The following is a 72,089-nucleotide window of genomic DNA, read 5'->3' on the forward strand; positions in this document are numbered from 1 at the left end:
TTAAGTGTCTGACTTTGGCTCAGGTCATGATCTCACAGTTTGTGAGTTTAAGCCCCTTATGGTGTTCTGCTGTCAGTGCAGAGCTTGCTACAGATCCTCTGTCTCCCTCTCTCTCTGCCCCGCCCCTGTGCTTTCTATCTCTCTCAAAAATAAGTAAACACTTAAAAATAAAATAAAATTAAATTAAATTAAATTAAATTAAATTAAATTGTTATTAGGAAATAGTATAGTATAGTATAGTATAGTGTGAACTCTCTAGCAAGATTTTATTACATATAATGAACTGTAGGATCTATGTAAAGTCATGTGGGAAACATAATTTGGCTCAAGAAATTCACTTCTTACTTATCTTGCTTTGTTATTATTTTTATTTAAAAATTTAATTAAATTTCTTTTAATGCTTATTTGTTTTTGTGAGAGAGACAGAGTACAAATGGGGGAGGGGCAGAGACAGAGAGACAGAGAATCAGAAGCACTCTTGGCCCTTTTAGTGTTAAGCCTGAAGTGGGGACTAGAATCCATGAACCCTGAGACCAGGACCTGAGCCGCTCAGATGCTCAAGTGACTGAGCCACTCAGGGGGCCCTTACCTTGCTTTTTTTTTTTTTTTTAATTTTTTTTTAACATTTATTTATTTTTGAGACAGAGAGAGACAGAGAATGAACGGGGGAGGGTCAGAGAGAGGGAGACACAGAATCTGAAACAGGATTCAGGCTCTGAGCTGTCAGCACAGAGCCCGACGCGGGGCTCGAACTCACGGAGCACGAGATCATGACCTGAGGTGAAGTCAGCCGCTTAACCGACTGAGCCACCCAGGCGCCCCCCTTTTTTTTTTTTTTTAAGAAATCTGGATTCTAAAAACCTATGCAATTAGTGAACAATTCAAAATATTCATATTAATAGTGAGAATAAGGAATCTAATAAATTACTCTCTAGAAAAGTACTATGAATGGACACAAGGGCTCTGGAGTGGAGTTTGTGTTTAAATCCAGCCTAGTAGCTACATTACCTAGAAAAAATTGCTTATCCTCTCTATGTTGTTTCCTTATGGGGATAATAATGTTATTTGTTACACACAGTATAAGTACTGGGTACATAAAGTGCTTAGAATAATTTCCAGAGCATAATAAGTATTCCATAATTGCTTATTAACTAGTTGGCATGTAATTATGGAATTTATCCCAAAGTATACTACTCTACAGAAAAAAAAATCATGACATCTACTAGAGAGTTTAAAACAGTAATTTCATTTATATTTTCAACGTATATTTTACCACTTTGGTGGCTGTTCACTTAATAAGCCTAAAAAAATTCTAAAATAAGAAATTAAGACTGCCTTTCTATAAGATGTCAGAGTGACCATACCTTTGATATTTTTCAAGTTTCAAATTATTTTTCCAAATTTAGTCACACTTACAAATAATAAAGTTTCTAATGACACAATATCTTTAGAATTGTTTATGTCCCTGGACATATTTCACGATATTTCTGTTATTACTGAATTTTGAAATAGGAGTGTGATGAAGGATGTATTTCTCCTCTGCCTCCTTCCCTTTCCTATTGCAACATTACACAATTTGTTTATCCTGTTTTAAAATCTTTTGAAAACTAAAATCCTCTTGTCAAGTCATGTGTGCCAAAGTTCTTTAACATTCTAAACCTGCTATGCTTGCTGAAATAGCTTATCACGAAAAGAAAAGAAATGCCTTTGGCACTATCGGGAAAATAAATAAATAAGTAAAAGAAGAAGAAGAAGGAAGAAAGAAAAGATAAGAAAAAAAAAAGGGGGGGGGAGAAAAATCCTGAGCTCACAAATAGCCTATTGTATAGCAGGAGCTTAAGGAGGAACTACTATTAGGGATATTTCATAATATGAAAAGACAGGCCAATTGGGTCCCCTCGCCTGATGGGATCAGTCCTGTCAGTGCCATTTATTTGCAATCCCTTGTGATTTTGGTATCCCACAACCCCTTTGCATGAAAATGAACCATAAAGGCAGTCAAAACACCTGCTTTACTGACAAGACCGATTAATGCTTTCATTTATCCCTGTAAGTGTGAGCTAGTCTGCTGCTACAAGGGCCTTGGTTTGGCATATAATTCATCAGACTTTGAAGGTCTTCTTTTCTACGTCCCAAAGTTTCAGCTGTGAATGTCTTTTGTATAGGCTAGAAAGTTCTGTTAAGCTCCTGAACACTTAGCACAGCTGGAAGCCAAGTTTTTAATCAATATTGGTTCAGTATCTTAAGTTATTAAGTGACTGTAAATTATTGGACTAATTTGAAAGGCCTCCGGTATACCTGGGTCTGCATTTCTCAGCACCACACTTAGCCCTAACAGCCCAGAAAAAGAAAATGGACAGGCTTTACATAGTTTACTTCAAATTCATTCCTCTTGTGGGTTTCCAAAGTTGATGTTTGTCATTTTTTAAATTTGTGTTATAAGCAGGCAAGTTTGGAATGGTGTTCGCCTTGCTGAAGCAGGACATGTACTCTATTTTTGGACATAGGGTGATGACCATCCCTTTCAGCCTAGTCATGCTTCTCTGAGGAAAGGGAATACATCCCCGATGCTGTAAAACCTGGGCCACATATTGATATCACAGGATACAGTTGCAGAATTCAGTAAGATAAGCTAATCTTGAAAAAAAAATCAATAAATGTGCCTGAATTCAGAAGATGTTACTTGGCAAGATACCTGTTTCCCTTGTCACACTTAAAAGAGCAGATCTATTTTTGTCTTAACTGAAGTGTTTATATACATTTCTTCTGATCTTGGGAAACACTTTTTCACCCCACTTAACTCCAAAATGTTTCAAGCCTTTTTAGGATTTAGGTATTTGAGGCCCTATCATTTCAGCTTAAGTAAATTTGAAAGATTATTTTATGAATGCTCAGTAAGCCTGAGCACCTTATTTGCTGTAGAAGAGGAATCTTTCATACCATGATGGTATGGTGGTGCCATGAGGATTCAGTCAGTAGCAAGGCAGCTAGGGTGGAAAGCTCTTTCTCAGAAAAAGGAAAGGAAGCTACAATAGGAGAAAGATGTTTTATTTTATTTTATTTTTATTTTTTATTTTTTAACGTTTATTTTTGAGACAGAGAGAGAGACAGACCATGAACGGGGGAGGGGCAGGGAGAGAGGGTGACACAGAATCGGAAGCAGGCTCCAGGCTCTGGTCCATCAGCCCAGAGCCCGACGCGGGGCTCGAACTCATGTACCGTGAGATCGCGAGATCGTGACCTGAGCTGAAGTCAGACGCTTAACCGACTGAGCCACCCAGGCGCCCCTAGATGTTTTAGAACTTAGTAAAGACATGAATATCCAGAAGGACACTTCTGAATACCAGTAATTCAAAGAGGTCAGTTTCAACATCACAATAATAAGGCGATTTGTTGGTATTCTGTTCTAGTCCAAGAACATGTGCCCCAAAATAGTAAGGTATGATAAAACTGAGAATAAAACTTCAACAATCTGCCACAACTAAATAGCAGACCAGGACTGTAAAACCAGTCAAGCTCCAAACCTTTTTTTTTTTTTTTTTTCCCATCACACCCCAAGCAATGAATAGTTTACACATAGACAATAGGGGGTTTCTACATGTGCCTTCAGAGAAGTCAAGTAATTAAAGTTCAGAGACGGTCTGTATTTTTCAGCTTTTAGAAAGTGCTAGTGCTCATAGCTTCAAAACCTTCTGCAGCTGGTCCTATTCCCGCAAATGTATGTTTCTGCTGAGAGTTTGGCTCTAGTCCAAGCACATGCATAGAAAAAACCGAAGGCCTGTATACAGTCTAAGTTTCAAGTCAGTTCAAAGGCCTGAGGGGACATCCAATTTGTGCTGTATTTATGTTTAGTTAAAATAACCTGGTTTAAAGTACCCTGTGGCTTCCTAGCAGGATGTACTTTTGGGAGATTAATAAGTCAAAAAAATAAAAACAAAAAAAGCTTTCCTCCTATTTTGCTTTGTTTCAAATCAAATTATCAGCAGAGTTTTGGTACAAACTCATTTGTGGGATTTCTTTGTAATCAAGTCAAGGAGAAACACTTAATAACTAAAAGCAGAATATTCGCTGAATTTATTCATTTCTTTGCACCTGAAATCCTATAAACATTTGTTGACAGAAAAGAAACTGGAGTTAATCAAAGTCTGGTGACATCAGTGAAACCACCGTATTAGTATTAGCATATCAGTTTTCCAGTTTCTTTGAGAAGAAGAGGATGTGGGACGCCTGGGTGGGTCAGTTAAGCGACTGACTTCAGTTCAGGTCATGATCTCGCAGTTTGTGAGTTCGAGCCCTGCATTGGGCTCTGTGCTGAGAGCTCAGAGCCTGGAGCCTGCTTTGGATTCTGTGTCTCCCTCTCTCTCTGCCCCTCCCCTGCTCATGCTCTGTCTCTCTCTGTCTCTTAATAATAAATAAATGTTAAAAAAAAAATAAAGAAGAGGATGTATCCATAGTTGTTACAAGTTTGAACTCAAGTAGTAGATTGTCTAGTGTGATTCTTATTTATTCCCCTACTATTTGTAAGACCTTAACCTAGCTTTTGGGTCTTCAATGCTCTGGTCCCCCAAGTTCTCATCTGTAAATGAGGATTCTAATTAGACCTGCTTTAATTCAATAATTGTAAGAGATTCAAGGTTCCTGTCTCCCAGGAAACACAACAAATGTTAACTATTACTGTTACAAATACAAATTAGTACTTAGTGAGGTAATAGATTGTAACCCCATTTTAAAAGATGAAGACACTGGGGCGTCTGCCTGACTCAGTTAATAGAGCATGTGACTCTTGATCTCAGGATCATGAGTTTGAGTCCCATCCTGTTGGGCATGTAGCCTACTTAAAAAATAAAAAAAATAAAATAAAATAAAGATGAGGACACTAAAATTTACCAATTTGGAGTAATATGACAAAAAATAAAGAGATCCAGTTTACTCCAAATCTCTTTGTGAGAGTATTCTTTCTAAGATAATTTAATACCCTACGTAAGAAACAGATAAGGAAAGACACTGCTTTTTCATGAACACATTTCATGCTCATTAATATGCCTAACAATGCCATTTGTCACCAATCAGCTGAGTGTAATTTAAGTATTATTTGTTTAAAATTAAGTGAAGTATACACTATGCTGTTATTTTTTTTAAATGTTTTATTTATTTATTTTGAGAGCAAGAGAAAGTGGGGGGAGGGACAGAGAGAGAGATGGTGAGAGAGAATCTCAAGCAGGCTCTGTGCTGTCAGTGCAGAGCCCAATGTGGGGCTTGATCCCACGAACCCCTGAGATCATCACCTGAGCTGAAATCAAGAGTCAGATGCTTAACCAACTGAGCTGTTTAGGTACCCCAACTATGCTCTATTATTAAAGGAGGTTAATATCATTGGATCTATGGCTTGAAAAGCAGAAGATCTGGGTTATGTTAGCATGTTTTGCCTCTAGTTACTAGCCTTGAAAGTGTATTTTCTTCATAATTTACAAATCAGCCATTTTATTTTCTAACGCTATCATAGGCATGTAATGGAGATTAAATTTAATGTGCACAAATCTTTGGGAAATCTAGTAATATTTTACCCAAGGTTAGAGACTAGCTTGATTTTTGCCTTTGTTTTGTTTTTTTTGTTTTTTTGTTTTTTTTTCTCTACTCCAGGCATGGTAGGATTACAGTGAAACCTTGGATTGTGAGTACCTTGTTCTGTGAATGTGCTGAAAGATAAACCAACATTTCTAATAAATTTTGGCTTGATAAATGAGCAATGTCTTGCAATACGAGTAGTATGTGACACCGAATGTCACATGATCACAACTGAGCGGACAGTTCTTGAAATTTGCTTTGATATCCGAGGGCTTTGGATTACAAGCATGTTTTTGGAATGAATAATGTTCGCAAACCAGTGCTACCGTATTTAGATTTCACGTGTAGATTTAGATTACTACCTCTTTGTAGAATCTTTTCCATCTGCCAGCAATGCTTGCTACTGCCCTCTCATTAGAATACATTCCTCAATATAGTTGAGTCAGTGTTTGACTTCTTTGGTCACATTGAATTCCCATATGTATCTTTCTTTCCTCCGCAGCAATTGTAAAAGGACAATTTGGCATTTATTTCAGAGGAGATTTAATTGGTTGTTTTTTTTTTTTACTACTTGACTGTCAAGTGCTATGATGGTATAGGCCATGTTGGGTTTTATTCTCTGTTGTATCCCCAGAGCCCGGGAGAGCACCAGAAAAATAGCGCATGCTTAGTAAACATGTTTTGAAAAAACTTAGGAACTAAAAACATGGCCTCTACCTTCCCCAATTAAACTATAAATGAAGAAATTCAAAATGAGAGGGTATGGGAGAAGGAAGGATAAGAAAGAGAAAAGTGAAGAAAATGTATCTGAAATGTAATTGTTAACAACTGATACAGCAGGTGTTTCTCTCCTTTCATTCTCTTTGGTTTTTGTTTTTTTTTTTTTTTCTACCACCAAGTGGAATACATTGTACTATGTTGCTATGCTCTGTACAAACATGAAAACAATTTAATATGGCCTCAACATTTTGCTATCTATTGATATTGAATAATGACATTGATATTATGTTGCTGTTCCATTTCTAATTATACAGGTTCTACACCTATGGGCGTAAATATTAGCATACTTTCACACAAGGACAGATGTAGTAATGCCCTGGCAATTCATTTTCAGTGCTTTAGAAATTCAACTTCAAAAGAGCTCTGCTCAGGCCTTTGCAAATATCCCTCACCTAGGAACTAAGTAAGAATGCGTTCGTTTGAGTTCATGTCTGCCACATAACATGTGGCAACTTCTTTGGAACAATAACAGGAACAACCACAAAAGCACAAGGTCTGCAAGGCTTGAAAAGCTGATGAGGAGAAACAGCATAAGAGCAGAAGGAAGAGCAGCACTTTTATACATATCATTCAGTTCATGAAGAATGAGACAGCTGAGGTCCTCAAGGCACTAAAATGTCTGACAGATTAAGTTCATGTCCTCTCTTTTGGTTGTTTCTTTTCTACTTTAGCAGTTTATTCTCTCCTATGTGCCATTCTATAGAGTATACAAGGTCAAGCTAGTATGAAATTGGAAACCCATTACTACACAGTTCAGCATATCTTTATTTGCTCACAAATCCTAATAATTACCACTTGCCTGTGGAAAGATTACCAGCTATGAGAATACATTCAAAAGGTTACAAGTACAATTCAGATAATAGGATGACTTTTTCCAAAGGAAATTTGAATTCATTACTGATTTGGGGGGTACTTTTTTTAGAGAATTGAAATGGGTGGGGGAGGGATGCCCTGGTTTTATTAAGAAATTGTACAAACAAGAGAATAAGATGTAAAGATTCACAAAAAGCTATCAAGTTGATTAACTAGTAACTCCTAGAGTAAAGATAAAAGTGATATTCTCTATATATAACAAGTATGGGATTTCTTTTCAGGGAATTTTTTTCCCCCCTTGGGACCAAACAATAGAATCAAGGCAAAGTTATAAAACCTTTGAAGGATTAGAATTCCCAGAAAAGAAGATGTGGAAATCAGTTTGAATTCAACTTTATGCACTTGGTCATAGGACTACTGCATTTTATATCATGAGTTACAAAATAATCTTGAGAGCCAGTTTAGAAAACTAAATGCGAGCTAGGCTTTTCCAAAGGATGCAGCCCCTCAAACTATAGATATTCAAATAATTTTCTTACCTTGCTTCCATATCTTCTCTCTAAATAAGAGCCCCTGACTCCTGTCAGTGGCTTATTCCTAACCACTTCTGATGTGGTGCTGTCCCATAGGAATCAATGTTTGCTCAAATACACTCTTAAAATGTTTTCATATGCTTTACTTTATCTTTTAACAGAACCAAAATTAATCCCTGGGAAAAATAAAAACAAAGAAGTCAGTTTCCATTATAATGAGTTCTTTGTCCCTAAATCCAACGGCACATCTTATTTCCAATTCTAGATGACATTTAAATTGCACTAGGTGGTATTTGTCTTAAAGTTTGTTCATCTATTTTGAGAGAGACAGAGTGCAAGTGGGGAGGGGCAGAGAGAGAGAAACCCAATCAGGCTTTGCGCTGTTATCAGGGAGGCTCGAACCCATGAACTATGAGATCATGACCTGAGCTGAAACCAAGAGTCCGAGGCTTAACCAACTGAGCCATATTAACCACTTCCTCCTTCAAACTCTGCCCTTAGCTTCATTCCAATGTCCAACGTTGATTTTACTTCACCTCTCTAGCTGCTCTTTGTCAAGATTTTCGGGCTCATCTTCCTCCATGCAACATTTAAATGCTGGAAACCCTCCGTTTAGCCTTAGTCCAAACTACCTGTATCTCTTTCTTCTCAGCCTGCATTTATTTGCTAATTTGTCTCCTTATATCCATTTATTTCAAACCTCTCTCACAGTTCCTCAATTCTTTTTAAACCCAATCTGATTAGGTCCCTGATCTACTCAAAACCCTTGAATGACTTATCATTACTCTTTGTTGATGAAAAGATCAACATCTTTTAAAGGGTCTAAAGGATTCTTTATTATCCAGCTCTTGCTCCTCTCTCCACTATCATTTTATGCAGCTTCTTAGCTTCAGGGGTAAAATGTCACTTATCTGCCTTACTTTTATTCCTCAAGCACTCTTCTTCACACACTGTTCTCTGTCAGAAAGTTTCCCCTCACACTTTCTGTGTATTAATTCTCTACTTATCATTCATATTCCAGATGATGAAGTACTTCCTCAGGGAGGATTTATCCACTCCCTGAACCAGACTGTCGCCCCCCTCCCCCCAATCTTTATTTTTCTTTCATGGTACTTAACACATTCGCTCATCATCACTGATCCACGTAAGTTTTTTAATTAATGTTTTTCTCTTTTTGAAATTTTAATGTTTATTTATTTTTAAGAGAGACAGAGACAGAGAGACAGAGCATGAGCAGGGGAGGGGCAGAGAGAGAGGGAGACACAGAATCCAAAGTAGGTTCCAGGCTCTGAGCTGTCAGCACAAAGCCCAACGTGGGGCTCGAACCCACAAACCGTGCGATCATGACCTGAGCCTTAACTGACTGAACCACATGTGCCTGTTTTTTTTTCTCTTCCTACATGGATTCTTCTTCTTCCTATCTCTAGGCCCTCCCTGAAGGCTTGGAACAAAGTATCTGTTCCAGGGACTGCTGGCAGAGTGAATGGAGGAAATGACAAGTTCTACATTTTTAAACCTCACAACAAACTTTTGGTAGGAAAAAAAGGTATTACTATTATTTTCATTTTACCCAGAGAACTCTGAAACGGGCAAAAATAAAATGTGTTGGCTGTGCTGGCAGAGAGCAACTTGGCCCTGATGACAGAACTTACGCTGTAAACCGCTATGGTTCTCCATGTCCCAACAGATCCAGGTTTTCTGTGCGGATAGAAACCAGATCATTTCCCCAATGAGACACTTCAGTACAGGGATTAAAGTCAATGGCTCTTGGGCCAAACAGAACTGGCTTTAGAATCGATTAGGCCATTTGTTTGCTCTGCCATTTCTGACAAGTCATTTAATTTCTTTAAGAATTGGTGTCTTCATCTGTAAAGTGCAATTAATAATAGTAGCCATTGGGGTGCCTGGGTGGCGCAGTCGGTTAAGCGTCTGACTTCAGCCAGGTCACGATCTCGCGGTCCGTGAGTTCGAGCCCCGCGTCAGGCTCTGGGCTGATGGCTCAGAGCCTGGAGCCTGCTTCCGATTCTGTGTCTCCCTCTCTTTCTGCCCCAACCCCGTTCATGCTCTGTCTCTCTCTGTCTCAAAAATAAATAAATGCTAAAAAAAATTAAAAAAAAAATAATAGTCGCCATCACGTAATTGTGGCAACTAAGTGACATGACAATATAAGGCATAGCGGAGGGCACCGACCGGCTTAATAGTAGTATTTATATTTTTTTACCCCAGCTCTTCTGGCTCAGTTGTGAATAGAAAGTCATGGTTTATGTATGTCTAGACTCTTTCTTCTACATATAGCCATAGATCTTAGTTCATAGTCCACATTGTGCAATACTTACCTAGAAGAGAGTAAAGACAAATCTCTATGGCTATCGTTTTGATTAGACATGCTCAGAATGTGGAAGTTTGCTGATAGAACTAGGATTCTGCCATTTCTCTTTTATGGCAAATCAGATGATTGGACTGACTTTATTTCATGCAATGTAAAATCATGCACATATAGTTTATGCATTTGTAACAATAATATTAGTAGAGAACATTAAAAAATTTTTTTTTCAACGTTTATTTATTTTTGGGACAGAGAGAGACAGAGCATGAACGGGGGAGGGGCAGAGAGAGAGGGAGACACAGAATCGGAAACAGGCTCCAGGCTCTGAGCCATCAGCCCAGAGCCTGGTGCGGGGCTCGAACTCACGGACCGCGAGATCGTGACCTGGCTGAAGTCGGACGCTTAACCGACTGCGCCACCCAGGCGCCCCAAGAGAGCCTTTTTAAAGAAAAAAATCACCCATTTATAATTCCAAAAATCCTATCGAGATGAAGTTCACTTGTCCTTCTACCGTTTTCACGTTTCTTATGTCATTAAAATCATATTGTACTTTTACCAGTTCACATTATTTCATTAACGTCTTCATAATTATCATCAGATTATCTTCATAACTATAACTTTGTGGCGAAAAATATTTATCTAAAACAATGTCCAAAAATCTTTAGCTATTTCTCTGTTGCTGGACATTTAGGATATTTACAAAGGTTTGTAGTTATAAGTAATGCTGTAATTAGTATTTATAAATTTAATTTCCCTCTGTTGATGTTGATGTTTTTTAAGATACATTACCTCTAGTGGCTAATTTGGGATATTCTTTTTTTAAATTTTTTGAATGTTTATTTATTATTGAGAGAAGGAGCATGAAAGAGAAGGGTAGGGTCAGAGAGAGAGGGGGACACAGAATCTTAAGCAGGCTCCAGGCTCTGAGCTGTCAGCACAGAGCCCGACGCAAGGCTCGAACTCACAAACTGAGAGATCATGACCTGAACCAAAGTCGGACGCCTAACCTACTGAGCCACCCAGGTGCCTCTAATTAGTGACATTGTTACCACTATGCATTTGTTAGGCTTTAGCAATCTCTATCACATGAAGTTAAATAAAAGCTTCTACAAAATTCTAGTGCCCCAATGCATATGTAAATATAAAAATTGCAAAATACATGTTCACACAATGATCAGAGAGTATGGGTTCCTGGGACAGGCTTCTGGGCTTTATCTATGCACCATGAGGGCAACATTGAATGATCTTGAAAGACAGTTCTTTGTTGAATAAGAACAGCAAAAGCTATATTGTACTTCTCCTCAAAGTACCAAATATGGTGTCATTACACTCAAGTCAGCTGGAGTGGCATACTAAATAGACATGACTAGTAAAGAATGCTCAGTTCAATATGCGAGAGTGTTATATTTAAAAAGATACATTTACTTGTTGAGTCAATCGTATCTTTCTAGAGTATGAATAAGAGCTTTACACTCTAATTTCAAGATACGCGATTATATTACTTACCTTTTTCTAGGTGCCCAGACACAAGCTGAAATCAAATCTCTCCCAGGACTCATGAAGATCCTAGACTAAATCAAGGGATTGTTTTCAAATTGCATGTGATAGTTGCCTTAGGTATAGTACTTGACCATCTTTGAGTTATTAACATCAGAGCTTGCCCATTTCACTTGGAAATTGATGTCCATTTGATGCAAATGATGTCACAGCCCTCATTAGAGCGTTGGTTTTAACTAAAAATCTTTGTGAGCATTGCCTAAATTGTTGCAGAGCGTGTTAGATAAATGTGAGTAACACAGGATAAAGCTCAGGATTTCTGGCCAAATATTATATAAAAATCCAACATTTTATCATCAATGCAAGAAGTAAAATACCTCTCAGTAAAATATACATTTTTCCCTTTAAGTTTAAAAATGGAAAAGTTGTTTCCTGATGCAAAACAGGGTTTAGTTATGAATTTCAAATCACTTTTCTGTGGTATATAATAAAACAGGAAAATGAAACACAACTGGTTTGAATAACATGTTTGTTTTTTCTCTCGTTCTTTAATACATTACTTAATTTATGGTGCATTTTCATAAACGCGTAAAACATGCCCTTCAACGTATAAAATTATTAGAGTGCCTATTTCTCTTCCCATAATTTATTATTCACCTACATTAATTTTATTCAATCACAATGTATCCTCCCAATCCCCACTAGCACCATTGTTAACAATAGCAATTCAGCAATTTCACACCCAATGATTTTTTTATGTTTTCATGTGATTTTCGTAAAAATAAATTTGACTACACCATGACTTATTTCACATTCCAAAAAGAAATGTTTTCTTTTTCCTTTTTCTCTTGGTTATAATCGTTTTTCAACAAGTACCTCTAACCTCCATTTATAGATGAGAAGCTTCCATTATTATGCTGCCCCAGATATAACACAAGCACCTGAAATCTTTTTTTTTAAATTTTTTTCAACGTTTTTATTTATTTTTGGGACAGAGACAGAGCATGAACGGGGGAGGGGCAGAGAGAGAGGGAGACACAGAATCGGAAGCAGGCTCCAGGCTCCGAGCCATCAGCCCAGAGCCTGACGCGGGGCTCGAACTCACGGACCGCGAGATCGTGACCTGGCTGAAGTCGGACGCTTAACCGACTGCGCCACCCAGGCGCCCCTACAAGCACCTGAAATCTTAAGTGGGACATTCTTTGCAACATCCTCTCCTAAATACCTATCCATATAGTTGAGCAATCTATAGGGAGATTCCATTAAGCATGGAAAAAGATATAGATACCTACCCATTCAGAGATGAATTGTTAAGGGATTATTTGTCTTCAATAAGAAGATAATAAATTCTTGAGTAGATATGTGTGTAAATTCTCACAATTTGGAAAGGAGAAAAACATTTCATGTTTCATAGTCATTTGCAACTTTGAGCAATATGTTTAATGAAGTTTACTGCGTATTTCCTAATATGATAATTAAGGCATAATATAACCCTTCTACTGTTTTTGGTTTTTGTTGTTGTTGTTGTTGTTTAGAATGGATTTGCCCAATAACACAAAACTTGGAGAAATTAATTTTAACCACAAATAAAAATAGACAAGTAGTAGACTGGACTTCAAAATCAATAACATAGTTCTTGATGCTAATAACATAGTGCTTGATGGTAACATGGAAAGCAAAGAGATTCATGGCACTCTTTAGATTCGAGGGTATACAAAACAGGTCATTCTAATTTTCAGACTAAGTGTATATTTTTGTTGCTACTATTTTCTAAGGAAACTCCTGAAGAAGCCAAATAAAAATTGTCCATAAAAGAAGAAGAAAAATAGTTTTGTTCTTTGAGTTGTAGCTGTGTACTTTATTAAATTACAATTTAAATGGTTTATGTCTAAAATAAAACAAGAAAGAATTTTGCAATTGCCAGAGATTTTCAAAGGGAAACTAGCAAAGAAGAATATGATCAGAGAAAAAACATTAGGGTGGTTAAAAACTAGAAGTCACATCATAAGAAATATCTTACAATAATGCACTCATTTCTTATTCTAGATGGTAGAAACAGGGTTTGGCAGGGAAATGACATGGAGGTGAGTTTTGACACAATTTGAATGATTCAGATATACAAAGCAAGAGGGTGTCTTATTAAATTATGAGCTCCTCAACTCAGATATTTTTGAGCAATTGCCAATGACAATTAGAAAAAAAAATGGATGTTTGTAGGTGTTTGTTTTATTAAGTGGACAATTTGTCTATATGACATCTCAATTCTTTTCCAAACTTAAGACTGTATTTTTTTCTAAATAATTTCTCTTTGAGAGGGTGCTTTCTGAAACTGTTGTCGTGATAAGGTTATTTGTTCTTTGTAGGAAGCATATCATAGTTATTATAAGCCAAGGAATATGTTTTTATTTTTAGCTTCTGTTTATACTTCAGGCTATGTAATATTGCATGCTCAATGAATTGAAATGAGAAGAAATTTCAGATCCACCCACATAGAATTTCATTATTGAAAAAGAAAACAATGAATTTCAATATTTTCTTCTTCCTAGAAACAACCGTTCTGTATAAACACTGCAGATATCAGTAATAATATAAAAATAATGTGAGAAAAAGTTATTAATATAATTTTAAAGTGAAATCACATTATAAAATGTGTATATAAACAATAAATTTTTTTTCTTAAAATTTTTTTTTAACGTTTATTTATTTTTGAGACAGAGACAGAGCATGAACGGGAGAGGGTCAGAGAGAGAGGGAGACACAGAATCTGAAACAGACTCCAGGCTCTGAGCTGTCAGCACAGACCCCAACGTGGGGCTCAAACTCACAAACCATGAGGTCATGACCTGAGCCAAAGTTGGAAGCTTAACCGACTGAGCCACCCAGGCGCCCCTAAACAATAAATTTTTAAATCTATATTATCTAAGAGGTTGTCTTGTGATGGTATGTAATTCAAGAAAAAGGCAACTGTTAAGTACTCATAATTGTAAATATTTTAAGAACAACTTTGTTTCAGTTTGAAAGGTATAGTTACCCAAAGCAAATTCCTAAGTAATTCATACTTTTAATGTCGGAAAAAATCTTGGATATAAGCTAACAATTCTTTATTAAATAGTAAAATATACTGAAAGAGCTTAAAATGCTTGTAAAATTATTCAGTGAATTCGTAGAAAGTAAAAGATTAATCTCCAACTTCATCTCATCAATACTAGTCATAAATATTAACAGTTAACATTTGCTATAGTGCTTAGTATGTGGCAGGCATTTTCCTGAGCACTTTACATGATTAAGCACATTTATTCTTCCTAATAATTACAAAAGGGATATTGTCTCACTTTACAGAGGAAGAAATTGAGGCACAGGGATGTAAAATGACTTGGTGAAGGGCATTTGGGTAGGAAGTAGCAGCCCTGAGATCGGAATCTGGGGCATCCTGGTCATATTCTGCATTCTGAATTATTGCAGTATTCTGTCTCTCCAAATTAAGCTATATGGGATGATGCTTTTTAAAATTTTATGCACAAAATGTTTGAGGACGGTAATATGTAAATAAGAGTTGGCTAAGGAATTCACTGCAAGTGGTCCAAATATCCTGGATAAAAAGTGAAAGATGTTTCGGGGTGCTGACCCTCGGTAACTTTTGTAGGTGGGGACCCCGTGGAAATGCCTCCCTGATGTCCTGGAGTTGGAGACTGTGCTGCGGGGTGGCAGAGTGGACCCCGAGGCGTCTGTGAGGGGCTGTCTTCTAAAAGGCAGCCACTGAAAAGTTATGTCAAGTAGAAACACTGTGTTGGCTGTTCTGAGAGAGCTGAGAGAAGCAACTAGAAGGGCTGAGAGAGCCAAGAAAGCAAAGGTAGAGGAATCAGTCAGCGTCGTACTGGTAGCACTGTGATGGGCTCCGTAAGAGCATTGCCAGTGCGAAAAAACTGCCCTGTGACCTCGCTGAGTCTCAGGCTTTTAACCGTGTGCTCTGATGTCTCCTCGTTCAGGTCCAGGGGGGCCTGGAGGCATAGCACAGAATATGGAAAGAGAAGTAATTTGAGAGAGGCAGAGAGTAATAAAATAGAAGGTTACAGAGAGGGCAAGGAGGGCCTTGCAAGGTCAGCAAGAGCAGTAGCTGTAGCTTTTAAGGATTGGGTTGCAATTCCTTATTACAGGACACAAACGAATAAACATGGAAAGAGATGAGGCTTCTTGGGTTAGTTCTGCAGAATAAACAGGTATCTAAGAAGATTACACATGGCTCAGAATAGAAAAAGAATGAAAACAAAAGTAAAACATAGAAAGAACAGTGCTGGACAGGGCTCCAGGGAAATCAGTGTCCGGTGGGGTAATTAAATCCTGTGATTTATGTTTTATTTGTATATTCGTTTGTTTGTTTGGTTTTGGTTTTGTTACGTTTTTAAGTTTATTTATGTATTTTGAGAAGGAGAGAGAGCATGACCAAGGGAGGGACAGAGAGAGAGAGGGAGAAAGAGAATCCCAAGCGCCCTCAGCACAGAGCTGGATCCTCAGCACAGGACTTGAACTCAGGAACCATGAGATCATGACTTGTGCTAACATCAAGAGTCTGACCTTAACCGACTGAGTCATCCAAGTGTCCCAATTTTGTTACTGTTTTTAGGTATTTGCTTTTCGTTGCGTATTTGTGTCTTAACATTTTTTTAGTTCACTTATATGCTGCTTACCTATGGATATATTTTTAATCACCTCAACTAATTCTTCTGTGATTTTTGAAAGAGCTCTTAAACATATCGGACCTGAGATAACACTGAGGATTGCAAGGATTGCAAGCATTCTGCATTTGGCGTCATACCGTGCAGTTAAAGAAGGGCTAATAGAAAATGAAAAATAGGCTCATAAATTCAAATTGTGCTGCAACAGAGAATATTTGTGAGCTTGGTGTCTTAACACTGTTGCCAGAATGACTAATTCTAGAAAGGCTTCAATACTCTGAGGTATTTTTAATCCACACCCTTTTCTTCTCCCCCTTTATTATTTTTCCAGAAAGTTGGCTTCATGTAGAGATTGCAGGAATTTTTTGGTTTGTTTTGTTTGTTTGTTTTTTCTATTTTAACTGAAGACCTATATTTATAGTATTTGCTCAGAGGGTATTCATTTGAATTATCACTGAAAAGGTTGCCGTCGGAGAGGGGAAAACATTCGAGAATGATTCAGTGCAGCATGCCCTTTTGTCTAACGAGAATTTGCTTCTACATAACTTAAGTTTGTTGCTCAGAGAGAGAAGCAGCACGTTCAATTATTCATGCTTTCTAATTAAGCCCTGCTGACTGTGCCTAAATGGAAACTTTATTTTGGAGAGAATGTGTTCTTAATGTTTTTCACTACAACAATAATTTGTCTGATGGCGACATAAGTCTCTGTAGGATCCTAAGCAGCCTATTTGTTGGGTTTCGGACTCACACATAGATAGGAGATGTCATGTGGAAGGTCTCCAAATTGTTCATCTCATGTCTTGTTTAGTGATGACAACGATATCTTACTTTTTGCTAATGACCTTTTAGTTATTGCCTGTGTTGGAAATATTGGGAATTTACAAGCCAGATTCTGGTGCTGCGCAGTGATTCAGCAGTTGCTGTATGGTACACTAAAATTACGTTTCTTGCAAAGTTGAGTGAAGTGATTAAAAGATTACATTTATGTACTTGTCTCTTCTTTTTGGCTGCTGTGTGGATGAAAAGCCTGTCGTCCCTAAAAATTGGCCAGCTGTTATTACTTCAGTAATGTTTATCCCAAAAAAACCACAAAAGGTTGATTTTAAACATTAGTATTTCCTCGTTATTTCTTCCCATTATACTTTCCTAAGGTAAATTTTCCACACTTTTCCAAAAGTGTAATTGTTGTATGGTTCCTTAAAATACTGAAATTTGGATTATTTTTAGCTTCATGTCCATAGATCAAGATGATTGTATTTATTTCTTATAATTCCATTCTTGTATTTTCTTAACGTTTATGATCTTTTTAGTATATTTTCTTCATTTATTACATATCTTTGTTATTCAGTAAAATACAAAGTGAATCTATTATACTGTATAATCCTATTTGAAATATTTTCATTAATTTTTCTATATCACCCATTGGACAGTTTGAAATGAACTCTAGTTAGTCTGAACAATAAATCATTGACAATAGGATAAAGTCCTGAATCATCCATTTTGGCTAACACTATTAATCAGATTACATAGAGAGATTGCCTCTGTTACTTCATGGGAAAACATCCCAGCTTTAGTGTTTTTAAAAAGTAAGTTTTCATTTACAGACTGTGTTTTTGCTATCAAAAAGTATATATTTTTCTTAGTTTTCTCCATAAGAAAAATCTTATGGTGATTAAAGATGTTTCTTTTTTAAAATTTTTTTTATTTTTTTATTTTTTTAAATTTACATCCAAATTAGTTAGCATATAATGAAGAAATGATTTCAGGAGTAGATTCCTTAATGCCCCTTACCCATTTAGCCTATCCCCCTCCCACAACCCCTCCAGTAGCCCTCAGTTTGTTATTCAGTAACATCAAACTCATATTTATGAGTCTCTTTTGTTTTGTCCCCCTCCCTGTTTTTATATTATTTTTGTTTCCCCTCCCTTATGTTCATCTGTTTTGTCTCTTAAAGTCCTCATACGAGTGAAGTCGTATGATTTTTGTCTTTCCCTGGCTGACTAATTTCACTTAGCAAATACCCTCCAGTTCCATCCACGCAGTTGCAAAGGGCAAGATTTCATTCTTTTTGATTGCCAAGTAATACTCCATTGTGTATATATATATATATATATATATATATATATACCACTTCTTTATCCATTCATCCATCAATGGACATTTGGGCTCTTTCCATACTTTGGCTACTGTTGATAGTGCAGCTATAAACATGGGGGTACATCTGTCCCTTCAAAACAATACACCTGTATCCCTTGGATAAATGCCTACTACTGCAATTGCTGGGTGATAGGGTAGTTCTATTTTTAGTTTTTTTGAGGAACCTCCATACTGTTTTCTAGAGTGGCTGCACCAGTTTGCATTCCCACCAACAATGCAAAAGAGATCCTCTTTCTCCGCATCCTCGCCAACATCTGTTGTTGCCTGAGTTGTTAATGTGAGCCATTCTGACAGGTGTAAGGTGGAATCTCATTGTGGTTTTGATTTGTGTTTCCCTGATGATGAGTGACGTTGAGCATTTTTTCATGTGTCGGTTGGCCATCTGGATGTCTGCTTTGGAGAAGTGTCTATTCATGTCTTTTGCCCATTTCTTCACTGGATTATTTGTTTTTCGGACATTGAGTTTGATAAGTTCTTTGTAGATTTTGGATAGTAACCCTTTATCTGATATGTCATTTGCAAACGTCTTCTCCCATTCTGTCGGTTGCCTTTTAGTTTTGCTGAGTGTTTCCTTCGCTGTGCAGAAGCTTTTTATTTTGATGAGGTCCCAGTAGTTCATTTTTGTTTTTGTTTCCCCTGCCTCAGGAGATGTGTTGAGTAAGAAGTTGCTGCGGGCAAGATCCAAGAGGTTTTTGCCTGCTTTCTCCTTGAGGATTTTGATGGCTTCCTGTCTTACATTGAGGTCTTTCATCCATTTTGAGTTTATTTCTGTGTATGGTGTAAGAAAGTGGGCCAGGTTCATTCTTCTGCATGTTGCTGTCCAGTTTTCCCAGCACCACTTGCTGAAGAGACTGTCTTTATTCCATTGGATAGTCTTTCCTGCTTTGTCAAAGATTAGTTGGCCATATGTTTGTGGGTCCATTTCTGGCTTCTCTATTCTGTTCCATTGATCTGAGTGTCTGTTCTTGTGCCAGTACCATACTGACTTGAGGATTACAGCTTTGTAGTACAGCTTGAAGTCTGGGATTGTGATGCCTCCTGCTTTGGTTTTCTTTTTCAAGATTGCTTTGGCTATTCGGGGTCTTTTCTGGTTCCATGCAAATTTTAGGATTATTTGTTCTAGCTCTGTGAAGAATGCTGGTGTTACTTTGATAGGGATTGTGTTGAATATGTAGATTGCTTTGGGTAGTATCGACATTTTAACAATATTTGTTCTTCCTATCCAGGAGCATGGAATATTTTTCCATTTCCTTGTGTCTTCTTCAGTTTCTTTCATAAGCTTTCTATAATTTTCAGTATAGAGATTTTTCACCTCTTTGGTTAGATTTATTCCTAGGTATTTCATGGATTTTGGTGCAACTGTAAATGGGATTGGTTCCTTGATTTCTCTTTCTGTCACATCATTGTTGGTGTATAGGAATGCATCCTATTTCTGTGCATTGATTTTATATCCTGCAACTTTGCTGAATTCATGAATCAGTTCTAGTAGTTTTTTGGTGGAATCTTTTGGGTTTTCCATATAGAGTATCATGTCATCTGCGAAGAGTGAAAGTTTGGCCTCCTCCTGGCCGATTTGGATGCCTTTTATTTCTTTGTGTTGTCTGATTGCAGAGGCTAAGCCTTCCAATACTGTGTTGAATAACAGTGGGAAGAGTGGACATCTCTGTCTTGTTCCTGACCTTAGGGGGGAAGCTCTCAGTTTTTCCCCATTGAGGAGGATATTAGCATTGGGTCATTCATATATGGTTTTTATGATCTCAGGGTATGATCCTTCTATCCCTACTTTCTTGAGGGTTTTATCAAGAAAAATTGCTGTGTTTTGTCAAATGGTTTCTCTGCATCTATTGAGAGGATCATATGGTTCTTGTCCTTTCTTTTATTGATGTGATGAATCATGTTAATTGTTTTGCGGGTATTGAACCAGTCTGCATCCCAGTTATAAATCCCACTTGGTCGTGGTGAATAATTTTTTTAATGTATTGTTGGAGCTGGTTGGCTAATATCTTGTTGAGGATTTTTGCACCCACGTTCATCAGGGAAATTGGTCTATAGTTCTCCTTTTAGTGGGGTCTCTGTCTGGTTTTGGAATCGAGGTAATGTTGGCTTCATAGAAAGAGTTTGGAAGTTTTGCTTCCATTTCTATTTTTTTGGAACAGTTTCAAGAGAATAGGTGTTAACTCGTCCTTAAATGTTTGGTAGAATTCCCCTGGAAAGCCTTCTGGCCCTGGACTCTTGTTTTGTGGCAGATTTTTGATTACTAATTCGATTTCCTTACTGGTTATGGGTCTGTTCAAATTTTCCATGTCTTCCTGTTTCAGTTTTGGTAGTGTATATGTTTCTAGGAATTTGTCCATTTCTTCTAGATTGCCCTTTTTATTGGCATGTAATTGCTCAAAATATTCTTATTAGTTTTTTTTATTTCTGCTGTGTTGGTTGTGATCTCTCCTCTTTCATTCTTGATTTTGTTTATTTCGGTCCTTTCCTTTTTATTTTTGATCAAACTGGCTAGCGGTTTATCAATTTTGTTAATTCTTTCAAAGAACCAGCTTCTGGTTTCATTGATCTGTTCTACTGTTTTTTTTTTGGTTTCTATAGCATTAATTTCTGCTCTAATCTTTATTATTTCCTGTCTTCTGCTGGTTTGGGTTTTATTTGCTGTTCTTTTTCCAGATCCTTAAGGTGTAAGGTTAGGTTATATATATATCTGAGATCTTTCTTCCTTCTTTAGGAAGGCCTGGATTGCTATATACTTTCCTCTTATGACTGCCTTTGCTGCGTTCCAGAGGTTTTGGGTTGTGGCGTTATCATTTTCATTGGCTTCCATATACCTTTTAATTTCCTCTTTAACTGCTTGGTTAGCCCATTCATTCTTTAGTAGGGTGTTCTTCAGTCTCCACGTATTTGTTACCTTTCCAAAGTTTTTCTTGTGGTTGATTTCGAGTTTCATAGCATTGCGGTCTGAAAATATGCATGGTATGATCTCGATCTTTTTGTACTTACATAGGGCTGATTTGTGTCCCAGTATATGGTCTATTCTGGAGAACGTTCCAGGTGCACTGGAGAAGAATGTATATTCTTCTGCTTTAGGATGAAATGTTCTGAATATATCTGTGAAGTCCATCTGGTCCAATGGGTCATTCAAAGCCATTGTTTCCTTGTTGATTTTCTGTTTAGATGACCTGTCCATTGCTGTGAGTGGGGTGTTGAAGTCTCCTACTGTTATGGTATTACTATCGATCAGTTTCTTTATGTTTATGATCAATTGATTTATATATTTGGGTACTCCCACATTTGGCTCATAAATGTTTACAGGTGTTAGGTCTTCTTGGTCTATAGACACCTTGATTATGATACAATGCCCTTCTGCATCTCTTGATACAGTCTTTGATTAAAGATGTGTCTTAAATAAAATGATAAATTTTTACTAAAAATAAAACCTGCATATATATTTTTTCCTTCTATTACAGTTACTCCATTTTGTCAGATTTATATTTTTATTTATCGATATAATATAGGACACTGAAATATAACAGAAAGTATGTATTTAAAAATTACACAGACTTTATCTAACCTAGAAACTGAAATAAATTTAAGACAGTGTGAATATTTTCTGCATATGTTATTTTTCTAGACGATTTAGCATTTAATTTTCAAGGAAAATATTAATCCTTCAAGTATTATAATAGAAACAGAAACACAGTGTGAAAAAAAACAATTTCAAGTTTTAGACAGATCTTTATACATGACCTTAACCACTTTAACATTTGTTTTTAAATGATTATGGCATTATATACCACCTTTGAGAAAAGATTTCGAATTCGAATGAAGTTCTGGATGTAATGAAGAGGTATCAACAACAAAAACAACTAGAGTAAAAGTCAAGTGTGGGCACATATAGCATTATAGTTGGAAACTGAATAGTTTCAAGAAGAAGATGGGATAGATCTGCTGAAAATATATACATCTCATACTTCACATCTATAGAGACCCTTTGATTAAGTTGTTCAAATTAGTTCTGGGATAATACATAACACTGCTTAAGAAAAAGGAGACTCTTTAAATGCCATTCAACAAAGAATTTCTTTGGAGCAGGGCCATTTTTTTAAAACTTTCTAGAAATGATTTATTCATTAAGTACGGATTGTGTTATGGGTGATTCTGAAGTGGGTGGAACACTTCACTGTAGAAACATTGTAATGCTGACACCTTTGAGTTAGAATTTTATTTTTTTTTGTATATTGCAGTGCTGTTTAAAAATGATATTGACTGATTTAAATAGGGCTAGATGATGACAATTATTCACTGTAGTTTAGAATGTCGATAAGGAATTAAATTTCTAGAATTTAATGTGTACTTGAATTCTGTTTATAATACTTGTTTATACTGTTGCAGATAAAGAGTTTATGAAATGGATGCTCTGAATTTTGTTGGCTCTTTCACATAGATCTTTGGCAAGGTTATAGAAAGTTTTTGGAAATGTACCTTTATTGCTTTTCTGTTAAGAAGTGCATTAAATATTTTTTAGGATAGTACTGTTAGGGTAAAGGTAGGTCAGTATTTTTACCTATCTTAATCTTCAAAGTATTAAAATAGATTTAGTTTCCCTACAAATATCTTATATAGACCCAACAATGAAAAAACTATCTTCATTTATATTTTATTTAATCCATATAACTTGGAAAATAGGTATGATTACCTTCAATGTGTATGTGAGGAACTGGAGGAAATATAAATAGTCAAGGTCATATAAGTAAAATATAAAAATCTTTATTATAGCCTACCTATCTCCCAAGTCTATATGATTCCCACCTTTACACTTAAGGAAGCCCAGTGATTAATAGATTACCTGAATTTTCTTCTCTTTCCTGTAAGGAAAGTTCTAGAGTGTTAATTATATCCAAATGGTATGTACTGCCATGGTTACAACCTTGTTTATCTCCACCTATAAATTCTTTGAAATGTGTAACCCACAAGTAAATTTGGCTAGACTTAGAGCATTCCAGTGTCCTTCTGTAAGGTTTCCTCCTTATTTGAAACTTGTTTTCCCGATTTCTAAATAGTCTGTCCTGGTTTTCTTTCCACCACTGTTTGGACCATCAACTCTCTTTCATAGACCTCTCTCTTTTTAATTTTGTAATGTTTATTTATTTTTGAGAGAAAGAGAGTGTGAGCAGGGGAGGGGTAGAGAGAGAGGGAGACACAGAATTGGAAGCAATCTCCAGGCTCTGAGCTGTCAGCACAGAGCCCAAAGTGGGGCTTGAAGGCATGAGCAATGACATCATGACCTGAGCTGAAGTCAGATGCTTAACCGACTGAGCCACCCAGGCACCCCTCTTTCGAAGGCCTCTCTCACACTGGTTTCAATTACACAATTATCTCTCAGGGGGCTATTCTTAGACTTCTCATTTCATTAGACATATTCTCCTTGGATTATGTCATTAACTACAATGCGAGATTCAAAATGCCTTTTACTAATACACACCTTTTCTCCGGATCTCCAGACTCACATTCTAACTGCTTAGGCATATCAAAAATAGTAGATCAAAAGCCAAATGTAGCCATGTCTTTGTATTTTCACACACTTTTATGTTTTCCACTCAGTAAGTATAACTGTATACTCATTGTCAACTCATGAATCTTAGAGATAGCTTTAATTTATTCCTCTCATATTTATTAATTTATTAATTCATTTTCATATTAAATTAGTATTGTAGAGGCTAAAAGGGCTTTTAGTGCACCAGTAACTGTTCCCTGCTATCCTGGAGATTTTGCTCTAGGTAATGAGACAGATATTAAGCAAATAATCACATACACACACACACGCACACACACACAAATCCCATGAAAATTCAGCTATGTTAAAGCTTAGAATGAGAAGTACTTTGTTCCAAAACAGCATATAGTGTAATACTCGACCTAATCAGGAAGATCAGGAAAAGATTTTCAGAAGAACAAACATGTGAGCCTGGAACTTAAGTATAAGTATTGAGTTAACTGACTTATGAGATGGAAAAGAGAGACTTCCACATAGGTAACTGCAAGTGTAAATGTTGTCAGGCCAAAAGAAGCCCAGGAGAGAGAGCCACTAGAAGAAGGCCAGGACTTCTGGAGGGAAAGGAGTCTGGAGAAGTGTGATGACAGATGAGATGCAGAAGAATAAAGGATCAGAACACATGTCTCTTAAGAAGTTTAAGATGCCATAGGAAATGGTTAACTACTTTTGGGTTTTAAGCCAGGGGATAATAAAATAAAAATATTTTTAAAAATATCCTCATGGAGCACCTGGGGGTCAGTCTGACCCCTGAGTTCAGCTCATGTTATGATCTCATGGTTCATGGGTTCAAGTCCTGCATTGGAGTGATAGCACAGAGCCTGCTTAGGATTCTCTCTCTTCCTCTCTCTCTGTCGTTCCCCTGCTTGTGTTCTCTTTCTCTCAAAATAAATAAACTTAAAAAAAATAAAAATAAAAATATTCTCATATGTGATTAACAAATCTTATTTCTATTAACTCTTAAATATCCCTTGAATTTGTCCCCCTCTTTCTTTCTTCTTTTTCTTTGTCATTATCTTAACATAAGACTTTCTTATTTTTATGTGACTAACTGCAACAACATCTTACTTCATTTTCCTATCTCTGTTCTCTCACTGTCAACACATCTCCATTGTGCTCAGGGGGAAACAACAGAATGTTCTGTTACATAGAGCCATGTTTCCTAAATTTCCTATAGTATAATAGTAAATTTTTTGAGAAAAAATGATTTTGTGGTCAATATAATTTTGGGAAGTACTCCACATTCTATGCCCCACTTGGTGGTTAGCAGTCCAAATCCTCCAGAAAAGACTTTAATTACTTTTTGTTTAATCAGGAATTTCCCAAGGTTAATTGGCTGACTGTAACCTCCTATTTTCTTCTCTAAAGAAGTACCAACATCCTTCAATACCAGCGCTCTTAAGAACTTGGTTTTGAACCATTGCCTACCGTGTGAAGTCTAAATGCTCCAATAAGGCATTCAGAGCTCTACTTTTAGGACTTGTTTCCTTCTTCTCTTTATAGCTTCAATTCTTATAGCACTCCACTCACAGCACATGCTCAAGTACACATTTGTGAAACTTTTCACACTTCCCTGAACTTCCCTTATGTTATTTCACAATATGTTTCTCTTTACTCAAAATGTTCCTCTACCATTTTGCACTTGGCTAGTCTCTGTTCAAGGCAACTCTGTTGCCAACTTCATTGAGGCTCTTCTTTCAAACTTAACAAAAAGTCTTGTCTTCCTCCTGGAAATCTCCTTATTTTAAGCTCATTACACTTAACTCTTTGCTTTTTTAGCTCTAATACTAAAAAGTAAACTTTTTGAGGACAAGAGACTACCCTTTCTTTCTTTGCATCTTCATTTTTTTAAATAATTATTGTGTTTGAGCGAGAGACAGAGCACTAGTGGGGGGGGGGGGAGGGCAGAGAGAGAGGAAGACACAAAATCGGAAACGTACTCCAGGCCCTGAGCTGTCAGCACAGAGCCCAACGCAGGGCTCAAACCCACAAACCGCGAGATCATGATCAGAGCCAAAGTTGGAACTTAACTGACTGACCCACTCATGAGACTTGCTTCCTCCTTTACTAGCGTTATGCTTGGAATATAGTAAGTTGCAAAACAGGTATGTGTTAAATAAACAAATGCAAGGAACCAAACCAGGACTGACAGCAGATAAAGAAAAAGTAGTGCAAAGTTCCATTCCTCAATAAGTCTGCAATTAAAATGGAAGTCAAATGACTGTAGCAAAAAGATTAGGAAAAATTCTCCGAGGAATGCAAGCAAGTTCACATATGGTTGAATGAATTGGAGAAGATTCCTAGAGCAATTATTTTAGATGGGCTTGTAACATCATACAGGACTTCTACAGAAGAAAGATGTATGTTCCAGATAGAACTGGGAAGTGCAAGAATATATATTTCTAGGAGACAAAGTCTACACCAGTGTACGTGGTGCACGTGCATGGCTTCTAATAGCAGATCCAGAACTGTATGTTTGGTCTGTGAGTATAGATGAAGCATTGAGGGATGTGAGCATGAGACTGTCATGAATGTTGATGCTTTAAAGCTTTTTTTTAGTGTTTATTTATTTTTGAGAGAGAGAGAGAGAGAGACAGACAGACAGAGAGAGACAGAGCACAAGAGGAGGGGCAGAGAGAGAGGGAGACACAGAATCCAAAGCAGGCTCCAGGCTTCAAGCTGTCAGCACAGAGCATGATGCAGGGCTTGAACCCATGAGTTGTGAGATCATGATGTAAGCTGAAGTTGGCTGCTCAACCAACTGAGCTATAGAGATGCCCTGAATGTTCGTGTTTTTAAAAGATTCAACCGGGGCGCCTGGGTGGCTCAGTCGGTTAAGCGGCCGACTTCCGCTCAGGTCATGATCTCGAGGTCCGTGAGTTTGAGCCCTGCATCAGGCTCTGTACTGACAGCTCGGAGCCTGGAGCCTGTTTCGGATTCTATGTCTCTTTGTCTCTGACACTCCCCCATTCATGCTCTGTCTCTCTCTGTCTCAAAAATAAATAAACGTTAAAAAAAATTAAAAGATTCAACCAACAGGATTAATTCTTAGAGGTCTAGGGTAAGGAGACTTATTAGAATGCATATAACAATATTCTAGGTTGAGGGATGACAATCATTTTCTATAAATAGCCAGACAGTAAGCATATTCAGCCTGGCAGGCCATATGGTCTCTATCACAACTCTTTAAATCATTGGTAAAGAGTGAAAACAGTCATAGACAATATGAATTGAATGACCAAGGCTGTTTTCCAATAAAACTGTACTCACAAAACAGGTAGCAGGTGGATTTTGTTTGCGGACCATAGTTAGGTGACAGTTAACCAAAGTGCCAACTGGACTGATGGTAGTGACAATGGAAAAGAAGGGCTATCTGTAACGAAATCATAGAAGTGGAATATATAGCATTTACTATCTCATTGCCTGTAGGTGGAAAAAAAGGAAAAGGTGTTAAAAATGATACCAAAAGGGCGCTGGGGTGGCTCAGTTGGTTAAGTATATGACTTGGTTTCGACTCAGGTCGGGACCTCACAGTCAGTGGGTTGGGGCCCCACATCAGGCTCTGTGCTGACAGTGCAGAGCCTGTTTGGGATTCTTTCTCTCTCTCTCTCTGTCCCTGTGTCTGCATCTCCCGTGCTCGCTCTCTCCCTCCCTCTCATTCTCTCTCTCTCTCTCAAAATAAATACACATTAAAAAAATGATACCAAGAGTTGAGACTCAGTCATGGAAAGAGCTGGTGCTGTCGTTGACAGACATAAGTATGTTAACAAAGAAGCTGTTTGGGGAGTGAAAATGATTTATCCGTGGAATGCGGAAACCAGTTAAAAGAAGAAAGCTGTATAGTGTTAAGAAACAGTCCCATTAAACTGTGAACAACATTGAAAACATTGCGTCTTCCACTTGGCAATGAGCTTTACTAAATTTGTTCCATTTTCCAATTTTTTACGTTATAAATAATGAAGAGGTATATGAGTTTCCTTAACATTCTAGCATGCCCAATATGATTTTTATTAGCACTCTACACAGAATATATCACTCTTACATCCATTCATTCAGGATACAGAACAATCTGTGCTATTATAAAAAGTATTTAGGGGCGCCTGGGTGGCGCAGTCGGTTAAGCGTCCGACTTCAGCCAGGTCACGGATCTCGCGGTCCGGGAGTTCGAGCCCCGCGTCAGGCTCTGGGCTGATGGCTCAGAGCCTGGAGCCTGTTTCCGATTCTGTGTCTCCCTCTCTCTCTGCCCCTCCCCCGTTCATGCTCTGTCTCTCTCTGTCCCAAAAATAAATAAACGTTGAAAAAAAAATTTAAAAAAAAGCATTTATTTTAGAAATAATCTATTTCTTGCTATAAATATGTCTACAATGTGTATTGCTTGACAAATATGACCTTATTCTTCTTTCTGTATTCAGACTTCAGAAGGATTTAATTTTGATTTTAAGGAACCAATCTGAAATAAGATTAACTATAGACTATTTTTCTCCATTTCTTGGCCTGAGCAGGCAAATGTTACTACGCATTTCAATTAGAAACACACTTGTCAGGTGGGAAGGAAGAAGGACTAAAATGAGCCAGCAATGAAACAGGACAGACTTCTTCACTAAGTCTGCTTCCCGATAAAAAAAAAATAAATAAAAAAGTAAAAACAAAAACAAAAAGAAAAACAAAAAATCCAAAAATCTAGAAATGAATTATTCAGAGCCACGCTGAAACCAGTCAGCAACATTGAAATAGGATTCAACACACCTGAAACCTCTGCGGGGGAATTATCTCAACTTCTATTTCTTGGATTTCTACAAAAATTCCTTGTTAAAACAAGAGCCAGAAAGACTTTCGGTAAAATTGCACTTCATTATAAGGGGCTTGCAAACATTTCTGTTATTCTTCTCTACTGCATGAAAAGCTTTGCTCTAGTTAAAAACTGCTCCTACCTATTACAGCATATACTTGGGACTCAGGTGCTTATGGTTTTTAGACGTTTTTTTCTCTTCTTTTCATCCACCACCATCTGATTCCATTTTTGGCAACCCCTCTTAAAGATTTATTTGGACTTCAGAAACAATACAGGAGTCCTATCCCAGGTAGATCCATTGATCTGTGTTGTTTTATTACTATTGTAAATCAAGCTGAATTATTTCTTCAGAAAGATCTGTTATGTTTTAGACACTGTAATGGAAACGTGTTCTCTTTGGAATTTGTAAAGAAAGGTGTAAAACAGCTGTTTGCTATACATCAGAAACTCTACTGGTGGGCATGTAGTGATATGCAAAACACCTTTTTAATTATGCCCACCTCTCCTCTTGTTTTGTGTTATTATATGAAATAAAATTAATTATTCATCAAATTTAGAGTGATGGTAGGTTATAACTTGTTCAATCATCCTGTAAACAGCCCTGAATATATTTGATGTATCATATTAACCACAGTACAAAATTTTTCAAAATTGAAAAGCACAATAAAAATAGTGCATATGTGTGCTGGGGAAGAGGGTGCTGCTGCTAATGTCTTCTGGGTTTCTCATGTAATAACTGTTAAGTATCTTTCATATTGTACTAAACATCGATGATGTTTTTAGGGTAATCGAAAATACAGTTAGAGGGGCACCTGGGTGACTCAGTCGGTTAAGCGTCTGACTTCGGCTCAGGTCATGATCCCACTGTTCTTGAGTTCAAACCCCGCATTGGGCTCTGTGCTGTCAGCTCCGTGCCTGGAGCCCACTTCAGATTCTGTGTCTCCCTCTCTCTCTGCCCCTCCTCTGCTGGCACTCTGTCTCTCAAAAATAAATAAACATTAAAACAAATTTAAAAACAAAAAAGAAACTACAGTTAATCAACTTTAAGTGAAGAAGAACACCTGCTGATAGGAAGTGTTTACGATTTCCCCCAAATAATTAGATTAATTATGTAGACTACTCAAAGAGTTTAAGTATAAATAAGTGATATAAATATCTTCACAGTAATGATCATCAAGCTGGGTGAGATATGAGTAGCCTTGTGGGTCAGGAAGACTTTTTAAATGGTAAATGTGCACAGAAAATTTTAAGGCAATCAATTTCCAGATTTTCCGTCTCCCTATGTATTCTTTCTGATAGGTGACATAGATCATGTGTCTCTTTTCCCACCTCGCTTTTGGTCATTGTCGTGCTCTCATCTTACAAAAAAAAAGGTAAAGCTCTTACAAATTCTGGATTTTGCTGCAATAATTTTCATGTAATGACCTCAACTTGTGCATTCCTCAATTCTAATCAAATAATGCATTGTCCTTGAGGAACAAAGACGTAGAGCATTATGTCATTAGGCATCAAACTCACAGCAAGGGTCCATGCTTTATTTGTCCGTGTGTCTGTCTCTCTATCATCTCTCTCATGTCATCTAAATATCTGTGTATCTCAGAATTAAAATTGAGAAGCGAGCTTGTTTTGGGAGGCATATTGACACATTTATTCATTTATTTAAATTGGAAAATGAAGTCAAGCTTTTTGTGACAGGAAGTAAACATGCTTACTGTTTTGTTTGACAGCAGGTTTGGCTTTGGGAAAACGGTTATATGTCAGGCATTTTCCCATTATTTGAATGATCCAAAACATCAGCCCCAAGATTACAAAGCACATGATACTATACAAGTGTTTTATCCAAAAGCAAAATTAATGATAGTTTAACTTATTCAAACTCTTGTGAGTGCATCTGGTTAAAATTGTGCCTCTACATAAAAGAGAAATGGGTATAAGTAACAATTACTTGATATGTTGGGGTAAAACCTTTTTTGAAGTAATAGAAATTGAGAAGATAAATGATTTTGAGAAAACTTGTTTCAAGTCAGATGATTTTCAGTCATTTGCTTTCACTGAAAATGAATAAAAACTAATCAATATGTCAGGTGACATTTTTCTTAAAGGTATATTACCTAATTGGTGTTCTTAACCAGCATTTAGTAGCACTCAACCAATATGGTCTCACAGAAATAATTTGTTTTGTTTTTGGAGAGGATAGGGGCTTTGAAAAATCATTAGGAAAAATCTGATATATTATCTACTGAATTTTATTGCTATAGATATCTTAGACAATTTAACTAAAATAAAAATAATGCACCCCTTTTGTATTTTTTGTTGTTTGCTTAAATCAATCAGATAAATTTAAAATTGTTGTATTTATTTTTCTTGTATTGGAAACTCTAGTAATTCTGAAAAACATAAAAGATGAGAATTTATTCATCTTACCTTAATAACCTTAAAGATACTAAGATATTGAAAGTGGAAAGTCAGTATTCTGTAGTTCTTAACACATAATCACTTTATCAGAAGTCCCTCTCTCTTTTTAAGTTTATTTATTTATTTTGAGAGATAGAGAGAGAAAGAGAGAGGATGTGGATAGGGGAGAAGAGAAAGAAGGAGAGAGAGAATCCCAAGCAGTTTCCATGCTGTCAGTGTGGAGATGGATGTGAGTCTTGATCCCATGAACCATAAGATCATGACCTGAGCTGAAACCAAGAGTTGGCTGCTTACCTGACTGAGCCATCTCTTTTCGATCTTTTTTAATACACCAAGAAGAAAAACCAGTTAGTTTCTAGTATGTTTTAACACTGTTCTATCACTTTCCATTCTCTCTTGGCAGGAGATAGGATTTAACGAAAATGTAGTATTGTTGAAACATTGGCACTGTTGTAATAAACATAGTTGTTAAGTCACTGGGCTCTGAAGACAGACAACCTTCATTCATTTGCTGGCTCTACTAATTACTAGCTTGCTAACCTCAGGTAAGTTTCTTAACTTCTGTGTGCTTCAGTTTTCTTCATGTGTGATAATACTTTTAAGGGAATTATATTATTATGAGGATGTTTATTCATGTACAGAATTTCAGAAACACATTTTCTGTCACATATTATGAGTTCAAGAAGTTAATTATTGAATTTATTTTTCTCGTTCTTGTGTGTGTGTTCAGGTGATCCTGTTTTTTCCTTTATGGAAGTAAAAAGTAAGATCATTCCGAGAAATGTTTAATAGGTGTTTGAACATTGATGAAGGGATATTGTAAAAAATCATGAACGTCATTTCTAAATGGTCAATCTGTACCACGATAATTTTTACATTTTTTTCCTTAGGGTATTATTTAGGTGCAAATAGAGCAATCCTACTTCTAGCTAGAAATTAGTATCTTGTAGCACTGTAAGCACTCCCCACACCAAGGAAAATCAGAAAAGTTGGTAAAGAACCGCAATATTCTTTTTTTTTTAAGTTTATTTAGTTTTGAGATAGAGCACAAGCCAAGGAGGGGCAGAGAGGGAGAAAGAGAGAGAGAGAGAGAGAAAGAGAGAGATAGACACGGATAGACAGAATCTGAAGCAGGGTCCAGGCTGCAAGCTGCCAGCACAGAGCCTGACGCTGGGCTTGAACTCATGAACCGTGAGATCGTGACCCAAGCTGAAGTCGGAAGCTTAACCAACTGAGCCACCCAGGCGCCCCTAGAAGCACGATATTCTGTTTGAAGGCATTTGGAAGCTGCCAAGACAACCAGGACTAGAGAGGCTGTGATTCTAAAGAGAAGGCAACCGAGGAGAAATTAGTCATCATTCTTCAAATGATGCTTTTCTTCTTAGGGCATTTGCCAACACTTACCTCTGCATGAGAAGAAAACACAGCCAAAGGGCTATATACAAGGGACACAGAAGCCAGCAGAACAGCTGAAAATATCAAGTGGCTGGAAAGACAACACTTTGAGTTCAGGGCTGCCAAGGTGGCAGAGATTTCAAGGGCAAGGTCCTAAAGAGAGGGGAAGCACATGGAAGTGAACTCTACACTGTTAGTGTTTCCTCTTTGTCAGCATTTGCTGAATTTTAAAGCTGGCAAGGAAGAGGCTGAGAAATGGATCAGAACTACCCACTGCTCTGTGGTGTTCTACACTCATAGACCAGGAATTCCATTAGCCCCAAATTAGCAGTGCAGGATGAGGCTCTGCAGGCAAGAATATAAAACCCTTATTCAGTGGTGATGTATTGTTGGCCCTCCCAAGACAGAAGGGGTCCAATGCAGTCAACTTGTCACCAGGTGGTCAGTTGGTTTCCTTGAGAAATAATCGCATATCAGGGGCTCTGTTTTGGTCTCTGTTACTGGCAGGCAAGACACCTGGAGGTGACAATGGTCAACATGGGTTGGGTACATAGGAGAACATATTGTTCGGCCACGGATAGCCTCCATTTCTCCTACTATGTCTCCTCTGTTTATGTGCCCATTGAGTTGGTTCTGGGGTTAGCCACTGACAAAATCTGTAACATCTACTGACTAAGTCATTTTTCTTCTTGGTTTTTCAGTACCTCTTCCATAAGGGTTGCATTCTGGTAGGTATTAGTGTGTGATACAAAAATAATTCCACTTTGTCCTATATATATCCCATATATCCACCCACTGTCTTCTTGCCAGACTTACTCATTTAATCTTATAGTTTTTTCCTTCCAGGACCCTGACAACCTGACTAGGTCATTGGCCACAGTATAAGACTCTGTACGTAGTGTTACCCAGGGCTACTTTTGCTTCCAGCAAGTGCTTGCAGAGTTACTTATGGGAAGATTTTCTCTGTCTACTTTCTTTCAGCGCAGTTCCTGAAAATAGTTGTAACATAGTCACCACCCATTTGTGTTTGAATCCACACACCAAGATGTCCTATCTATAAATCAAGTTGGGCTTTTCCCTCCTCCAGAAGCTAGTCCTAGGTATAGTCCATATGGTCACAGATACGAGGTGGAAAATAGGTATAAATAAAATCTGAGTAATTTGGGCTATCTGCTCATTTGCTTACTCTTATCCTTCTTGAATTGGTTCCTGATGTCCCATTTCTGATAGACTGCTAGCCCTGTCTGACTTTTGACTGGGTCCATCTGATAGAACCAGCTCTGACAGATACATGTTTAATTGTTGTCCCATAGACAACCTTCTCTTTCTATCAGGGCTTGATAGCACCCAAGAGCCATCTCTTGAAATGTGTATTATTTTCTAGTACAGCTTTCATAGACTCAACTCAAGCCCCAAGGAACTACATTATGATTTTCTTATTGGACCTTGCTATAAACGCTATATTTGTATCTCCTCACCACTAAAATCTCCATCTCCATAGACTCTTCCAGATACTGTGATCCAGGCCAATGGCTGCTTGAATTGTAGCCAGGACCTGCTGTGAAGTCCTTTTCTATTCAGATCCCACTCAAGCCTCAGAGCTTTTGAGTCTCCTGATATATGGGCCAATACAGTAATACTAAGTGTGGAATGTGTTGTTTTTGGAATCCTAAGAGGCTCTCAAAACTTGGTACTTCTATCTCTGTGACAGGAGATGCAAAATGAAGTCGTCTTTTACTGTTACACCGTACATGTTCAGAGTGCATCATTTTACTATTTTCCCTCTGCAATGCATCAGTATAACTTAAGAATAGTCATCTAAATTCATTGTTCTTACGACATTGTTCAAATCCCAATCCTCATTTTCACTCCCATCATTCAAATAACTGGATCATTACCAGCAAGGTTATTACCTTCCACTAAGGCAATTCGCTGCTACTGCCAGTGAAATATTAAGCAACTGGTCACCATTTTTTGTTCCATATTTTTCTTTGGATTGGATTCTCCTTGCTAGCCAGGCAACAAGAGAACCAGTCCCCCAATCCATCTTTTCGCTTTTTTTTCTTAAACCAGTCTCAGTACCAATGTTCTCTGTTCACAGCATCTGATAAGACATCAAGATATAATTAGACACAATAAAGTAAGCTTTATTGTGGTAAAATCCTGTTGAGGTTAAAGACGGAGTGATCAAGAGTAGTAGAAAGAGCCTTCACAACATGATGCAGGTCTAACATCTATGGGGGGGAAAAGGAAACAGAAAGGAGGCGGCAGAGATAGGAAGGGCTCATGTTATAGAACTACTCTCAGAAAATTGACAGAGAGATCTTGAACATGATTTCTCATTATAGAGGTGGAATACTGGGCAGAAGGAGTCCACCTTTAGGTACCCTTGACATGCTCAGTCATTGGCAACAGGGTGGATGAAGTTTGGCCTCATCTTAAGCCCCATGGAGAATCTGAAGGTGTACAACAGTTGGAGACTCCCAGTTTTCCTGAAATAGTAGGTCCTTTTGAAGGGATATCTGAGTGGTACACACCATGGACAGACACTGCAATGAAACTTAAAAAAAAACCCACAAAATTCAGTGATTTGACCAAATATTATGTTTAAGTTATGTGTAAGTTATGTTAATAGAAGAAAAGAGCTAAAGAAGAAAAGAAAAAGAAAGCATGGCATCTGATTTTGGCAGAAAATTTTGATAGGAAAGAAGCAAAAAAATAAAGTTACAGAATTTTTAAGCTATGCAAAATAATACACATAATATAAAATATTTAATTTCTCAAAGAGGATGCTAACAGTGGAAAAAATTAAGATTGCATTCTATTATTTATTTATTTACTTATTTATTTATGCCATTCATATTTCAATAGTATATGATATGAAATACAGTCAGTTATTGTACACAGTTGGAAATAGTGTAAAACACACCAGCTTTGGATCTACGCAGTCATTCCATACTCTTGTATGTGTGTCTTTTTCATGCTCTATGTATCAAGAATTACAACAGGAAAGAAAAAAGTTGGAGAGCTCTTAATAGTGGAAGAATGCAACTAGCTGTGAAAATTAATGAGATGTAAAGAACACATTGAACAGAAATAACAAAGAACTATAAAAGTAGAAAGGAGATAAAGACCACTTTATGTAAAAATTTTGGAAGCAAATCTTGGATCTGTATAAAGCTATTAGTTCTAAAGGAATTTTCCCACATTAAGTCAGAATACGGCACAATCTCTTGAATATGTACCACAGGGTAATGGGGAGGAAGATTCAAAGTACAATATGGGATCCTTTTTTCAGTAATTTCATCATACCTTCCATTGGACTACCCTTCCCATGGAGAGTCGTTACAAACATTGAACAAAATGTAATGAACTCTTTGCCCTGGGGTGAAGTGACAGGCAGGTGAAAACTGGAATAGGGTCCATGAAGAAACTCCTGGCATACATTGTATCCTCAACTGTAACTTCAGAGGGTCCCTCATATCTCAAGCAGCAGCAGTAATAATGGCAGTGAGAACTCTGACAATGGTGACCAGGGAGAGTTGTCATGGTAAAGTCTCTATGAGAGAGAGTTTGTTGATGTCCAGGCTCTGAAGGACATCTTAGCTGGCTATAGCGGATGGGGGCAAAACTCACAGAACTCACCGTGTGAAAATTCTGTCTTGAAGAACCTTATTATGAGGTCTTCTCCCTTGACCCGTCATAGATAAAGACACTTTCCTTCCAGTTCAGAAAGATAGAGTGGAATTCTAACTGCAGTAACAACTGCAGTGGGTGGCAGAGGGGTTAGGAGTGAAACTGCTATTTCAAGGCAACATCTTGGTGGACCCGTCAGACCTGAGTTGTGTAGTGCCAATGGAACGGTAACAAAACTGAGCCGGAAGCTGGCCAGGTCTATGGATAATGAAATTGCCTCCTGACTTTTGGAAACATTTAAAAGCTTCACCTGGGCCTGTGCAGTGAAGCTCTTAGAGCATTTCAACTTGGACATAAAGGCGAAGGTGGCCACTTACACACAACCTGGGGAGTCCTATGATATAAAGCTCAATCAGTGTCTGTTATTTGTGGAGGCTCTTAATATTGTTGATTGATTTTGTGAAAAGAACCCAAATCTTATTTATTTATTTATTTCTAATTAACTAATTAATTAATTTGAGAGAGAGAGAGAGAGAGAGAGAGAGAGAGAGTATAAGCAAGGGAAAGGAGCAGAGGGAGAGGGACAAAGCGGGGAGTTGGGGGGCACCCTAAGCAGGCTCCACGCTCAGCACAGAGCCAGACACAGGGCTTGATCCTACGACTCTGGGGTCATGACCTGAGCTGAAATCAAGAGTCAGACGCTTAACCCACTGAGCCATCCAGGTGCCCCTGATTCCTTTAGTTCTAAAGACCAATACAGACATTTAAATAAAACTATAAATGCAAAACATAGATTCAAGATAAAAATTCTCTGTAATTTCTAAAATTCTGTGCATCTTGTTTGTTCATTGGATGTCAATGCAATCTTCTGTTATTCACTAGCATATCTAAAGTTTCCATACTGAGAATTGTTTTTAAAAACATTAGTTATGGGGCACTAGGGTGGCTCAGTCAGTTGAGCGTCGGACTTCAGCTCAGGTCGTGATCTCGTGGTTTGTGAATTCAAGCCCCACAGCAGGCTCACTGCTGTCAGCGCAGAGCCTGGTTTGGATCCTCTGCCCCCCTCTCACTCCACCCCTTCCCCACTCATGCTCTCTCTTGCTCTCAAAAATAACAAAAAACATTAAAAATATATTAGATTGCTTGTAATTAGTATACTTAAAATGTAAAAATTTAATGTGAGAAATAGTAGAAATGAATGCAAGCTGAGTAAAAATATGGAAAAAAATAAAAATGGGTTAAAAATCGCCAAATGGCATTGTAATATATAATGCTTTTTAAAGCCTAAAAATGAAACAATCATATGATCAGGATATTATTTTAAAACATCGTTCCGCAGTTAATTCTTCTATACGATGGAGAAATATGAAGATTGCATTTCTGTGAGAGTAAAGCTTCAGTTCATTTGCAAGTATCTTCATTTTTGTAATAGGGAAAACTACTTGTTATGGGGGGGGGAAGGAGACTAGCACATTCATTCAAAAAGATGGCACATTTACAGCCAAAGTTGTTCACTGATATTTTATTGTTTTAAGACATTTGTCGCCCATTCTACCTCATTCTGATTCTGAGAATGTCATTCTATTGCTTAGTCAGGGAGAGTACTGCAATATACTTAAATGTAAAACCCAAAAGGTTTTTATGGTTTGTTTTTCTGTTAAAAGCAAACATATTTCCCTGAGTTTTCTAGCTCTTTGTGTCTCTTTAACTTTCTGGATACCATCAAAGTTGAATGGATACAAATCAGTTCTTGTGCTACAGATTAAAAAAAAAATCTATCTGATGTTTTCAAATGGCTGAAGTTTTCACCAACAGTTGTAAAATTTTTAAAAATAAAACTCTGCCTGCCAGACAGTTTCACATTTGGGAACTCGGCTTTGCTTCACATATCCTGGCCTGAGAAATAAAGTTTCCACATTCCCAGAAACTTAATGGCAATTCCACATTGCTGTTTCTCTCTGGGGGTTCCCAGCATATGTATCAAATTACTCCCTGTCTCTGAGTTCATGTTCATTTAAAAATCTGTCCCCACCTTGAGCTTTATTTGTCTTTGTCATTCTATATTATTTTTATGAACTCAATTATTTTCTGGGAAAATAATTTCTCTTTATACTATTGGCTTGATGGCTATGAAAATCTCTGGACTAAAATTCTTTAGGTGATGTTGCTGGCAGAGGATTTGTAGAGATATCTAAAAATAAAGGAGCTCAATTAAAAATCTTTCCACTCCACACGATCGTATTCTGGTTTTAGACTTCTCTTTTTCTCTCTCTGTTTTTTTTTTAAAGTGTATTTATTTTTGAGAGAGAGACAGAGCCAGAGAGCGAGCAGGGGAAGGGCAGAAAGAGAGAGGGAGACACGGAATCTGAAGCAGGCTCCAGGCTCTGAGCTGTCAGCACAGAACCCAACGTGGGGCTTGAACCCATGAACTGCGAGATCATGAGCTGAAGTCTGAGGCTTAACTGACTGAGCCACGCAGGTGCCCCAAGACTTCTTTTTTTCTTCTTCTTCTTTTTTCTTTTTAAGAGCATTGTTACCTATGAAAATATATGTGAGAGATAAATGAACCCTGACACTCTAATCTCTATAGATTAGAGGCTGAGTTATTTTTGTGTTAAATGTGAAATAAGAATATAAATTTAACATTCAATAATGTATTTAAATTTGGTTTACATATGGGAAGATAAGTGCTCTGGTCTAAACAACCTGCCTATATTGATAAGCCATTAGAAAACTACAATACACATTTCTGATTTACTGTACATTCCTATCATAGAGTTTGTCATTTATAGCCAGTAACTATATTTAATATTTAATTGAATTCTGTGTATAGCAACCACAGCTAGGTTAAGTGGAAATTTATTTTTGATCAGTGCTTTTTGATGATAATAATTGGAAAATGATGAAAAAGTAACTGAATTAACCTAATTTATATTTGAGCAAATCCATTTATGTAAAAATGATTAATTAGAATATTTATAAATACAGTCTATTATAGACTGTCAGATACACTTTGACATAGGATAAATGGATCCTTCCGTTTATTTCTAGAAATGTGCTATCTGAAAAACAAACTAAAGGAAAATGTGCATTTCTCTAAGAGTCTTTAAATATCAAAGTAAATAGAAAATAAGCAATTTCTGAGGGAAGATTCGGTCTACTCCATACCACTAACAAAATAGTCACTTATAAACTTAAAGCAAAAATCTGTTGCAAAAGTAGGAAACAAAGTATTGTGGAAATTGAACAAGCATCTTTTTCCCCAAGCTTAACTCATCTGGAGGATTTCTATCACAGTAGACTGCATTCACTTAACTATGCACCCTTTTATTTGTTTGCTTATTTATTCCTTCTCACTCTATTCCTCTATCAGGAGAAGTTATTAATGAGCATAATACTTTTCTAGCCTCAGGGAACCTGAGTGGCTCAGTTGGTTAAACGTCTGACTTCAGCTCAGGTCACGATCTCATGGTTTGTGGGTTCGAGCCCCCGACAGCTCAGAGCCTGCAGTCTGCTTCACATTCTGTGTCTCCCTCTCTCTCTGCCACTTCGCCCCCCCCCCCAGAAATAAATAAACATTAGAAAAAATACCTTTATAGCCTGTCTTAAAGTGTCAAAATCAGTATCATAAACCCAGTGTTAAAATTGTTCAGTCTAGTTAATAACATCACCTAAACTTACAATATGAACCAATATAAAGTGGGTTTTAACTTATTTTCTTAGGAATACTGCTGATGAGCTTTTTGGATAATAACATTTATGAGCAACATGTGTTGTTGTTATTGTTGTTGTTTTGTATGTAGTAATAGTTTAGGTGTTCTTCTTCCTGGACCATAATGGGTTTTAATTCATGGCAAGTACATGAAAATGAGACATGTGATACTGTTGTAAACACAGATCATTTAATTTCTCATATTGATAGAAAAGATGTATCAAATGATAGCTTGTCAAAAATGTAAGAGTCAATATCAATCCAAAGGTTTAAAAAGGAGAGTTAAATTTAGCCTGGGCCACTTGGGAAGTGAACAAAGAATGTTGTCCTTGTCTACCTACCAGCTGGATCTTCCCTTGTTATGTTGCATTAGCTGACGAAGTAAACAAGCTGGGTTATTTTTTTTTATACATAGTAAAATCTCCTGGCCAGTTTAAAGGAAGCAAGGGAGCAAGTCCATGGATGAGTGGTGAGAACTTTGCTGAATAACTGAACATAACCTTTCTCTGTAAGGTAAGGTTAAAGAAAAAGTGCCACATGCCGTCAGGAGTGGCTTTTTCATTTGCCAAAGCTTTCTAAAACCCCAACGTGCTATGGTGAAAATACAAACGTTTACAGCTCAGGTACCTTCTATTAAGACTAATTCGAATCAGAAAATATGTATTAGAGTACCACATTCACAATGGATTGTTGAAGGAAAAGTTACTGCTACATGGCTTTCCCTAACCCCTGCATTATACGAAATTTCCATGTAATTTAGAGAAGATAGAAATACTTTTGGCTTACTGAATTTTATGATATTTGATTTTATGAGGTCTGATACCTGCATAGAAGTAGGCATTGCCAGAATCCACATCTGGCTCAAGGGAGAACACTTTATAAAGATTTATATGCATTATAATTTTTTTTAATGTTTATTTATTTCTGAGACAGAGAGAGACAGAGCATGAGTGGGGGAGGGGCAGAGAGAGAGGGAGACACAGAATCAGAAGCAGGCTCCAGGCTCTGAGCTGTCAGCACACAGCCCAGTGCGGGGCTCGAACTCACAAACCATGAGATCATGACCTGAGCCGAAGTCAGTCGCTCAACTGACTGAGCCACCCAGGTGCCCCAAGATTTATATGCATTATAAACCACCCTGCCCTATATTGAAAAAGCTTTTAAAATTCAACTCCTTCTGTCCATCACCCATCATACATCCTATGACAGAACCTGTGGATTTTATCTAAAGAGATGAGAGCATCAAATGTGAAAGCTCAATCTTCAACTGAAAATTTTGGAATGATTATACGGATAGGAATCTTCTCATGTGAGGGCTGATCTTTGGTCTTAATACTGAAAAATAATGAGAAAAGAACTAATAGTAATAGACACAGATTTTTTGATATTATATCCTTAATGCAAAATGAAATAGCAGAGAATAGAATGTCTAATTCTTAGTAAAGACTTTGCACTATCATCATGAAGAAACCAACAATAGCTCCCCAAATACAATAGAGTCTCTATATGAATTAATATAATGGAAAGGAATTCTAATTCTCCAGAATAAGACTGAAGATGTCGAATGTCCTCTTTGCTGCAAAACGGAATGATGGGTAGCATATGCCTGGGAGAAATGTGAGATTGTCTTGAGCTCCAACCTGCTTCTCACTGGAACGCTTTCTCAAGTATGATTTGGTGTTCTACATGAATACATAGTATGTAATGTACTATATTATACATTTTATCATATACCTTTACATTTTTATCGACAAATTAGAATTTTCTTTATATTTTTTATTGGTATGTTGAATACACTTATCTAGAAGCCATTTGTATTTAACTTTTACATAAATACCTAACAAGTTAGGAATAATTTGAATAAAGCTAACAGGAAGTAAGAGACATTCCCTTTTTTTCTATTTTTCACTTAAAAGGACATTTGCCATTAAAAATAGAGGATTAACATGAAAGTTCATATACTAAGGCCTACATCTTCTCTTGGTCATTACAATGTTACAGATAGGGGCCCCTGGGTGATTCAGTAGGTTAAGCATCTGACTCTTGATTTTGGCTCATGTCATAATCTCACAGTTTGTAAGTTCAAGCCCCATGTCGGGCTCTGCGCTGACAGTGTGAAGACTGCTTGGGATTCTCTCTCTCTCTCTCCCTCTCTCTCTGCCCCTCTCCACTCTCTCCAGAATAAATAAATAAACTTAAAAAAAAAAGAATGTTTACAGATAAATTTTATCCTCACAGGCAGGAGAAAGAATTATCTTCCCTGAGGCTTTGCCAGCCCATAAGTTGCTTCCTGCCCAGAGCATTTTCAATTCTCTTCTTAGTGCACTAATCATAAATATTAGCAAATAGTTAGAGATCATTAATTTGAGGAATGTGCTAACCGGAAAGGCAGACCAAAATGCACAAAAAAAATAAGTAGAAAGGAACGTAGAGAAAACAGAAACAGTTCAGGGATAAAAAAAAATTCAAATAATTTATTAATGTACTCAGAAAAATAAAAGAAGACATTATAATAATCCATGAAACAAAAGGATTGTTCAGAGAGCTAAAAAAAAAAGCTATAAATACATGTGTGTGTTCAGAAATGTTTTTCAAATACTCATTTGAAAGGTTGGAAGATAAAATTGAAAGTTGGAAAATAGAAAAATTGATGAGAAATAGTTGGGAGAAGTTTAGAAAATTAGGGGAAAACAATGCTTCTGAAAAGAATAAAAAGAACAGGGCAAGCATGAAATATCAAATCATCTAAAAAAATTTCCCAAAATAGTAGAACATGTTGTCTGGGTAGAGATAAGCCACTTAGTGCCCGGTACTCCCTGTACCAAAGCCCATCACATGGAAACTCTGGAAAACTGAAGTTCAACAAACAGAGGATCCTGAAAGTTTCCAGAGAGGAAAAAGATCTAGGTTACTTGAAAAGGACCAGGAATCAGAATGGCATCCGCCATCTTTACAACAAAGGCAAGCAGGAGAAACTAAAAAAGCCTCTTCAAAAACCTGAGGGAAGTTGTTTGCAAAATATAAACCAAAGCCAATGAAATTTGATAATAGAAAAAAAATTTTGAGACATTTAATCTCAATATTATCTCCGCTGCCTTTTTTCTTAGGAAGTTACTAGTTGATATGTCTCACCCAAATAAGGAAGTAAACCAAAAACGAAAAAAAGAAACCTAGGTGACCTAGGAAGAAGATTCCATGTAAAATGAGGAGAAAGGTATCTCGAGGATGAGAGAGGAAGATCCTCAGTCAGAAGCCTCAGAGCCTTCAGCCAAGACTGGAGACTTAACAACCCCGGAGAAAGTGTTCCCTCACGCCATTTAAGTAGGTAGGGGCGCCTGGGTGGCTCAGTCGGTAAAGCATCGACTCTTGAAGAAAGAAATGAAGTAGGTAAAATATCTGATGTATTAAGGGGAGGTGGATATTAACACAAGAGATTTTAGAGCAAATTAGTGAGAAGTTCTTAGATAGCTGAGCAAATTACAAGGAAAATAATTGTCTGGGAAACCAAGGTTCTGCCAGAAGGGGAGACACCATCCTGATACACATTGACGCTAAATTGGGACTGGTCTTCACGTGCTTATTTACCGTAATATCAACCCTGGATATTAAACTAATAAAGTTAAATTATAAACATATTTTGGGAAGGGAGTGAGAAGTGTGAAGTGTGGAGTGCACACATAAACAGTGGTTTGAAACACGGCGAACATGAGAGAATTTAGTCCTTAATTTTCATAGTAGGAAGCCCATAGAGACTGGCTTAAAAAATCACGGAGTAGAACTGTAAGCATGTTATTTATAGATATGAGAATAAGTGCTTAAAGAAAGAGCTAAGAGAATGAGATGAGAGCATGTGACTGCTATTGCTCTTAATAGGCTTTATAGATCCATTTGATGGTGGAAACTATGCTAAAAATAAAAAAAAAAATAAATTAAAGAAAAAGGACTATACCTCCGTATTTGGTATTACTGAACAATATGAAGTTATCTCTATGGTGCTGCCCTTACAGAAATATTGTCATTTTATACAGAATAATTGAACTTTTCAAAAAAACACCCGGTGGTTGCTTTGGAAAGAATTCATATACTTTTTAATTGGTATGTTCCTCCCGTGTTTGACAAAATTCAGGCTACCATAACACTTTGATAACCATGGTAATAAAACCAGCTTCTTAATGTAAGATCATAGGATTTTAGATTTAAAAGGAACATCTGAAATTATATAGCCAATCTCTTCCTTTTAGACATGAGGAAACTAAGGTCCAGAGAAATTAGTGACAGAAATGGAACTATTTTCAGTCAATTTTTAAAAGAACCTATCCACGGAGATGAACAGGAAGGATCATAATACAGAAGGTATGGAATCAGATTGATCTGGTTTCATATTCTGTTCCTACCTCTTATCAGCAAGATAATATCTGACAAATTAATCTCTCTTAGAGATGAGAGATGATAGTTTATTGGATTAAATAAAGTAATGTATATAAGATATATCCCTGGTATAGAATGCTCAATAAATTATAGCTTTATTACCAATAGAGTTAAGAGTGTACATCCATGATGTGTACAAAACAGGAGTTATTTTCTAGTCTGGATGACCATATAATTTGTCATGCAAAGTAGTCTCTTCAGAATGAGAAAGGTCACTATTAACAATAATGCCCAGAACACAAGGTTTGGGGGTGGTGTGGGGAGCATTTTCTGGTACTTACTTTAATTACAGATTTTTCTAGTGTTATTGAGATATAATTGACAAAAAACTGTAAGATACTTAAAGTAAACAATATGATTATTTGAGAATTTAATATGCGTGGTTATTGTGAAAGGATTCCTTCAATTTGAGTTAATTAACACATCTACCACCTCAATCATTTATGTGGTTTTCCTTTGGTGAGAATATTTAGTTCTATTCTCAGCAAATTTCAATTATATAATACACTGTTATCAACTATAGTCACCATGTTATACATTCAATCTCAAACCTTTTTCATCTTTTAACTGAAAACGTGTACCCGTTTGCCATCCTCTCTTTCCCCAGTACTGGCAACTTTTTTTCAGTTTGATGCATATATACTTAGGGTCTACATACAAGTAATACCTTGTGGTATGCAGTGTTCGTCTTTCTCTTCCTGGCTTATTTCACTTAACATAATGTCGGGTTCATCCATGTTGTCACAAATGACAGGATATCCCTCTTTTTAAAGGCTGAATCATATTCCATTGCATATATATATATATATATATATATATATATAAATATGTATGCTATCTTCTTTATCCATTCATCCATCAATGGACATTTAGACTGTTTCCATACCTTGGCTGTTGTGACTAATGCTTCTATGAACACTAGAGGAAGGATATCTTTTCAAGATAAGGATTTGATTTCCTTTGATTATATGCCCAGAAATGGGATTGCTGGATTAGGGTAGTTCAGTTTTTTTACATAGATATAATTGACATATAACATATTAAGTTTAGCTGTGCAGCATAACACATTCTATATGATTCTATATTTGTATATGCTGAGAAATGATCACCACAATAAGTCTCGTGAACATCCGTCACCAAACATAGTTACAATTTTTTTCTTGTGAAGAGAACTTTTAAGACTTACTCTTTTAGAAAATTTCAAATATACAATACAGTATTATTAACTACAGTCACCATGTTGTGCATTATATCCCCATGACTTATTTATTTTATAAATGGAAGTTTGTATCTTTTGACCATTTTCACCCATTTTGCTCACCCCTTACTCCCCACTTCTGGCAATCACCCATCTTTTCTTTGTAACTGAGTTTGGTTTTCGTTTCTGTGTGCTTGTTTGTTTGTTTTTTTGACTCCACATATACATGAGATCATGCAGTATTTACCTTTCTCTGATTTATTTCACTAGGTATAATGACTTCAAGTTCTATGTTGTTGCAAATGGCAAGATTTCCTCCACTGGATGTAGATATAAACTTGTAGTGGTTTTTTTCACTCCTCAGTGAGTTCACTCCATTCCTCAGTCTTTACCAGGAGTAAACTCACTGCTGGGGTGGCTTTGAGAAGCCTAGAGAAAGCTGAGTGATGTGAAAATGATCAAGTTGCCCTGGCAGAGAGTAGAGCAAGAAATAAAGAGGCTGAGGTTAAGTGGACATGTTGCAATGGATGTATTACACAAAGTGAAAAAAAAAAAACACTACAATGTTATAACGGCCCAGAGGACACATGAGGAATGAGTTGTGGGAGGACCAGCTTTGCTATAAAGTGCATTTCTTCTGCAGGCCAGAACTAAGAGTGGGACAGGAGTCTGGTCACAGAGCTGAGTTCCACACGGGGATGATTGGACCCCAAAGTAATAGGGATCGGGTACACCACACCACAAAATAGGCCAGGAAACTGAAATTATGATTAGCACCAGCAAGGGTGGAGGGGTAGAAAGAGGAGTGACAAACAAAACCCTGTGGAAATGGTTCACAGAATGTGGTGTTCTGAGGCACAAAATAGAAAGGCAGCTGAAAAGGGTGTTATTTAACATACACAACTAGAAAAAGGCCAGAATTAGAGGAGTTAGAAACTGAAAGTAAGATCTTTCGTTTAGGTCTCAGTCCTGAGTCAGTTTTTAAACCAGAAATCTTTTGACGGAACTGGTCTCTATGTTTCTAAACTGGAGGAACTTGCAGCACTGCAATGAATATATATAATCCCTCCAGGACTTGCCCAAAGGAAACTATGGCCATTTACTCAGGTACACTGGAGAAAGTGGTTCTTAGACATTTTGAAGATTGTTGGACATAAAGTCTGAGTTGGCATTGATGCCTGGAGACCTAAAGTATCATCATGGTTCCACTCATAATGGAGATTTATCAGGACTGGGCAGTAAATGGAGTCCTGGCTGAAGCCCAGCTCACAGTGGGCCTCCTTAGTCTCCATACCCTCCCAGTGGTCATTTTCCAACTTCCTGAGTACAATATTGGAAGTGATATACTTGGCAGTTGGAATAAACCTTACACTGGGGTACTTGGCCTTTGGGGAATACTAAGCTGAAACCTTAAAAAATGACTTAAAAGAAGTGAATCAAAAGTAGGATTATATCCTGGGGCAGGGGAGACATGGCAAATATCAGTTCTACCAGTAAAATCCGAAAGTATCAGGAATAATGTTCCTTATCTTATAATTTCCTCCGCTAACCTAGTTCCTGCAGAAACTGGATGGGTCATAGAAAATGACTGTAGACCACTGCAAGCTCAACCAAGTGATAGTCCCATTCACAGCTGCTGTGATGGACGTGGAATTATTCCTGGAGAGGATAATAAGGCTTTCAGTATGTGATGTGCAGCTGTTTTGTTTAGCCAAGAGGATCAGGAACAGTTTGCATTTGCCTCAGTTGGACCACAGTATTCACTGGCAGGGTTGCATCAGTGATATGTTAGCTCTCCTACCTTATGTCATATTCTGAAGAGGTATGTACCACCTGGAGTCCCATAGAATATCAGACTGATTCATTAAAACAAAGACATCAAGGGGCGCCTGGGTGGCTCAGTCGGTTAAGCGTCCGACTTCGGCTCAGGTCATGATCTCGCGGTCCGTGGGTTCGAGCCCCGCGTCGGGCTCTGTGCTGACAGCTCGGAGCCTGGAGCCTGCTTCGGATTCTGTGTCTCCCTCTTTCTCTGACCCTCCCCTGTTCATGCTCTCTGTCTCAAAAATAAATAAATGTTAAAAAAAAATAAAAAACAAAAACCAAGGCATCAAGTTGACCAGCCAGGATGAGCAAGAGGTAGCTAAATTATGAGAACTTTGTTCTATCACACATATGCTCCAAAGGGCAGAATTAAGATTCAGTGACCTGTCACTTCAGTCAATTTTTATTCAGGGACATGTCAATCCCTAATCACAATGAATGAAACACAGCTCTTGATATACCTCTTTGAGTTCTTGAGGCAACATATTCTGAACCTAGGAATACTGCTTCTGACAAACTGAGTGATAGTGATTTGAATGACCAGAGGCTACCAAATTTTGAGTGACACTTAGAGCACCAAGGGCTCTGTAGCAGGTCTGGGCTGTAGGGAAAGCTGTTCGGCTAGTAGGTCCAGATGACACCCTTAAGCCTTATGGCTCTAGAGATGTCAGTGATTGGAAAATATATAGTATGTAGTATTTGTCAAGCTCTTGTGAAAAAATTATAACAAAGTGCCCTGGGGTTCTATTTGTGTGCCTGTCTACAAGTAGCTCTTGGCAAGTCCCTGGGATTCTGTAGACATGGAGCACTAGACGGCAGGCCACCAAATGACCATGCTTCTATGATCCGGGTTATGTCAGACATGCTACTATGGTCTGAATGTTTGTGTCTCCCCAAAATTCATATGGTAAAATCCTGACTCTTAAAGGTGATGGTATTACAAGGTGAGGTCTTTGGAAGTTGATTAGGTCACACAACTGAAACCCTTATGAACGGGATCAGTGTTCTTGAGATCCTTAGCCTATCTGCCATGTAAGGATACAATGAAAAGTCTGTAACTTGAAAGGGAGTCCCCACCTAACCATGCCGATACCCTGATATTGGACTTCCAGTCTCAAGAACTGTGAGAAATAAATTTCTGTTTATAAACTGCTCAGTTAGTGGTATTTTGTTATAGCAGTCTAAACAGACTAAGACCCTTGCAAGTCATAAAGATGTATGGGCCCAAATAGCAGCTCATCCTAAAAAGGAAACTGAGCAGGAAGAGGAGGAACAGATGAGCTGACTGAGCAGAGATCCCAGACCCCCAGACCTTCCACAACAGTTCCATCAGGGCCATTCCCCCAGTTCGCACCTATGACCATACCAGGGAAGAGGTGGGGTAAGGAGTCCATACCAGTAGCTAACAGAGGAGGAAATTTCCAACTTCTAACTTATGGATGGGTCAGTTTGATTTGAAGGCAAAAGCGAAGAATGGATGATGGCTGTATGATGGTCATATTCAGGGCTGATTTTGAAAGAGTTAGGAAAATACCTTCCCATCAGGCAGAACTATGAGTATTACATCTAGCCATCCACTTTAAGCTTTTTATGTGGGAGAAAAAAAATGGCTGAAGGTGAGAGTATGTGCGGATTCCTGGAAATTACCAATGGCTTGATTGTTGGGTCATGGGCCTGAAAAGACAATTATTGCTATAGCAGATACCTGAATGTTACAGTTTACTGAGGATTCAGTATCAAAAATTACATAGCTTTCAACTTGCAAAAAAAAGGACATTTAGTAAACTCATCACCTTTAGAGAGTTTTCTCTATGTCAAAAGAAATTTCTTTTGAAAAATTTCGGTTTTCGGTCTGGGTTTTAAAATATGTACCTTTAAGTATGTTGTAGCTTTTCAGCCATATTTGGTGGCATTTTTCCTGTGTGTGTATGTGTAGAAGAAAAAAGTAAATGCAATTGTTTCCTCCTCTTGATGGAAAACAACAGTCACCAAAAACCACGACATGCTTGTATTTTTTCCACTGTGGAATCTTGAAAAGGAAGATGCCAGAGTGTGATGACATATATGTTGCCACCAAATACTTTAATTATCACATTTCTTCATGGAGCTTAGTATTTTCTTAGACACAGCCACCACAGAGTGGGATGTCAGTGATCCAAAAAATTAGGCTTGCCTCAATATGCTTAATGTCAGGATTTCTTCAAGCATCTGTTAAAGTTTCAGTTTTTTCAATTTAATTTTCTTGCTAGCTTAATTTTTGTTAGTTAGGAACATTATTTTCAGACTTTCAAAGTTGACATGCTTACATATGCTGTATAACCACCCATGCTTTCTGTATAACAGATGGGGAAAATCACGTGTCTTTCAAAGCATTTTCATTGTAGGGTGCCTGGGTGGCTCAATCGGATAAGCATCGGACTTCAGCTCAGAGTATCTGACTTTGGCTCAGGTCATGATCTCACAGTCTGTGAGTTTGAGCCCCACATCGTGCTCTCTGCTGTTATTGTGGAGCCCTCTTCAGATCCTCCATCCCCCTCTCTCTCTGCCCCTACCCTGCTTGCACACTGTCTCCCTGTCAAAAATAAGTAAATATTTGAAAATAAAACAAAGCGTTTTCCTTCTCGTGGTAAATATGTCCGTACAATTTGATTACACATCACTGTGACAGGCTGTGACAAGGAGATATTTTCTCAAATGGTAATTATGTGTTGTTAGGTGCCTAGTAGAAAGATGCCTAACATGAAATATTTGAGCCTTCATGCATACCTTAAATGTAGTGATTCCTCTTAAGTATGGATGTTTTAAGGATTAGTACTCTCATTGTCTTATGAAACCATTCACCATCAGATGTGAAGTTTCAGAGAAGTTTTGTGTCTGTGTAGATTTTGGTCCTTTACTGGAGACATTTGATCATTGTTCCTCAATTTTAAGCAGAGATGAAGCTATTGCAATAACCTAACGGATCCTCTAGGAGTCATTGTCTCTTTTATGCTTTCATACCTATCACTTACTAATTATACTTTCAAAAGTGTATGTCCAAAGCTTTTCATGACATCTTAATGCATCCTGCTTTAGGGTAAAACTCTTAGCACGACATTCAAGAACCTGTATGAAATGTACTCGTCTCACACTTTCTAGTCACATCTAGTACCATTGAGTATTTTAGGTGATAAAAAAAAAGGGGGCATTCAGCTCCCTATTTTTTCTCAATGCCCTGAAAACCTAACCAGGGTCTTAGACCTCTGGGTTTCCTCTAGAGTACCTACCGCAATATATAAGACATAAAGGAGATATAAATGCCATGGATTTAAAACTAGATGATTACCTTTTCACGGCGCCTGGGTGGCTCAGGCAGTTAAGCGTTGGCTCTTGATTTCTGCTCAGGTGATGATCTCCTGGTTCGTGAGTTTGAGCCCCATGTTGGGTTCTATGTTGGCAGTGCAGAATCTGCTTGGAATCTCTCTCTCTCTCTACCCCTCCCCACATCTCTCTCTCTCTCTCTCAAAAATAAATGAATAAAATTAAAAAAATAAAAAAATAAATAGATGCTTACCTTTTCAACTGCATGAAAAAGCTATTACAAAAATGTAAGTAGCCTGTTGGAATATAAAAAACTTGAGTGCAAGACCTTGAATACAATCCATTCCTTGCCAAAGATTCAGCATTCTGATGAAAGGACGCATTGGCAGGAGGTGGAGAGTCTCAGTCCTTCAGAAGGAGAAAATGTGTGGTTTTAAGGAGCAATAGTTAAGTACAGTTGAAAAAATTTACTCTTTATGATCAGAAATTTTATGGGTACATTGCCTTTTGTGACCTTCTTGAAAAAAATTAATAGTCCACAATACTGCTGTCACAGAAGAAAGCATCTGAGTTCCAAAGGCTTGAATTAAAAGAAAAAATTTTATATACAACCTTGTTGTAGGATGAGGACTATGTTTCCAGTAACCTACACTCAGAGGCTTATATTTTAATTTAGAGATAGTCTTACGTGACATTTGTCATTAACAGTATGACAGAGCCAACTGGGAAGCATATCTACAGATTAATGGCAAAGCAGAGAAGGCTCAGATTCTTTACAGTATGTTCGCTATTCTTCATGAAATCTGATTAGCATACATTTTGATGATGATTCATCTCCTTTGCACATTAGTAATATATCATGTCATTCATCACAAAGATAAATGTTTATCCATTTATTTACTCACCGTACATATTTTGAATCTCTTCATACCAGTCACAGAATAGGCAGAAAAGAACAAGATGCTCTCTGCATGAATCAGCCTCTAGGACATCAAGGTAGGCAAATAAATATGGACACACACATGTGGCAGTCCAATATGGTAAATGTAATAATAAGAAGCATGTTAAATGTAGAGAGCTATCACAAATATAGTAATTAACTCTATGCATGTATGTATAAAAGCTTTTCTACTTATCCATGCCATGCTAATTAGGAGTACTCTAAGGAGATAAAGTATGTGTGAGGGTGTGTGTGAAAGCATGTGTGTGTGTGTGTGTGTGTGTGTGTGTGTGTAATTATTCCTAGCTGAAGAAATATTATGTGTAAAAGAATGGAGTTATAAAATATCTACTCCACTAAAACATAAAACAAATTTAAAGGAAATGAGGCAAGAGATTTAGATTGGGACCATATCAAAAAGGGTTTTGTAAGCTAACTACAAGGTGTGGGCTTTAGAGCATAAAGAATTATAAGTCATAAGCATTATAAGCAGGGGAATCAAGCTAAGGTTTTTGTTTTAGAAAAATCAATTTGGTGGCAATAGGAAGAGTAAACTAGAGGGAGAGGGTAAGACTAAACACAAGAGCCTATGACAAATTTGCAAGAGAGTTTATAAGAGATTGAGTTAACATGTAAAAGAAAAGAATGATGGATAGATCTGATAAGTAGCAAGGAAGAGTCACTGAAAGTACTTGACCAATTTGATGTGGGGGAAAATGCATGGAGAAGAATCTTGTGATTAGCTTACAATATAACATGAAGAAACTGGTAGAGTGGTAGTGATTCCAATACAGGAAAAAGAGGACACAATTGATAGCATACATCTTGAGCTGGGAACTGGATGAGTGCACGTAATTCAGCTTTCAACAATAAGATATCAGAAGAGGAAAATATCACATAGATGCAGATTTAATAATAAAGTGGATACATTTGTAGATTTTTCTTTGTTTTTAATTTTTTTAATGTTTATTTATTTTTGAGAGAGAGAGAGACAGAGTGTGAGCTGGCAAGGGGCACAGAGAGAGGGAGATACAGAATCCGAAACAGACTCCAGGCTCAGAGATGTCAGTACAGAGCCTGAAGTGCAGCTCGAACTCATGAACTGTGAGATCATGAGCTGAGCCAAAGTGGGATGCTGAACTGACTGAGCCACCCAGGCACCCCCATTTGTAGATTTTTCTTAATGACAACAAAGTCTCTAAAGAATAAGGGATGTTATGTTGACCAGAGAGGACAAATAAGCAGTGTTATGGAGTCAACTAAGCTAGAAAGTAATGTTTTTTTTTTAAACAATGTTTTTAAATAAAGTCACGTTTTCCTGTCTCACTCAATTTCTCCAGTATAAGACTATAGATATCAGTTATTAGGCCCAATTCAAGGCTGATGGATTGAATATTGAGATCCACAGATTAATGTTATAAATGACTTCTGTGTATTTGTGTGTATTATATATACATATGCATATGTATGTGTATACTTCCATATACACGTGTATATTCTCTCATTTTCTGCCTCTCACACATACATATATGCACACAAATGTACATATAGGTATATGTATGTATGTATATATATATATATATATGCATACATGTGTGTGCATATATGTGTGCGTGTGAGTATTTGGTACATACCAGGAATTCACATAGACATGAAATTTCAGAGGCAGTTCCGCAACAGGAGGCTTTGTATAACATCCTGAGATAAAGAGAGGTGGTAGCTATTTGAGGATACAAAGGGGAGGAAATCATTAGCAGAAAGGTGAGAGAAGATATTTGGAAAACAAAGTTGCCCTATTATGCAGATAACTCTCTTAAGTAAAAAGGAATATCTATTAATAGATCTTTTCGTGGTACAGGCCCTCTATCTAAATTCTTTTTAGGCAGTTGGGGAACAGATCAAAATTTTTTTCTGAGTTTTTTGTGCCTGGATTGCTTTCAGTTAACAATAATCTACATGCCACTGTGTCCCATCTAGGGGCAGCCTACTCTTGACCCCTACAGTACACACACACATACACACACACACACACACACACACACACACACTGCTTTCAATTATTTAGTTAGTCAACCAATACTTATTTGACTGCATCATTGGTAACAATACATGCAAAATAATTTAAAGGGAATTTTGACATACATTTCATTTGGTAACATGTTTAAGCAGTAAAGTTGGAGAAAAGTAGGTCTTTGGATCACCGGTCCAGGGCAATTTCAACTCTAATACATTCGCTGTCATCCAGCTGCCTACATTTATTTCTTGTTATCAGCAGGGTATGGTTAATGAATGTTAACCAAAGAATACTTTTTTTTTAAAGGAAGCTCAAATAAGCCACAGGATTTGAAAACTCAGTATGAAACCTAGTACATGAATATGTTCATTATTCTTTTCAATCGTTTTCTTACAGTTTTTTTAGAGAATCTGCTGAGACCTCTTTAAAATGTGGCCTTTGACACTATAAGAACCAAAATTTCTCTTTTAAGATATTTTTTAGTCTTTGATCAATAAAGCCAAAGAAGACCCGTAAAATTACAGTACTATTGCTTAACAAATTGTCATATGTATTTTTTGCTTAAGTAAATCAAAAATTCTTCCTTTATTTTAAGTTATCATTCCAAACTTATAATAAATCTCTTAAATTGGGCACCTCCTATTGAGAAGAATGAAGATTATTGAATCACACACATAAAATGGCTTTGCTGCAAATTATATACATTGGAATGATATGTAAAGAAATTGGACAGCTTTGTTAACAAATTTTAAAATAAAAAGTCAACTTTTGTTGGGAAGGGTATCTAGGTCAGTCTTGTTAATCAAAAATAATGAAAAACCTAGAGTTGAACGTTATAGATCTATCACTTTCATAGCCAAAAGATTTTATGCTAATGCAATCTTAAAACCACACAGATTAAACATATCAAAACATTTATTAACCAACAGGATTAGAATAATGTTGAATTTATCAAACCAAGGAAATCTTCTTCTTAAGACATTTTCAGATTGAGAAGAAATTGCCTAAAGCCGTTCTTCTAAAATCGCAGTGGTAAGGAAACCTTCTGTCTTTTCTCCCTCCCTCTCTTCCTTTCATCCCTCCGTTTCTTCTTTTCCTTTTCTCTTTGTTTCTCTCATTCCTTCCAAACTTTCTAATCCAATGTAAACAAATACTTCTGTAAAATATATTTGATGTTTGCTACTGATCCCTGCTAACTTCTTATCAAATCTCCTTCTCTGTGCCACAAAGCCCTCAACCTCACACTTTCAAAAGCCCCTGTGTCTCTAAGTACCCCAGTCTTGTCTCCAACGCTGAAGAACTGTGAAGGATCTGAGATTTCACCCTACTTGCGAGTTCATAAGCTTGCAATTTCGTTGATGCTGGGGGAAACATGAGACTCCTTGGTCAAAGACAAAGTCCTTTATTATTCATAGCACAGTTGAACAACAAACTCGCATCATTTTCCCTTATCCCAGGTCTCACAGGGAAGCACACATGGGCCCAGATGGACTACGTTTTACAGAGAGGAACCCTAAACATAGGGGACCCAGATCTTTTATAATGGGGATGAACCTGTCCATCCTTCCTCTTGTGGGAGTTATTACCTTTATTATACTAGACAAAAAGCATGCTTGTTCTAGAGGGAGACACTAACTTCCAAGGATTTTTGCTATACAAACATCCTCAAGAAGACAGCCTGGATTAAAAGCAATGGGCTGTTCTACTCACAAAATGTAAAGAAATGTGAGACTTATGGAGAATTGGCTACCAAAAGTAGTTGGCTTTGTCTCAGAATTTTAAAAGTGATTTCTAGGTGACTGGGATTTTTGCCATCCTGACTTATTTCTCTAATTTAACATAATGCTTTATGTACTTCGATCTCCAACTGTTATATACCTTTTACACTGTCAATGGACATATCCATTTGTAACATCTCAGGCACCTTGGAAACACTTAGACAATGGTCAGTCCTTTTGACCCTGTCTTGCAGAGAATGTAGGTGATGTTTGCATGTTTGCTTTCTGGGATTTTTAAAAAAAATGTTTTTATTTATTTTTGAGATAGAGAGATACAGAGCATGAGCAGGGGAGGGGCAGAGAGAGAGGGAGACACAGAATCCGAAACAGGCTCCAGGCTCTGAGCTGTCAGCACAGAGCCCTACACGGGGCTTGAACTCACAGACTGTGAGATCATGACCTGAGCTGAAGTCAGACGCTTAACCAACTGAACCACCCGGGTGCCCCTCTGGGATTTGTTGTAACTTATCTTGTTCTGCTTTTGCTAAACAGTTGACATACTCAGCCTGTCTTTATCTAAGAATCAATCACTCAATACGAGATCCTTATATGTCTCAATACAATCTAAATATCTTTGTTGTGTGTGTGTGTGTATAAAATATTCATTTATTATATATTTGTTTTATATTTACATATTTTATTTGTATGTAACATATAGTTAAATATATATATTATATGTGTATATAATATCTTTTACACTTGATCTTAGCCAAAAGGCCGAGAAGCGATATATATAATATATAATATAAATAATTTAAATTTATATAATATATATAATAATATGTATTTATATTATATATTTATATAATATAAAGTATATAATATTTAATATATATTAATATAACATATAATATATTTATTTAATATATAATATAAAAAATATATATAATATTTTTTAACCTTTTTTCATTCTATTTTCTCTACTTATAAGTGTCACTTTTTCTGCACTCAGACCAGTCCCACTGATGAGAATTTTGTGGAGGTGTGTATTTAATTGTATAATGTTTACTTTTTCTGTTGCTTCATCTTGTTATATGGCCCTTTATATTTAACTATACTTTATTATTAATGTGTTTTTATTAGTTTCAGAACAGCAGGGATAAAGTGATAATGGCTGCTTAATTTCTTTGGTACATTGGCTAGTAGAGCACTGGTGTATTAAGATGATAAATAAGCATTGTTTGGTTATTTGATTATGTTGCAGTGTTTTGCAATATTCAGAGAAGGCAGAGAAACTTGAAAGGAAAAAATGTCTTCTATTGAGATAATACAACTCTCATTTCTTTAAAAGGAAGTAGTTCTGTGTTTGTCTCATCTGCCAAAGGGCTATACATTCTAAGCCATATTAGGGCTCTGTGGGGAATAAATTATGCACTTCCGATGTTTTAACCTTTAATTGGTATCGAGACACTGCGGACCAAAGAAATATCCACATAAACAACTCATGATGAAAGTGAATTTGAAAAGCAAGATTGGAAATGAGGCTGCAGCTGGAGAAGACACAGAAAAATACCATTTTCTTCTGAAAATTGAACAGCACCCTTGCATTTATTCCCTTAAAAAAGATTTATGTGTCTTTTAAAAATGTATTATCTGTATAAATTATGAATGTAGTATATGTTTATTTAATCTAGTAAATCAATCCAAAGTGTAAGGCAAATGTTTTTAATATCCTTCTACCATACTGAATTAACTAATGATAACAGCATGTCTTGTATTTTTCCATACCTTTATGAATTTTCATATGGACATAGATAAAAATATGCAAACCTATAGGTATGGCTTATTGGTGTAGTTGTTTACAATAAAGATTGCAATAAACATTTATGAACATATTTTTATGATTTCTATAACTTGAATTTAAGCATGTAACAGCTATTCTTCTCAGTAAATTCAGAATTGATATAATTATTAAACAACTTCACTCTTGATGATGGTTATTGTTTTGTTTTTTTGCTTCTATGAATATATAAAGCCCTTGCACATAAAAATCCTTGCAGTAAAAATTCTTGTACTTATGTCTTGGCTATTTTATTTCTGTAAGATTATTTTAGTAATAGGATTTCTGGATCAAAGATTATGGTATTTTAAATTTTAACAGCTACTGATAGATTTTTTAATGCCAATTCCCGTATTACTTCCAAAGGTTCCCCAAATTTCGACTTCATTCATCTCTATGAGAATTCTCCTCACCACTATATGCTATTCCTTCTTAACGTTTTTGTCAAACTAATGTGCTACATTACTTTATTCAATTTGTATTTCTCTGCCTGACTACTAACATTAAACACTTTCTCATGAGCTATTGGCCATTGGACTCCTTTAGCCAATTATCTATTACCAGTTATTTGTCAATTAGTTTACTTTTGTTATTTTTATTGTAAGCATAAATCTATATTTGTTATTTTTATAAGTTTTTTTTTTATTTTTGAGAGAGACAGAGACAGCATGAGTGAGGGAGGGACAGAGAGAGGTGGGAAAAGAGAGAATCCCAAGCAGGCTCCATGCTGTGAGCATAGAGCTTGATGTCAGCATAGGCTCGAATTCACAAAACCTCAAGATCATGACCCAAACTGAGACCAAGAGTCAGATGCTTAACTGACTGAGCCACCCAGGCACCCCCATATTTGTTAGTTTTATGGGAAGCTTTAATTATTTGTTTATCATTTGTGCTGCAAATATTTCCCAAGTTAATATTTTTTTACATACTAGCTTTTGGTGTCTTTTGCCATACAAATTATACGCACTGCCATACACCTTCGATTTTGCTTATCACAACTGAATTATCTGTATTGCTTAGGATGATCCACCCATTTCTAATACTTTGCAGTTAACGAATGCTTCTAACACTATAGATATGAAGCAATCAAATTTATAAAAGATTTTCTGTGGTCTAGGCTTAGAGCTGAGTAGTTATGTGAGTTTGGGGATATTTCAGAGTCACTTTGTACTACTCTTTGTTGTACTTATTTTTCCAGGATTTGGGATTGTCAATAAGACAAAATATGTCCGTATTTATAGCTATGCTTATGTCTGTTTATATCCGTATCTATCTTTGGCAGAAGCACCTACTATGTTCCAAATATTGCGGTAGCTTTTTTCACAAAATGCTTATAACAACTATAAAGCATTATGAGGGAAATCCCTTGAACTACTCATCAGCATTATTTGAACTGTTACTTGAAATTCAGAGAATTTCACCAATGAATGGGGTGAGGATTGTCACTAATGTTGGGTAAGGGGAACTGGCTATAATCTTCCAAACTCAATCTGTAAGTGCAGATAGTAAATAGCATGGAACTCACCAGAACTGAATGCTTAGTTGCTCACCCAGAGGAGAGCTATGTTTTTGTTTGATTTCCTCTCGATGTAACATAGAGATCTCTACGTATTTTTCCTCCAGGTATTTCAGATTTATAGTCAAATCAGATCTAGCTTCATATTGAATTTCTTTGAACAACTGCTCATATATAGTTACTTATATACATGGCAAGGGTAAGCATATAAAACTATAGGTAAGCGTTTAAAACTCATCATTTTCTGTTTGAAACTCTTTCATGTCTCCTTTTGCATTTAGAATAACTTTACCTCTGTTTACAAAGCCCTACATCTTCTAGCATCAGCTTGTGTCTCTCACCCATGTCATGTCTCTATCTTACTTGCTTTGTCTTCTCTAGACACACAGGCTTCTTATGACTCTTCAAAGACAGCAAGGTTATTCCTTCTGACTTGCCTGAGATTATTTCCCAGTGCTCCTTATCATGTATCAGCTTAAAGACCTCCTCCTCAGAAAAGTCCTCTCTTTTTATCCAGTCTGAAGCAGACATCAGTCACTTCCCATTGTTTCTTATTTTTAACTCCCTGAATGCCAATATATTTTTAGGGGAGAATGTTTTATCTCCCCTAAATAGATCCCTATGAATTCTCAAGATAAGAATTTCAATACTGCCCAGAACTTCAGAGTTAAGAAATGAAGCTGGCATTCAAGCACATGTAGACTACATCCATTGCCCATTTAGTAACCAGTATTTTGTAAGCGTTAAGAAGGATGTGGTCAAGAATATGAGATATTGCCAAGAAGAGTAGTTGACTGAATCAAATGCCATCTAGGGTTTACATGGCTTAGTAAAAAAGTCATAGAAATTTGACAAAGCTGTTTATTTCTCTGAAGTGATAAGGGCAGACACCAAAATGTATTATACTGAGGATGGAAAAATAAACAAATTTTGAGGGAATCTATGAAGAGACAAAGTTTTTCTTAGACTGAAAGATAATGTCTGAGATAGAAAAGCCTTAAGTCTCAGTTGTTGATAGGAAGGATCTATGAAGACATTCTGAGGGTCAAAGAGTGGTGGGAGGGATAGTTCCTTGAGCCAGGGTCTCATGAAGATGGAAGGAATGGAAGAGAATGAAAAGGCTAAAGATAAAGGTTTAGCATAGTTTGGAAGAAAGAAAGGCAGTTTGGCATAGTGAGTAACAGTAAATAATTTGGAGTTGAACCACCTAATTTAAACTGATTGACATCAATTTCCTTCACTGAAAAATGAAATATGTAATAGATATTTTGAATGGTTGTTGTACCTATTTGAGAAAATTAAAGTTAAATATGCATATGTTGCTCTGTGGTAGTTATCACTATGTGGTAGTTAAACAGCTTACCCAAAGTAAGTTCCTGGTAAGTGATGACCAAGACTTGAGCCCCTAGTACCAAACCCAGTGACTTAATTACTATCTCTTCTGCCCTTCAGGATAAAGTGTTCCCTAGATATCACCATGTCTCTTTTTCTTAACATAGGAACATGTTTTCTTGTACCTATAAACACAAACATGGCAACCCTTCAAACATTGCTGATATGTTTCATCTGAGGTGTTTGAAGGGAAGGAGACCATGGACAAATATGTGCTAGGAATGATTCACCTAGAATATCATTACTTGTAGTTATCCAGGTGGATGCTGAACTCCTACTTAGCAATACCATAGGATTAATTCATGTCATGTACATATAGGACAACTATGTCACTCTTCAAGAAAATGATTCAACTGTAGGCTGTCATATTTGCCCCATAATAAATACATGGTTGGTGGCAAGTGGTATTTACTCATGAGAAAGAAATATCAATTAAAGTGTCAAGATCAAAATGTAGCAGATATGTAGCACATTCCACATTTTTTTTTTGGTCCTCCTTTGCCCTGCTTGATATTATATCTCCTACATATATGTGTTTTCTTCTTTTTAAGGGACTTTGGGGTCAATCCCAACAAGGTTTAATTCCTGACCTACACTTTATAAATTTTGGAATTTTGACAGGTCACATAGCCTGTTTGAGCTTCTGGTGTTTCATCTATAATAAATGGAAGTAAAACCTGCATCATAGTAGGAATGATAAAATGAAATTGAATAATGTACGTTTCATGCCTTACATATAGCAAGTAAGCTGTATACCTTGAAGAGTTGCCTCTCCCCCCTTGTTCATTTCATCTAATCATGGGATTGTAACTAGGCCTTCAAGGAAAACAATTATCAGATGTGTATTTCTAGTTTCATATCTCCAATTGCATAGTTTTTTTTTTTTTATTCTTCAAAGCACAAAGCAAATAGCACAATCTTAATGGTAACATTAACGATAAACTTTCTTCCTATAAAACTTCTAGTGTCTTACATTTCTCATGTTATTTTTCATTTTTACCCTAATCCCTCTTTCCAGATATAGACTTTGTCAGTAAGAATTCATTAATTCAGGGGCGCCTGGCTTGTTCAGTTGGTTAAGGTCCAACTTCAGCTCAGGTCATGAACTCCCAGTTCATAGGTTCAAGCCCCTCTTTGAGGTCTGTGCTGACAGTTCAGAGCCTGGAGCTTGCTTCAGATTCTGTCTCCCTCTCTCTGCCTCTCCCCAATTTATGCATGTACATGCACTCTCTCTCTCTGTCTCTCTCTCACACACAAATAAAAAATAAAAGCATTTAAAACAGTTTTGAAAAAGGAATTCATTAATTCACTCAAGTAGGGGCATCTGGTTGGCTCAGTCGGTTGAGAGAGTCTTGACCTCAGCTCAGGTCATGGTCTCGCAGTTCATGAAACTGAGTCCACTTCAGGCTCTGTGCTGACAGCAGGATCCTGCTTGGGATTCTCTCCCTCTCTCTGCCCCTCTCCTGCTTGAATGTTCTCCTCTCTCTCAAAATAAATCAATTAACTTAAAAGAAAAATAATTTATACCCAAATAATTTTTATTCAGGCATAATTATTAATCCAATGTCCCATATCATGCTAGGTTGGCATATAAGCAATGTCTTGGCAGAAAAGTTACATAACCTGACAAATAGATTTATTAATTATAGTTATCAGTGAAAATTAAAATGTGGATTTGATCATGAGGTGTGAAAATACCTTTGAACAGTCCAGAGTCATATATTCAAGGGGAAAATGATATACATTTTAATTGTGGTACATTATTTAGGTAGGTTTGCTTTGTTTGTTTCTCTTAATGTAAAGCAGTCACCATATCCATATAACCACATAATTCTGAGATAGAGAGTATCTTTTATTATCACTTAATTATTTCAGGGGAAATAATCTCTTTTCTACTTATTTCTATAATACTATAGAATTACCATTTATTTCCTAGAACAGCTTATTTATTTTCAGTTTATAATATATAATTCCTTCAATATAAATTTATGATTCGCTATCAGTATATCCCATAGTTAGGATCCCATTGCATTATCTTTCATTATCTTTCAGCTTAAAAATTGCATTTTTTCTTAAGGAATCTAGTAGCTCACAATACCTCTTATATTGATGGTCAATTTCATGCTACTTCTAACTACGCACAGAAAGCCAAACAAATTTGGATGTGGCATCCTGATCCTCTATCTATCTTTCATTGAGTAGTCATTCTAATATTTACTGATCTCTATCTTAATTTTAGATATTTTTCTGATATGAAAGGAGCTGCATATGTACATGACATTACTGAGTGAGTAGTCATTCTGAATTTAAAAGTCTTATTTAAAATGTGATTAAAAAAAGTAAAAAAAAAAAGTGATTAAATATGGTTTTAGGAACTAAATGTTTTTAGTTCATTAAACTAAACAAAACTAGTTTATTAAACTTAAAAAATTCTCATTTAATAAATATAAGTGCTGCTAATTTTCTAATCTTTAACATATCTAGCATCATAGATTGACATTAATTCTAATTTTGGATTTAAGTGTAAAAGAGAAAGGGAATGAAAGATTTATTTTTACAAAATAACTTTGCTCCTTTCTAGAAACAACTCTTACCATTTTTAGATTAAAATACAAACCTATAATTTTCTTTATGACCGCATGAAATTAGAATTATAATCAGAAAAACATTCTTACTCATGAAATTTTTTTGATTGGTTAAATCAAACACAAAATAATTATGAGTTTTTAGCTACTTTTAGTAAACACAATAAATTTACAATAATTTATTGTTTGAAATGGTCAAGTCTGTTTCACCAGTTACCTTTCCTAATCCTTAATGTTTATTGTGTTTAAGAATTGGATCTGCTTCAGAGGTTTCTGGATACTTATTTTATAGGAGACATAGTTAGGAAAAATATATATATTTGAAGTATAGAGCATATCAGTAGAGAATAGGTATATTATATCACATAAGCAACATTAAAAATAATGAGAGTCTTAATTATCAAAGAAGTCAATTAATTAAGTCCAAATACTGGCTTCAATTTTGTACAAATAAAGTTTCTTCTATTTCTGTTGGGGAAAATGAAACAAATGGCTGGTATACTAGGTGTTATTTGTATAAAGGAGCACAAATTATAGGTATAAGTTAAATTTATGAAAGTTTAAGTCATAGGCCTGGTTTTTATCAAAACTATATAGAGTGTTATCCAATCTGATAATTGATGATAATGAAAAATAATTCTTTAAAGTTAATATTTACATATATGCCTTATTATTATAAGTGTTTACTTCAAAGGTGATAATATCAATGAGAATACCATTGGATTTCTTTATCTATACGTGACAATTTGGATAACCTTGAGATGTATGGTTTATAATAGGATAATAATCTTTTGAAGTAATTTCTTAATTTTGATAAGCTATGAGGCCCACAAAGGCAGGAAGTCAGTTTATTTTTGTTTTACACCTATAGCTTGAACTTTTAACATTGCATCCAAACCAAAAAAGATACTTAAATACACATTAAATGAATGCATGGATGAATTTTAAAATGATGCTTCATTTATTCTAATTTTATTGATGAAGGATTTTAGCACCACATGCATTATATGAAGTACCAGTTATTATTACTAGGACATGAATTTAAAAAGAGAAACACTAAGATCAATAGCTACCTTAAATAAGACTTCAAAAGGAACTGTGACTCAAAACTTCATCAGGATGGGCTCAGCCTCAAGAGACAAAGAAGCCCTTTCTGACGATGTATAATTAAAAAGGGTTTAGAGAGAAGCTCTAATTTTCCATGGAAATAAATTCCACAAAATGACAGCTGTCCAGTTATATCTGGTTTCATAGGCCCTCTACAAGGAACTCAGTTTTTATTGAGTTTTCCACAAATATTTAGACTCAATTTTAAAATGTCACTTGCTCCCCCTCCACACCCCCCGCTCACCAACCCCCCCCCCCCCCCCCCCGCCTTCCAAATTAAGGCAGCAACTGAAAAGCCAAGATGTAGTCCTTCATGTTTTGGATTTATAATCAACATTTTCTTTCTTGGACAAATGCCCAGTTCTTGCTATACTAGAATAGCAAGGGAAACAGGGAATTATTAGCTTATGTTGATTGTTTAAGTCCAAATGATTCCCAGGCTACAAAAACTCAAGTAACACTGAACAAGTAATTTAGTAAGGGCGAGAACCAAGTTAGAAGATCACAGGGAAAAGTATTTTGGTTTTTCAAAAAATGTTTAAAAGTTATTGATAGCAACAGTTTTGTAGTCCCACCTCAGGATGGCTGTCTTGAGATCTCTGACAAGACATACGATGCCCTCCAAGCCAGGTCCTGCTCTGTGCAATCTAATAGCCCTTTATTGTTCCTGAGTGAAAGTGAAATGTGTGACTATAAATAATTGCTTTTTATAAACATACCTAAATTTACTTCATCAAAGGAGTGCTGTCCTTTAAAATGAACATCTTGAGAGAGGGTCTATTTATTCCATTACACAAAGAATTTGGAAAACTTCTTGTATATTCTTGCAAATATGTGAGTCATGCAGAAACAAAAATCAATCTTAGAACTATTAAAAACACAGACTATTTGGGGGCTAAAAATGGCATGGCCCAATTCCATCGCTTACATTTTTCATGAGTCTTGGTTCCAAATGAGCTCCATCTTTTTTGTCAAATGAAATCCAAGTTTAAAATATAAAAGTCCGGCGCTACTGGGTGAGTCAATAAAATATACCACAGACTATAAAACTACTTCCAAAAGTGCTTTTCCAAAATGCCTGAAGGGATGGGGCCATCACTGAATTGGGACTATAAACTCCCAAGTGACTATCCGGATACAGGCTTAAAAAAATCACCAGCATATATTTTTAAATTACACTCCATAAATGATGGGTGCACAGTAAATGTTAGAAGCCTTAACATTTTTCTTGAGTTTTAAAATACATAATACATAAGTAGTAAGGTGGCACCCTAAGGAATACCTTTAATTTGTGAATTATTATGTATCTATTGTAACATGCTTATATTTTGAATGGGAATCAATAAACAAATGTCTGGCTCTTCATTGTGCCCACATGATTAATCAGAAGCAGAGCAGTAGAATGAATAGAAAGTAGTAGAATAAATCTACTACTACTATTTTATTTATTTATTTTTATTATTTTTTAATGTTTATTCATTTTTGAGAGAGAGAGAGTGAGGGACAGAGAGTGTGGGAGAGAGAGAGAGAGAGAGAGAGAGAGAGAGAGAAAGAGAGCATGTGTTGGGGAAGGACATAGAGGAATGGAGACACAGAATCCACAGCAGGCTCCCAGACTCCAGAGCTGTCAGCACAAAGTCGGATTTAGGGCTCGACCTCACAAACCGCGAGATCATGACCTGAGCTCAAGTCTGACGCTTTACCCACTGAGCCACCCAGGCACCCCTCTACTACTAATATTTTAGGCAAAATACCAAAGTCTCACCAAGGGAACTAAAAAGGAATGGTTTATATGTAAAAACAGGCAAGGAGTGACATAGAAAGAAGGATTATTGCAATGAAAAATTAAAGTCTGTCTTCAGAGAAAATAAAATAATTTCCTCTTCCCAAATATAGCTTTAAATTGGAAGTCAAACTATCTTGCGGAAGTGAAATATTCCAGACATTTTTCTTCAAATTTTAAAATTGATTAATTAGAGGAAATTAATGATTGGTATTTCATTTTCAATTTCCAAATATATACACAAAGCTATTTCCTTCTTGAGCATTTTCCATATTTTGAAATGATCACATTTCCTGAAAGCAAACTCTAAATAAAATCAGATAAATAAGCACAACATATGCAAGTTGGATCTTAGACACCTTTGAGTTTTCAGTTCACCTACAGGATATCATACACTGCACTTAAAAGTTTATATTAATATACAAGGCTGTCTTGTACCTTGAAGCCGTGAGTGGAATTAATTCATGTGCAGTATAAGACCTCAATCCAATTACTGAAAATCCTCTACTTTTCTGCCAGTCAGTCTTAGAGAAGCATAAAATCAAATGCTAGATTGTAAAAATCATCACATGCATAAATCATGTAAACTATCAACAAATATTAATTGCGTCCCTACTGTGCATAAGACAGGATGGGATACAAAGAAATGGTTCATGACCTTGAGGATTACAATATATATAGTTGGTGAAAAAAGATCTATACCAGAAGTCTAGTAGGTTCTTTATTGTAGTACAATCCTCTGAAACTATGTAAAAAATTGTTTCAAGACAGGATCGGTAGAGCATTTATAAGAATATCAAATGAGAGAATAGTAAACATCTGAAAAGCTTCTAGAAAATTTACTGTTCTAAAGGTTAGCTATTATGACATAATTTCCTAAAGATGAATTCTAATCAGAAACTGGTAAGTTGTAGGCTTTACTTTGCAAATTCAGTGCATATTATTGACTAATTGAAGAAAGGTTAAGGCAGAAAAAAAATGGACAATGCCAAATGATTCAAATTTGGCCCTTGATAACATAGCCAATGGGTTATTTTATAGCTACAACCCAATCGTTACTATAAAAGAATAATTTCACAACTGTCATGGCATTAAAATGACTTTGATAAGCATTACAGCATTAAAATATATTAAAGAATAGAAAAGATTTATATCTTTTTATTCGGTGCTTAAGGGAAAAAACAGGCAAACAAATGATTTGCTTTTGTTTATAGTCCCAATTATCCTAAGTACTTGGTTTAATTTGTTCTCTTCCTGATTAAATCTAGAAATATAAAGATCTGATGAGAATGCATGTTTCTGTTATATGTTGATTGTGGATGAAGTAGAAAGGATATATGGAATTCTTTTCATTAAACTGGTATTTCATACTTTTATTGCAAAACATAAATGTTATATCTTACGGCTAAAGAATTAGCAGTTAATGTGTATCTACTGTTTGAAATATATGAGCAATTATTTAATAAAGCACACATATATAGATTATCAAATTATTAAAATCTTGAGTACAAAACAGAACCCAAAATTGATATGCACATATGTGGTATGTATGGGCCAGCATATTGATAACTGAGAATTCAAAATAAATTTGATCAATTCATGTAAAATACTATTTGTGATCATTTGGAGTTGTGGGATGAGTAAAAAGAACAAGTCTATGTTTGTTTTATAAAGTTTGTACAATGGGATCACAAAGAAAGTAAAATTCCTTTACTGGCAGAAAAATAAGTGATTGTGAAAGTATTTTACTCTGGAGTGTTAAGTTTCATCTTACTAAGTACACAAAGCCCCTGAACTAATAAGAATCCATCCCTTGCTTCCAATGAATAGACTTAAAACTATTTTAGCCACAGGGGGGGAAAAACTTATTTCTGATATAAAAACTTAAGGTATGCTTTTGATCCACAGAAGCAGGAAGGCACCATATGAGTTCTGAGAACACAGATCAACCTGTCCGACCCCTATGAACTGAATTACTTCTAATTGTATAATGGACTGCAGTCCAGCTAGACCAGCACCTCTCGAAAGGGCTTGCTTTTCCCAGAGAACATTGGAAATGTCTGGAGACAACCCATTGTCACGATATTGGTAGGGGGGCAGCAAGGAGCGTGCTGCTGGCATCTACTAAGTAGAGATCACAGATACTGCTAAACATCCTATTGTGCACAAGACATTCCCTCACAACAAAAATTATCTGGCCCCAAATGTCAATAGTACCAAGGTTGAGGAATTCTGAGTAGATTAATTGTCTTCTCCCTGTTGACAAATGGATGAATTTGGAGTCCCACCTACTGTTGAATCTATGGTCCAAGATAAACCCCATTGTATCCAGTACCAGCCAATCCTATCTGGCCATAAAAATATCTTGCTACAGTGTCATGGGAGAAATTAGAGGTGGGGTACATGGCAAATGCTAATATTTCTTTCTCTGTGAATCTATTTTCAACTTCAAGAACTTTTCGGTAAAAGTACTCAATTAATTAGTTAATGGAAGTGCTAGTTAGGGAGGACTGAATTAATGTTTTCCCCCACCCATAAATCACACACTGATTCAAGTTTCTTTTGAAATAAGTACCAAAGAGGTGAGATCCACATTAATGAAGAAAGTAGAAGGTACTTATACAAGATCTGGAAAGAGGGGAGAGAGAGTAATTCACAACACTTTGTAGGGACATTCATTTTATCTTGAAGGTAGTCAAATTACCCATTCACTAAATATTCTACTAGCATACAAGGCCCTTCTATTTATTTCTCTATACACTAGTTACTTACTATTTTTCATGACATTGCAGAGACATAAGAAATGTGAAGGAATCATTGAAACAAAGGTGTGTAAGGACAAATGTGTTGATCAATGATAAAGATGGTAACCACAATCTTGTCCATTTCTATCAGTGACACATTACTCTTTTTCATTTTTTAATTAAAAAAATTATTTGAGAGAGAGAAAGAGAGAGAGAGAGCACGAATGGGGGGGGGCAGAGGGAGAGAGATAATATTAAGCAGGCTCTATGCTTAACATGAAGCCTGATGGGGGTTGGATCCCACCACCCTCAGATCATGACCTGAGCCGAAATCAAGAGTAGGGCGCTCAACCTAATGAGCCTCCCAGGCACCCCTTATACTACTCTTTCCTAAATCACAGTAAATAGAAGAGTGCTTGGTTGGCAATAAGTGTTCAATAAATATTTGTTGAATGAATAAATGTTTATTATCCAAAACATGAACTCTCTTTCAATGCATTAATACTCTTCCTTTGTTTTATCTAGTTTTTTTTTTCAAGCCAGATTTTTCCATTTTCCTGTACTTTTCTCACATTCTTTTATTCTCTCTTCTGAACGTGACACTCTGAGAGGCACTTCCATTCTTGCCATGGTTTCCTGATTGTTTCTCATGACCTTAATATTAAATTTTTGACTACCGTGCTGCCAAATTACTCCTTTTAGAAGATATTGTTCTGCATACTCTCTACTACTTTTAGCACATTTCAAGTTTCTTTGCCAAAAAGGAAACGTCTATAGCTTTATTTTTTTTTAATTTTAGTTTATTGGTTTAATTTCACTAATTAGTCTTGAATTGTACAGTTTATGTACTATATATATTTATATATAGTAGGTTACATATCTATGTATATATGTATACATAGATATATACATATCCATATACATATACATAGATATATACATATACATATATGTATATATGTATACATAGATATATACATATCTATGTATATACTATATATGCATATATATATGTAACCTACTATATGTATATTTAAAGATCACTATTTAGTGGTGTGCTTAGGTGGCTCAGTTGGTTGAGCATCCAACTCTTGATTTCAGCTCAGGTCATGATCCTAGGGTCTTGGATTTGAGCCCTGTGACTCCCTTTCCTTCTGCCCCTCCCCTGCTCATGTTCTATCTCAAAAAATGTAAATAAATAAATAAATAAATAACCTTCATACGTAATAAAATAAAATAAAAAATACAAATAAAAATGACTCTTGGCAAAATAGGTAAGAAGGCCAGTATGTCATTCAGTAGAATGGTCCTTAACTAGGAATTAAGAGACTTTTTTTGTTGATTCAGGATTTAACATTAAATAGTGGTATGAATTTCAATAGACCTCTTAGATGAATTTCGAGCTATATCTCAGTTATACGATGCTTTATTGTCTCTATGGGAATGTTGTCTGATATTTGGATTCTAGCAAAAAAAAAAATCTTTGCTCAATACCTTCATGAAAGAAAAAAAGTATATAAAGAAGCTAAAATTTGGAGACTCAGGACCCATTTGTTACTTTAGCTACAAACAGGTCTCACAGAGATTGTGTTACAGAAAATATTAGGAAGATGAAAATAAATGATTTGCCATATTGTTGAGAGAAAATTATTCTTTCGTAAAGAAAAAGTTTAAAAGTGAAATGTTTTTTCCCCACTCATCTTGGCTTCAACCAGTCCAGCTGCCTTTTAGCAGCCAAACAGTCCATTATCACTATTGTGTTTGAATCATCATGGCCTTGCGATGAACTGCTTGAGGAAGACGGCTTGAATAAAATACATACATATACATTGGCATCATTCTTCAGTCCCCCTTTTTTTTAGTGGCATTGCTTTCAACTCGAGTTGGCTCTTGTCCAAAATGAAAAAAAAAAAAAAGAATCAGCAGTTAAACAGCTGGTACCAATTATACTAACTTCAGTGGGACTTACATGCTCAAGTGTGCAAGGAGCAAGCTGAATCTATGATATAATGGACTTGTTAGTTTGTAACCTGACCGTGGTCCTTAGGCTGTTTGTCCAGGGACTCCTATTTAAAGTCATCTCCACAATTATACACCTACACTCTCACAACAAGCAAGTGTTAATAGTTTTGTGTTTTTTTTAATAAGCTCATTAAATTACCACTTACTTGTATGCATACACCAAAGGATCTTACTTTCTGGGGAAAAAAAATCTGAGGAAGCTGGATGTAAAAGTTTGAACAAATACTTATCTGAAAAGTAATACTGATTTTTGACATTAGCATAAGGATGTGGAACTTCAGAAAGATAAGTACTATGATAATGAACACAATGAAATATACATCACAGATTATTTTCTAGCATCAAAAGTTATTAGAAATATAGTTCTTCTAAGTTCACTCATAGAATGGAAAAACTAGTAAGTGTCTTATATGTTATTGGTTCATTTAAAAATATTTGTATTTAGAAGACATGCAATGATATTTCATACTTCTTATATGTATACCTTATGTTTTATAAAGTCTTCTCACTTTTTAAGGAGCTTAGATTGCAATGCTAACTATCTGAGATGCCATTCTCTAGAAACAGAAAGTAAATATTAGCAATATTAAATAGCATTGGACCCCCCAAAAAATACCAGTTCATAATTTTAATCCCTAAGAAGTACAAGTTCTAAATTTGGAAAAAATATACTGTTTTAAATATGTTCTAGTCTGAAATAGAAATTCTCCTAAGTTTACTTTAGGAAAAAAAATCCATTGCTTTCCATCAAGACAAGCATCTCACAAATCACAAAGAGGATTTTGTAACTAGGCAACCAAGGTCAGAGAGACTGTGACCAAGGTTTGGAGAACCAGCTGAACACACACACCAGGAAGAGTGAGGCTTGGAACTGCAATAAAGGAAATGGATGTATTTTAAAACACTCCTTTTTAAAACCTATCATTCCATAACACTATGCAGGTGGACATTCTGAAAAACAACTGATAAATCTGCTCCAGATCCACATTTGAATAATAAAATTGTATTTTATTCAAATGATTTTCCATTATAAACACAACCTGATCAGCCAAGGAACTAGAGAACAAACAAACAAAAAAACACCCTTAAATAGACATTTTTCTAACATAGGTGATTTCACTAGAATCGTACATGGATATGTGATTTTCCTAGGCAAAGATACATGCTCATAAAAAAAGGATAGATTTGCTAAATCTTTAGTCACAAATGTTACGATGAGTGAGATGTTTTCATGAGCTCTCATACACGTTTCCAAGTAACTTAAATGGATGTTTGTGTTTTTTATATTGACACAGGGCATAGCATATTGATCAATACCACAGCATTATGATACCTATCAAAATTCTAGAAGGAAGCAAATATGACTAAAATAAAATGCTGATTTTAATTGGTTGTAGAGATGTCAGTTTCAGAAACTCAAAAATTGTCATAGGCCAGGAGCCCCAAGCCATCGTGTCAGAAAATTTTATTGAGTATTTCGGTCATTTTGCACGGTGAGCTGTTGAAATGTCTTATAGGGTAAGCATTATTGTGTATAGTTTTAAAGCTTGTACGTGACTTCTGAGGTCTTCTGAGTCTCAGCTGAGTGGATCTGGTAGCCAATTTGGATACATCTGGCTATTATTCTGTTTACTTACTTTCCACTCATTTTCCCCAAAAGACATGTTCATATCTGTGAAAAGAGACACCATTGCAGCGGCACCTGGGTAACTCGGTCGGTTAAGCAACCAACTCTTGGTTAAGGCTCAGGTCATGATCTCACAGGTCATGAGCCCGAGCCCTGCTTCTGGCTCTGCACTAGCATTGTGGGAGCCTTCTTAGAATTCCCTCTCTCTC

The sequence above is a fragment of the Prionailurus viverrinus genome, chromosome B1 (assembly GCF_022837055.1).
Source record: "Prionailurus viverrinus isolate Anna chromosome B1, UM_Priviv_1.0, whole genome shotgun sequence".
NCBI classification, from domain to species: Eukaryota; Metazoa; Chordata; class Mammalia; order Carnivora; family Felidae; genus Prionailurus; species Prionailurus viverrinus.